Source organism: Monodelphis domestica, chromosome 5 (genome assembly GCF_027887165.1).
Source record: "Monodelphis domestica isolate mMonDom1 chromosome 5, mMonDom1.pri, whole genome shotgun sequence".
Lineage (NCBI taxonomy): Eukaryota > Metazoa > Chordata > Mammalia > Didelphimorphia > Didelphidae > Monodelphis > Monodelphis domestica.
This window is the reverse complement of record NC_077231.1, coordinates 210,418,419-210,490,507: the sequence shown is the minus strand read 5'-3', so window position 1 is coordinate 210,490,507 and position 72,089 is coordinate 210,418,419.

Below are 72,089 nucleotides of genomic sequence, written 5' to 3'. Positions count from 1 at the left end.
TTCATCTTGACCCCATCTGATTCAGTTCTGGGATTTGTAACCCAATTATTTGTGATACATTTTTCAGAATATATTCAGTATTTATATACTAGTGGACAAAGTCAATGTGTTATACATCTAATTACATGTATTATTTTGAAAACATAAAATTTTAGCTTTGTCTTTTCTGTCTCAGTGTATAGGGTGATCTGTTTCAAATGACCCTGCATTTCATACAGTCCCCGCAGTGTCCCAGGGGAGCTATAATCAGTTCAATATCATATGTGAAAAGGAGGATCTGGAGAACTTCATAATGAATAATTAATTCCTCCTCTATTTTTCTGTACATAACATTTTTATGGCAGTCATAATTGGTATTAATAACAATCAGATAACTGAATTTCTATAGTCACAAATATGAAAGCGTCTTCCATGATTATGGCATATGTATAGGTGACTCTTTAGTAGCAAAGAATGCATAGACTTCATTTTGATCTCTCAAAATGCTTAAAAGTATGGAACATTCAACCGCATAGGGAAGCATGTTGTTGGTGTCTTTCATTTGATTGTATCATGAAGATAAAATATAAATGGAAAGCACAGAATACGGATGGCTAATATTGCCTCTGTTATAAAGGGAGCAGGGTGAACGTACCATATGTGAGGCATTTTATTCTTCATGATGTTAACCATTTTGAGATGATTTGAGAGAATTTCTGAATATCTTTAAAATTGTGGGACCTTCAAAGTAATGAATGCTGGAGGGGATGTCGCAAAGTAGGGACATTAATTCATTGCTGGTGGAGCTGTGAACTGATCCAACCATTCTGGAGGGCAATTTGGAACTATGCCCAAAGGGCGACAAAAGAATATCTACCCTTTGACCCAGCCATAGCACTGCTGGGTCTGTACCCCAAAGAGATAATGGACACAAAGACTTGTACAAAAATATTCATAGCTGCGCTCTTTGTGGTGGCCCAAAACTGGAAAACGAGGGGATGCCCATCAATTGGGGAATGGCTGAACAAACTGTGGTATATGTTGGTGATGGAATACTATTGTGCTAAAAGGAATAATAAAGTGGAGGAGTTCCATGGAGACTGGAACAACCTCCAGGAAGTGATGCAGAGCGAGAGGAGCAGAACCAGGAGAACATTGTACACAGAGACTAATACACTGTGGTATAATCGAACGTAATGGACTTCTCCATTAGTGGCGGTGTAATGTCCCTGAACAACTTGCAGGGATCCAGGAGAAAAAAACACCATTCATAAGCAAAGGATAAACTATGGGAGTGGAAACACCGAGAAAAAGCAACTGCCTGAATACAGAGGTTGAGGGGACATGACAGAGGATAGACTTTAAATGAACACTCTAATGCAAATACTATCAACAAAGCAATGGGTTCAAATCAAGAAAACATCTAATGCCCAGTGGATTTACGCGTCGGCTATGGGGGGTTGGGGGGAGGAAAAGAAAATGATCTATGTCTTTGACGAATAATGCTTGGAAATGATCAAATAAAATATATTTAAAAAAAAATTGTGGGACCTTCACCAGTTTCCTTCATTTCCACTTTTTGTGTTTACTAAATTTAAACTGGTCCCATCTTATTAAGCCATTGTTTGCAGAAATTAGTAGAAAGCACAAAGGTTGGTTTCACTATTGCAAATGGAGAAAACATCTTTATAGAAACTTCAGCAGATTGGCTGTACCTCAGGAATATTTCTTGTTCTCTCTATAATTTAATCTAAAATTATTTAGGAATGATCTACTTTATATTGATTTTGTATAAGTATCTCTGCTTTTGCCATTTTCATCCAAAGCCTTATTGTTATTTTGTGAAGAACTAGTCTTGTTGTCTTCTGACATTCTACTTTATGTTTTATGAAAGAGCTTTTGCTTAAAATTGGTCCTGCCATTGGCTTTCATATCTCTCTGGTTAGCAAGAAAATTAAGTATCTTGTGAGTAAGGCAATTATTAGAATACTTCAATCTCATTTAAATTATTTTACATAAACTATTTTTTCTTAGAATGGGAATTTAATCAATGTCTTAATTATGTCCATTCTCTTTTTGGAGAGTCATCAGTTTAATAAGACAGGTTATAATTGTACATATTCTGTTTTCAAGTTTATTCTTTTTTTCTGAATTTACACTGTTTTTGAACATTGCTCTAATCAGTGAATGGTATGACTACACACAAACAGCTGATCCTCAAAATCTTTCTGTGGCAGTAACAAGTCATTTATTATCTGTTAAACTGTAGCAATATTATTTTCTGTGTGAGACTTTAGTGCATGCCACAACCATTGGTTTACATTCATCATTTTTGCAAAACAAAAAAGTTTCACATGCATGAAGCTCCTGTATAGGCTACAAGCCTTTGTCCTCATTGACTTATTGGTTATGAAGTATTTATTCCAACATATTTAATCACCAATCTTAAGTAAAACAATCTCAAAATTATTGGATTTGTTTGGGTAATCTTGTCATTTCTTCACAGAATTTACTTTTATCACCCCTTTAAAGCATAATCTTAGGTCATAAGCTATGTTTATTTTAATGGTTGTCTTTTTTTTTTGCTGTCTGTAAAATTCAAACTGGATTTTGGAGGGCAAATGCCAGTGTTCCATGAAAAATACTTATTTCCTTTTGACACAAAATGAAATGAATTACACCAATTCCTATTTCACCTTCCTGAGCAGAACCCAGGAAATCTACTTCCACCTATCTGCAACCATGTCATACATTCTAGTTTTATTTAACATTATTTATTTTTTGTTTTAATATCACCTATATTTCCAATATTTTCCACTTCTCTTCCAAGAAAGTTATCTGCTCTAGTAAAGAATAAAATGTAAAATAAAATAGCACATTTTGCCCAAGTCTAATCTTAAATGCAGAATTCTAGACCTCCTCAGAAAAGAAACTAAAGTATAATTTCTTTTTTCTTCTTTATAGCCATGAGTGGTTATTATAATATCACATGATTTTATGTTTTAATATTTTTCTCATTTTTCTTTCCATTTATACTACTATAGCCATCATATAAATTGTTTTCTTGGATTTGCTCACTTGCATTAACTTCCGTTCATAAAAGTCTTCCTATACATCTCTGCAATCATTTTTATCATGTTTAAAGTAAAGCAAATGCTTTATTATATACCTATAGTATAATCTGTTAATCCATTACACAATCAATGAGCAATACTGGTTCCAAGGCAGAAGAGTGGTAAGGGCTAGGCAAAGGTGATTAAGTAACTTGCCCAGGGTCACACAGCTGGGAAGTGTCTGAGGCCAAATTTGAACCTAGGACCTCCAATTTCTAGGCATGGTTCTCAATCCACTTAGGTACCAAGCTGCCCCTTACATTTGTCTTTTAATTTTCTATCATCTCTGGCTTCCTTAGGAAACATACTCAGTAGTGACATCTTTCCATAAAAAGGTATAAAGGGAGTGATTGAGACAGCTCTCATAAACCTTCAAGAGGTAATTATTATATTTTCCGTGTGAGGATTTACATGTTGAAATCAGCAAACACTATAAATCAGGCCTTGATTAATTATTTTCTTGATTATCTGAACCTTAAAATGATGGGAAAATGTTAAAAATTAAGATTAAGCATAAAATTGTATTGTGTGTATAATTTCTTTTATTTTTACAGAAATCTGATTTTTAAGAATTTACCAGCATACTCCAAAAGTAGATTGACACTGTGGTTAATTTCTTAGCATAATTCTAAATTGCTCCCTTTGATGTCTGAATCAATTCATAAACTCACAAAGAATGTATTCATGTGCCTTTTTTTCATAATCCTTCCAGTGTTGAAAAGTTCCATCTCATATTACTGTAGTCAAATTTGTAAAAAAGTAAAATCTTAGATTTTTTTGTTTTACTTTTTTATTATTAGTGACATGGAATGTTCTTTCTTGTGGTTGTCAATAATATGTAATTTTTTCTCTTGGGTATTATTTGTTCATATCCTTTATCAGTTGGAGAATTAATTATGTTCAGATATTTCTGTTAGGATCCTATGTATCATGGATGTGAGACACTCATCACAAATAAATTAAGAGTTGTCCTTCAACTTATATGTTTCATTTTTATGCTATTTTAATTTTGTCCATTCAAAAATATTTTAGTTACATAATTATAATTACCTATGCTGTTGTTTGTGATTATGTCTATTCCTTATCAAGTTGGGATTTCTTTACCTAGTCATGGAATTTGCGGCTTCTTTTCTCTCTTTAATATGCCTAGAAGAAGTCTAAAATTGTTCCTTCATGGAAAATCAAACGTTTATTTTTTCTATAAATAATGCTAACTACATGTCTGCTAATTTGCACATATACTTAAAAAAATACAATCAGATGGAAACAACTGAGAAGTAATATCTTCAGAGAAGAGACATGGGTAGATCTAACAGTTAACTCTTTTATTACAATGTTATCTCTACTGAGGTTCTTGGAGATAAAAAAATGGAGAGAATAAAAAACCCTTGGATATTATTTTGTAGAGTGATGACCTGGAAAAATCATACTGCTTATAAGTTAGAAGTTTGGTAAGAGAAGGGCAAATATCAAAGGTTGCCTCAATCCTACTCACTACCTCACCCTGCAACTGCTATGCTATTGTTTTTAGAACTATGTCCAAATAAATAAAAGGAAAAGATGTAATGGTAACTTCTATATTTGGGATGAAAATTTCCAGTGTTTCCCTGTTTCATATGATAGTTCTCAATCTCTCAATCTCTCTCTCTCTCTCTCTCTCTCTGTCTCTCTCTCTCTCAATCTCTGTCTCTGTCTCTGTCTCTCTCTCTGTCTCTCTCTGTATCTCTCTCTCTATATATATACATAGATAGATAGATATGTATATGTATATATACAATATGTACACATATCTAAATACATGTATGCAATCATACACAAATACATCTAAACCAGGTGCTTAGGTGATACTTAAGCTATGTAGGGTTTCTATCATAAGTAATGTGTTATCAAAGGCTCTTAATGTGTCTATTATTATATTATGTTTTAATATGTTATTTTAAATATGATTAATTGTTTATAATTTTCCTAATGTGGTAGAATACATCTTAGTTTCCTTCAGTGTATAAGTAAGAGTATCAGTGTGGATAAGGTTCTGCCAGGACCATATCAATCCATTGGGACATAACAAATGTCACAAAATAAGACTACCTACCATGAAATTATTTTTAAATGACTTTAACACTATGATGCTATTATTAGGGGGAAAGCATTTATATAGAACATATTCTTTGCCAGAAATTGCATGAAATGTTTCACAAATATGATTTCATTTGTTCTTTGCAACAACCATGAAAAGTAGGTGCTGTTATCATTTTCATTTTAAACTTGAGGAAAATGAAGCAAACAGAAGTATAGTAACTTGACCAGGGATTGAGCTAGTGTCCCAGCAAGGATATGAACTCAGGTTTCCTGACTCTAGCCCAGTGCCACTGTAACACCTAGCTGCCTCTAAATTAGTAAGACAAAAGAATTATGCTGTGAAGCAGGGAGGCAGAAACTGATGTCAATTACCCTAATGTGTGTGTGTGAGAGAGAGAGAGACTCAGAAAGGCAGGCAGACAGAGATAAACAAACAGATAGTGATAGAGAAAGAGAGATAGGCAGAGACAAACCCAGAGAGACAGAGAGAGACAGACAGGGAGAGAGAGAGAGTCTGGCACAGAAATAGAGACAAAGAGAACTAGGTAAGATGTCTGTGCCATCTTCTAGAAGTCGTGGGAGTCTGGTTACCTGAGTATTTTTTCCTGTATATTTCTATTATTGATTCCAATGTTATTTTTAATCCTCAGGGGAATTTTATTTATAGGAAATATTGGAATTATTGAAGGATTTAAGAATGGTATGTGACAAAGAAATGAATAAAAGTATAAAAAGAAATGGAGGAAAAAAGTATTTATTCACTGTTCACAATATGCAAAGTACTATGAATATAAATACAAAGCAAGATAGTTCCAACCCTCATTGAAATAGACAGACAGCACACCAAGGAGCTAGAATTTGAAAGCATTAGGAGAAACTGCAGACTACAAAGTCCTGTGGTTTGAGCATGGATGAAAAGTGGTATAGAGTCCTGCTTCTGAGAAAGATAGTGTGAAAGCTCACCTATCAGTGTCCAGGGACCCAAGGAAAGGATTCTGCATTGTGTTGAGAGACTTAGAATACAGACAGTCTGTTTTAGAGATGGCTAAGATTATCACCAGCAGTGCCCAATCAGCCACTGTGGCTAGTTACTTGATAAGATATTCTGAACTTTTCCACATTTCATATTTTTTGGGGTTCATAGATATCTTGTGTAATATGTTCCTTGTTATTGAATGATATGTCGAGAGTCATCATTAATTCCATTCTTGGGTGGGGTTTTTGATGAAAATGGATAACCTCTTTATTTCCCAAGAGACATAGACATGAAATAGCTTTAATGAAACAAGCTTATCTCACTTGAAGGGGGGATTCTTCCTCCATTCTATTTCCATAAGTTTTTCTTCAACAGATTCATAATAATTATCCCTGAGCCCCTGAGTAAGGACCTATTTCTATATGTCTTTAATATAAATACATCAGTTTTCTTAATTCCCTTCTTGCTCAATGATAAGTTCTAAGAATTTTTGTCACTTTAAAACAGTCAAAAATATATTTCTTTTATTATTTTAACCAGCTTGCCTTAAACCCTTAACTATGTCATTTTATATAGACAGGAACCCCTCTTAGATTAAGATTTATTAACCACTCTGGATAGCTGGTCATGGTAGAAAATCAAATAAAAGAGTTCTAATGTCTTTAAGATCCGTTTGTGAAGTTCTTAATACACCCTGCAGGAAATAGTAATTACTGTTCCATTTATCTTGAGAAATCTGCCTTATGAAAGCCACCAATTAGTTATGTTACTATAGACTTGTCAATATAGCTTCTCATATCAAAGCTCCAATCAATAAGAAGGGCCTTTGAAAAAGACTTAATAAACATCTAAGTATAGAGTTTATATATGGATACATCTGTGTACAAACACACATATGAATACGTATATACAGAAATACTAATGAAAGCAAATAAATGTTATGCAAAAATCTTAATTGACTAAGTAATAAAATTATAGCAAGCCAATCTTCATATTAACTGTCTTCATGATAGTTTACTTGGATCTGCAAATTGTCAAATCAGCTGACACCAATGAGCATTAGGATAGAGGAAACTGTTATAGCAATGTTATCTGTAGAGAGGATCACAATATTGTAATGTGTCAAACTAACTGTTTAAATGGACTTTTATCATATGGAATTATGTTTTGGAGATTTGGGAGCATTTTCCTTTTGAAAGCACTCTGACTCTGGCCTGGATGGATCTGACTTTTATCACAGATTCTGATGCCTCTTGTCTCTGAACTTCAGCTTAGTTATCTGTAAAAATAGGATTTGGAGGACTTAGGAGGATCAGTAGATCCTCCCAGTTGTATCTATCATCAGCAAAAATTTGTTCTACAGTAGTGTACACTGTTTCTCCACTATTTTTGGAAGAACAAAATATAGTTTGTCTAAAGACTTTCCCCTGAGAGAAAATATATAAATGTAAATTACACAAAATTATTATGCAAATTGAAGGAGGGCAGAGGGAGACAGCATTCAATGTCCTCAGTCTCACTAGGCTACCTGTATCAGTTCACAGTTCCACCAACAGTCTCCCAATTTCACCACATCCCCTCCAACATTTACCATTTTTCTTTTTGGTCACATTAGCCAAAATGATAAGTGTGAGGTGGTATCTTAGAGTTTTTTCAACTTGCATTTCTATAATTAATAGTGATCTGGACTTTTTTTTAAATTTGACTACATATCTTTGTATGAGATCTGCATGCTTATATCCTTTGACCATTTATGAATTGAGGTATGACATGTTCTTTTAAATTTGCCTCAGTTGTCTGCATTTGAGAAATGAGGCCTTTGTCAGAGATACTTGCTATATAAAACCTTTTCCCAGTTGTTTTCCTTCTAAATTTGGTTTCATTGGTTTTGTTTCTGCAAAATCTTTTTTTTAATTCAATGTGGACAAAATTATTCACATTACTTCTTATTATATTTTTTATGTCTTGTTTGGTCTTATATTCCTCTCTTATCTCTCAGTCTGACAGATAAACTATTCAACCATCCCCTAATTTATGATATCATCTCTTTTTTATAGATCATTATTCTTTATTGTAAGCTTTTATCTTTTTATTTGGGAAACATCCTATTGGGAAGTTTTGCTGCTAAATAATTGTTGTTGGTCAGACATTTCTAGTCATGTCTGAACTTTTGTGACCCTGTTTGGGGCTTTCTTGGAAAAGATACTGGAATGCTTTTCCATTTCTTTCTCCAGCTCATTTAACACAGGAGGAATTGAAGTCAGGGTCACACAGCTAGTAAGTATCTGATGCACCAGATTTGAACTCAGGAAGGTGAGTCTGATTTCATGGCCAGTGCTTTATCCACTATGCCACCTATATGCCCATTTCAAAATAATGGTTGATGCCAAATCGATGTGATAATTACTGTTTTTCTTAAATACTTGAACTCTGTCTTCCTGGATTTCTTATTTTTTTCTTTTTTTAAAATTTTAAACATTATTTTATTTGGTCATTTCCAAACATTATTCACTGGAAACAGAGATCATTTTCTTTTCCTCCCTGCCCCCCCTCCCACCAACTTTCCCTCTCCCATAGCCGACGCACGATTCCACTGGCTATCACATGTGTTCTTGACTTGAACCCATTTCCCTGTTGTTGGTATTTGCATTAGTGTTCATTTAGAGTCTGTACTCAGTCATACATATCCCCTCCACCCCTGTAGTCAAGCAGTTGTTTTCATCAGTGTTTTTACTCCCACAGTTTATCCTCTGCTTGTGGATGGTATTTTTTAGATCCCTACAGATTGTTCAGGGACATTGCATTGCCATTAATGGAGAAGTCCATCAACTTCTATTGTACCACAATGTATCAGTCTCTGTGTAAAATGTTTTCCTGGTTCTGCTCCTTTCACTCTGCATCACTTCCTGGAGGTTGTTCCAGTCTCCATGGAATTCTTCTACTTTATTATTCCTTTTAGCACAATAGTATTACATCACCAACATATACCACAATTTGTTCAGCCATTCCCCAATTGATGGGCATCCACTCGTTTTCCAATTTTTGGCCACCACAAAGAGTGCAACTATGAATATTCTTGTACAAGTCTTTTTCCTTATTATCTCTTTGGGGTACAAACCCAGCAGTGCTATGGCTGGATCAAAGGGCAGACAGTCTTTTAGCACCCTTTGGGCATAGTTCCAAATTGCCCTCCAGAATGGCTGGATCAATTCACAACTCCACCAGCAATGAATTAGTGTCCCCAATTTGCCACATCCCCTCCAGCATTCATTACTTTCCATAGCTGTCATGTTAGCCAATCTGCTAGGTGTGAGGTGATACCTCAGAATTGTTTTGATTTGCATCTCTCTGATTATAAGAGATGTAGAACACTTTTTCATGTGCTTATTAATAGTTTTGATTTCTTTGGCTGAGAACTGCCTGTTCATGTCCCTTGCCCATTTATCAATTGGAGAATGGCTTGATTTTTTGTACAATTGATTTAGCTCTTTGTAAATTTGAGTAATTAAACCTTTGTCAGAGGTTTTTATGAAGATTGTTTCCCAATTTGTTGCTACCCTTCTGATTTTGGTTACATTGGTTTTGTTTGTGCAAAAACTTTTTAATTTGATGTATTCCAGATTAATTATTTTGCATTTTGTAACTCTTTCTAAGTCTTGCTTGGTTTTGAAGTCTTTCCCTTCCCAAAGGTCTGACAGGTATGCTATTCTGTGTTCGCCTAATTTTCTTATAGTTTCCTTCTTTATGTTCAAGTCAATCACCCATTTTGAATTTATCTTGGTGTAGGGTGTGAGGTGTTGATCTAAACCTAATCTTTCCCACATTGTCCTCAAATTTTCCCAGCAGTTTTGATGAAATAGTGGATTTTTGTTCCAAAAGCTGGGATCTTTGGGTTTGTCATATACTGTCTTGCTGAGGTCGCTTGCCCCTAGTCTATTCCACTGATCCTCCTTTCTGTCTCTTAGCCAGTACCAGATTGTTTTGGTGACTGCCGCTTTATAATATACTCTGAGATCTGGGACTGCAAGGCCCTCTTCCTTTGTATTTTTTTCATTATTTCCCTGGATATCCTTGATCTTTTGTTCTTCCAAATTTGTATATTGAAGTTAGCTGTTCTTTGAATGTTTGATAGAATTCACTGGTGAATCTGTCAGGCCCTGGGGATTTTTTCTTAGGAAGTTCTTTGATGGCCTATTGGATTTCTGTTTCTGATATGGGATTATTTAAGAAATCCATTTCTTCTTCTGTTAGTCTAGGCAATTTATATTTTTGTAAATATTCATCCATATCACCTAGGTTGGTATATTTATTGCCATATAGTTGGGCAAAGTAGTTTTTAATGATTGCCTTAATTTCCTCTTCACTGGAGGTGAGATCCCCCTTTTCATCCTTGGTGCTGTTAATTTGCCTTTCTTCTTTCCTTTTTTAAATTAGATTGACCAGTACTTTGTCTATTTTGTCTGTTTTTTCAAAGTACCAGCTTCTAGTCTTGTTTATTAGCGCAATGGTTCTGTCACTTTCGATTTTATTAATTTCTCCCTTAATTTTTAGGATCTCTAGTTTGGTTTTCTTCTGGGGGGTTTTAATTTGTTCGTTCTCAAGTTTTTTGATTTGTATTTCCAATTCCTTGATCTCTGTCCTCCCTAATTTGTTAATATATCCACTCAGGGATATGAATTTTCCTCTAAGTACTGCCTTGGCTGCATCCCATAAGGTTTGAAAGGATGTCTTGCTGTTGTCATTTTCCTCAATGAAATTATTAATTGTTTCTATGATTTCTTCTCTAACTAACCGATTTTGGAGTAACATATTATTTAATTTCCAATTAATTTTTGATTTGGCTCTCCATGTACCCTTACTGATCAATATTTTTATTGCCTTGTGATCTGAAAAGGCTGCATTTATTATTTCTGCTTTTCTGCATTTGAGTGCCATGTTTCTGTGACCTAGTGTATGATCTATTTTTGTGAATGTGCCATGTGGTGCTGAAAAGAAGGTGTATTCCTTTTTGTCCCTATTTATTTTTCTCCATATGTCTATTAACTCTAATTTTTCTAAGATTTCATTCACCTCTTTTACCTCTTTCTTGTTTATTTTTTGGTTTGATTTATCTAAATTTGATAGTGGTTGGTTCAAGTCTCCCACTAATATGGTTTTACTGTCTATTTCCTCCTTCAATTCTCCTAGTTTCTCTATTAAAAATTTGGATGCTATTCCATTTGGTGCATACATGTTGATTAGTGATATTTCCTCATTGTCTATATTCCCTTTTAACAGAATATATTTACCTTCCCTATCCCTTTTTATCAGGTCTATTTTTGCTTTGGCTTTGTCAGATATCATGATTGCAACTCCTGCCTTCTTTCTATCAATTGAGGCCCAAAAGGTCTTACTCCAACCTTTAATTCTAACCTTGTGAGTGTCAACCAGCCTCATATGTGTTTCTTGAAGACAAATGGTAGGGTTTTGGGTTCTAATCCAATCTGCTATTTGTCTACGTTTTATGGGTAAGTTCATCCCATTCACGTTCAAAGTTATGATTGTCATTGGTGGATTCACTGGCATTTTGATATCTTCCCCTAGTTCTGACCTTTCTTCTTTAGCTATCTCCTTTTGAACCAGGAACTGAACTTTAGGTCAGTCCCCCTAGTCCCCTCCCTTGAGATGTTTCCCTTTCTAGCCCCTCCTTTTTTATGCTCCCTTCCCCTCCCCCTTTCCTTCCCTCCCTTTTTATACTCCCTTCCCCCCCTCCTTAATTTTCCTTTCTTTCTTGCCCTATTGGATAAGATATAATTCAGGATCCTACTGGATCTAGATGTTCTTCCCTCTCAGATTTGATTTCATTCAGAATAAGGTTTAAGTAATTCCACTTCATGCCCCAATCTTTCCCTGTGCATGTTTCTTCTAACTACTCTCATGATGCATACAATTTTTGAGAGTTACACAAATATTTCCCCACATATTAATATATATAATTTGATGTAAATGTAGTCCTTATAGAAGAGAGTTTGACTTAAATAAGAAGATAAGATTTATCTCCTTTTCCCTTTCTTTCATATTTACCTTTTCATGTTTCTCTTGCTTTCTGTGCTTGGATATCAAATTTTCCACTATGTTATGGTCTTTTCTTAGCAAATGCTTGGAAATCTTCTATTTTGTTGAATGCCCATACATTCCCCTGGAAGCATATAGTCAGTTTTGCTGGGTAGTTGATTCTTGGTTGGAGACCCAGCTCTCTTGCCTTTCTAAATATTGTGTTCCATGCTTTGTGGTTTCTTAGTGTGTTAGCCACTAAGTCGTGTATGATCCTTATGGGAGCCCCCCTATATCTGAAGCTCCTCTTCTTGGCTTCTTGTAGGATTTTCTGCTTTTCTTGGAAGCTCTTGAATTTGGCAATTACATTCCTAGGGGTTGTCTTTTGGGGATTTAGTATAGAGGGTGTTCTATGAACCCTTTCTATTTCTATTTTGCCCCCTTGCTCCAGAACGTGTGGGCAATTTTATTTTATAATCTCCTGTAGAATAACATCGAGTTTATTGTTTATCTCTGGTTTTTCTGGGAGACCAATAATTCGGGGGTTGTCTCTTTTTCCTCTGTTTTCCAAGTCAGTGACCTTTTCAGTGAGATATTTTATGTCTTCTTTTAATTCATTACTTTTTTCGCTTTGCTTTATTGATTCTTGCTCTTTTATGATCTCACTTTCTTCGAGTTGCTTAATTCTGGTCATTAGGGACTGGTTTTGCTTTTCAGCTTTGTCAGCCGTTCTATTGGATGCTTCGAGCTCTTTTTCCAATTGAGCAGTCTTATCTGTCAGACTGCTGATCTCTTTCTCCCATTTTTCTTTCCAGGTTTCCATCTTTTGGGTAAGCTCCAGTTTGAGATCTTCCAGAGCTTGTTGATAGTTTCTATTTTGGGAGGTATGTTCTGATTTTTTTTTTATTTTATCCTCATTCTCCTCTTTTCCTTGGGTACTTCCACCATAAAAGTTTTCAATAGTCACTTTTTTTCCCTTTCTTCCTGGAGGCTTGATTTTGGGCCATGTGAGCCATCCCTTTGGTGGTTTTATTCCCCTTTCCTTTTTGGTCAAGGGTCTGGGTCAAGGGATAGGACATGTTGGCAGCATATAAGGTGCCAAACCAGTGCTTGAGAGATGTAACATCCAGTTAGCCAGTGAGAAAATCAAAGGAGCAGAGAGGGCTACATTTGTGTCTAGATAATCCAATAAGCCTCATACATGGCAAGGGAGTTCATGCCCTACCCATATAAGTAGACATGGCTATCCAGTCAGTCCACTCCAAGAAGGATAAATATCATAATATTACCTGGGAAGCAAAGAACCTGGGAGCTTCATGAGGCCTGTTTACATATCTGGAGTTAGAAGTGTAAAATGGCAACTAAAAATATGTCCTATCCCTTGACCACTGCTCTGGATCTTGTCTCTTGCTATGGCTGGGCAATTCCTGCAAATTCTCCTTTTAGCAATCCTGGTTTATCTGAGCTCAGAGCCTCCTTGCCTTCTTCAAGTCTTCCCATGGCATCCTCTAAGGGATGGAGGAATATATAATAGTTTATCTTTGATTTTCTTTAACATTGTTTCTTTAGCCTTATTTTTAGAGCCTCATTTAAATTTTGTCAGCCATTTGGGTTCATTGTCTAAACAAGAACCATGGATATCTCTGAGATACAATATTTTAGTAAAAAAAAAGGTTCCTGTACCAAATAACTGATAATGAAGCTGGAGGATAAGCCACCAAAAAAATAACTATGATACACAATGTGCTGCAATAAATGTATTAGAGAAAACAAACCCTATGTTAAACTAAAAGCCAGCAGAGATTAGGTAAATAAGATGATTCATGAAAGACATGACAAAAAGATTCATGAAAGAGATGGCATTACCTTTCTCAATCCATGTCACATGGTATAAGAATGGGAGAATGTATTCTTTAAACATAGTAAACATGGACATATAAGCATCCATGATTCATATATCTGCTTTAATACCAACTATATATATATATATATATATATATATATATATATATATATACACACATATATGCATGAGTACATGGACAGCATCTCATGTATACATAGACACATATCTCATTATAACACACCAAAGTAAGACAAGCAACGGGCTGGAATATCAGGGTATGAAATAATATATCATTGAACAAAAATATACATATACACATGGTAGCTTAAAAATTTAAATATTGTAGAAGAGAACTTTAATTAAAGCAGATGTCCACACACTTGCTATAAAAAGAATTAAATATTTGTTGTTTGTTTATAAAATTGAGCTACTACACAAAACAATCAAGTAATAAATAGAACATCATGAATAAAAATAAATATTTCTCCATTTGTTTTGACAACAATGTTATTGAAAAACACTGATAGATTCACACTTTAAAGAATAAGAAATCAATTACAAACTAATCACAGTTCGGGGCATACATGCATGCATGCATGTGTGTGTATGTGTTTGGTTCAATTGTTTTATGTCTTAAATTTATCAGAAGAGCTAATAAAGCTCTCCATTTAATCAAACTTGAGTGCCAAATAGGATATTTATTCTGTTCTGACACTGAGTAATGTGCCTCTATTAGGTAGGTTAAGAAAAAAAGAACTTCATTCTTTCCTTTATATTTCTCCATATGTCCAAAATGCCTTTCCTTTTGTCTGAACCACTAAGTAGTTTCCTGTTTCCAAATATTCTTTGGGTACTATAGACACACATCACTGCTCCCTGTTTCTCTCCCCCATTATTTTCTCTTTTTCTCTGTTGCCTCATTGCTACATATCCTCCTCTACTTCTCCACTCCCACATGACTGTTTTCTTCCATTCTCTAAAATGCATCTCTAATTAACCTCTCTGATCACCTCATTAGCATGCTTCCATAGTCACTTTCTAAACTATGCACTATCAATCCCAGGGTGGTAATTATTAGTGAGAAGCTATATCTGAGTCCCTACTCACTTTTTTCATGTCTGTGGTGGGGATGGTGAGCTTAATTTAGAAATCCTAGAGAACATTTCTAGACTTCAACTATTCCCTCAAATCAGAAATGATAACTACTTCTTTACTACTCAGGAGTCCTTTTTATTTTGGTTACCATTTCTTTGATTCTTCTCCAATATACTATTTCCTATCACATTAAGCAATCTTTAAAATACTTAACAACCATTTAATTCCAGTATTTTACTATCATATTTTTATACTTGTGCCACTCATTCATTCAACAAATTAAGAATCTGCTGCTTGTGTTTTTATACACTATGTGAGGCACTTGGAAGATAGAAATATAAACATAATTTGACAATCTTATATTGGAAAATATACAAATATAATCACAGAATCTTAGTTGATCTCATAAAACTCTTGCCTTAAACATGAATCTTCACTATAAAATCATCAAGAGATTATATAGCCCATTTAAAGTTTCCCAGGGATAGTTTACTTACAACCACCCAAATCAACCCTTACAATTCTGTATTGCAATAATTATTAGGAAGTTTGCCTTATAATAAAATCTTTGTTCCTTTAGTGAACTCTACTTATGCCTTCTGGGTAAAAAAAAACCCAAGTCTAATCTTTCTCATGATAGATTTTCACATATTTGAAAATAACTTACCTCTCCTTTTTTTCTATTTTACAAAATATTCCTATGACTAACTCACATAAGATATCATTTTGATTTGCTCCCACCCCATCCTACAAGTGGCCCCTATCCAGGCAGTCTCAGTCTTGTCTATGTATTTCTGAAAAATCACTGCCTAAATCTGGAAATGATATTCCATAATTGGTGTGTATTTGATCAGGGAAAGAATGAAACCAAAAATCTTCCTTCTTCTGGAGTTCAATGGATTGATTATTTCATAGATTTGGTTGATCCTTCCAAAAGCACATACAACAATCGATCTATACCTTCTAACCCTTATATAAATTCCCTGAGAGAATTTATCTAATGATTTGCAGGCCTTTCTACAGATCTCTTGACATTGTACTTGTAGAAAAGTAGCAAATGACTTGTCGATGATATCTCTCTTACTACATGGCACAATCACTTCTTTTACTTGTAAACTTCCTTGACATTACCTGAACATGGACATTTTTATGAAAAGGTGTAGCCTGTACATTCTAATATGTATCTTTCCATTGCCCTCTCTATAACTTATCTTATCTTGTTGAATATTATGGGATCCTATGCTTTGTAGCATTTTAAGTATCACAAAAGAAAATATCAGGGTTAATAAGTTGAGTTTGTATCATGAAGAAACTTGAGACCATTTAAAGCACAGAACATTTTTAGATATTCAATTCTTTCTACTTTCTTCCTCTCATTTAATTTTGAATCCAAATAAAATATTCATCTGCATTGTCTACCCAGATTAAAAATACTAAAAGACTGAGTCTATGGATTATCATTCAACTATATATCATGATGCAATTTAATAATTTTCAGATTATAGACTATGCATCTCTGGTAGTTTCTGCCACCCTTTTAAGAGGACAGAAGTTTTAAGGTAAAAAATCTTTTCACAAAAATCACTATTGATAATGATGAGTCATTGATAATCCTTTTCTTATTATACAATGAGCTTTCTATATAACTATGACAAAGATCTTTGGTGAGCATATAGGTCTCTTGTTCATGTTTTACTTGCTGGTAATAATCTGAAGGTTACTGAACAAAGTTTCTTTGTTGTTTCATCTTTTGAGGAATTATATATGCTTTGTGTGTGTGTATGAAAGACACCTTGTTGGAGAGCTCTTAAGGTGACATTCTGCTCTACAAGATCAAACACTTCTAAGATATAAAACAACCACAACAGTAGGAGCATGGATTCTTTCTACCTTTCAGTTCAAAATCTCAAAACTATCAGATAGTAAAGCTGAAAAAAGGGGAAATGATAGATATTGAAAAGGTTTTGAGAAAACAGAAACATTAATGATGTATTGGAACTATAAAATGACCCAAGTATTCTGAAAAGAAATCTGTAATTATGTCCCCAAAGTTAACAAAATACGATTATACTATGACCTAGGCATACTACTACCAGTCCTATATCAAGAGAGTTTAAAGGAAGAGGAAATGTTTCCACATTCAACACAAATATCCATAACAACTCCCTTGGGTGTGCCATTCATTTTTTGCAATGAAAACAAAAACAAAAATATGAATGAAAAGAGTCAGTTCTCATCCTCAAAGAATATAGTCTATGATAAGTCTCCTATATACTCAAGTATAATACAAACTAAAAAAGTGGCAAATGAATAAAAGAAGTACACTATATGTAAAATCACTACCATTTTATTCCCTTAAATATTCTATTTTGTGTTTCTAATTTAGGGTACAAAGGATCATAGATTTAAATAGTCAAGGTACCATAGAAGTTGTCTACATCTCTTATCATTTCATAAATTTTAAAAATCTAAGACATGAAAAAATTAAGTGAACTGTCCAGTGTTGCACAGTTAAACCATGTCTAAATTGCCAGTAGAACCCAGCTTTTCTTTAGTCCAATATTTTGCATTTTTCTTCCTAGAAACTTCCAACTTCTACTTGCCATGATAGATAGTTGCATAAAGACTTTTGAAGGGTCTTTCTGAAAGTTTTTGGGCTTAGTGACTTAACATCATTGCTCAAAAAGCAGCCTGAGCTTCAGGAAAATAGTTTAGAGAAGTTAACAAAATATGAGAAACTCAATCCAAAACAAAGAAGTTCATTTACAGTCATAGACTATTAGTGCTATAAGGAGTCTGAGAGATCATCTCAACCAACCTTCAAATTTATACTAGAAAAATGTAACCCAGAACAATGAGGCAATTCCTACAAAATTATATAGTTATTCCATAGCCAAGAGAGGAGCAGAACCCAGTTCTCGTTTCCATTTCCATGTGCTTTCTGCTACAGTAGTATTACTTTATCATAATTTAAGAAGCTCTTTCTGTTAACCCTTTAAGATTAAGGGTTGAAGTGGCCTTTGGGCCACAAAGTATGCATACTTTCAGACTTATTCCAATATGTCATCTAAGGTTCACTGATTCTTCTAATATTTCAAGCAAATTAACTGTCATGAGAAGAGACTCTCTTAAGTTCTGACAACAGCTCAGGAGCTTGCAACTGTATTGTTTTAAGAGCAAACTGTCTCTATGCTCTGCCTCTTAAATTATAGAGGAGGGGAAAAATCAAGCTCCTACTAAAGTTTTAAATAGCATCCATCAAATAGAATACTAACTTTGCATAAGTGCTCCATCCATGACAGTTACAGTATCACTCATAAGCAGAAACCTGGAGTGAATGTCCAAGAGGAACTGTAAAATTCTAGGCATGATCCATGAGGACTGACACTTTCCTTCCCAAGTGAGGAAGAACCAGTGGTTCTTTCCTTTTGGGCAAGGAAGACATGAAGGACTTCTGATTAATCTCCTTTTTTTGTCCAATTTATGGCCACCTCCTGAGGAGAATATCTCCAAGTCCCTGGCAGTTACCTTTAACCATCAGAGAAATTAAGTTCTTTTCATTGTGCTGAAAGCATGGCAGAGTTCTTCTGCTTCGGCAACTGCTTTTCAGAAGGCTGAATTTCTAGTTACATAGATGCTGTTAGACTTCAAATAATATGAGATGAACTCTTCTACAGTTGGATAAGGGGAGAGGAGATTATAGGATTGAAAGCTTGAGAAGCAAAGGAAAAGTCGTTGTGGAAGTTCTGATATAGAGAGATCAAATATTTCTCTTTTTAGCCCAATTACTTTTGGTCTTATTTTTATGAAGTTTGAAATCCTGAAAATTTAAAGAAGCCAATAGCCATCTTGTTCTAAGACAGATACCACAAATTCAGAAGTATACTTTGCCATGATCAGGACTTTGACCTTCAAGCTTAGAGTTTCAGTGATTTTTCAGGTATGTCTGATTCTTTGTGATCTCATTTTGGGTTTTCTTGTCAATGTTACTAGAATTTGTGCTGCTTCCTTCTTCAGATCAGTTTAGAGATGAGGTAACTGAGGTAAACAGAATTTTCCTTGTATGGGCTCATGGAACTTCTAAGGGTCTGAGTTCAGATTTGAACTCAGGAGGATGAGTTCCTGACTCCAGGCCCAGCACTATATCCACTGCATCATTTAGTTGCCAAGAATGGCTACACTTTATTGGATCATATAGACATTCTAAAAATAATATCTTAGGTCATACTAACCTAAGCTAATTATGGGCACCACGCATTCTTTGAAGATTTGCCTACTATCTGATACTAGAGAAGAAATAGCTTGGTACTGTCTCTACTGGGATTATCCTGATTAGTATTTTTTAAAGCACAATATAATTCCATGATAATCATACACCACAATATGTTGAGCCACTCCTCAATCAATGAACCTCCCCTCAAATTTCAAATCTTTGCCACCAGAAAAAAAAAAAGTTGCTATAAACCTTTTTGTACAAATGGGTCCTTTTCTCTCTTTTTGATTTTTCTTGGTATACAAACTTATTTATAGTGTTACTGGAACAAAGGGTAGGCAGAGTTTTATAGTCCTTTGGTCATGGTTCCAAATTGCCCTCCAGAATGGTTGGATCAATACACAACTCCACTAAAAATTCATTTGTGTCCCAGACCTCCTTCACTCAAGCATAAATGGGGTATATACACTTCTAGTGATTAAATCTAAAAATGGGCAGGGGAGAGCTAATTTAATCTTCACATGGATTATTAGGATGAGGAAGAAATCATTCATTCCCATTTTGAACAAATTGTGTTTGAAGTGCCAGTGGGATAAGTATTTGGAGATGTTCTGCAAGATATTTGAAATGCTGAATGGGAGTTTAGGAAAGAGATATGGATATGGCATATCGATTTTGGAATCATTAATGTAAACATGATACTTAAAACCATGGGAGTTGATGAGACCACTAATAGAGGAAATAATATGTGGAGAAGAAACCTTAGAATATCTATGGTCAGTGGCTAAGAAAATCTTGTAAAAGAAATTGAGAAATTGTTATCAGACAGGTAGGAGGAGAACCCCAAAATCCAATGTAATAAGAAGGCAGAAGGAGAAAATAGAGGAGAACAAGGAGTGATGTGATCAAATGCCAAATCTTGCATATACTTCAAATAGAATGAGGTCTGATAAAGGACCCTTAGAATTAGAATTTAAGAGATCATTTATAACCTTAAAAGAGTGGTGGACTCTGAAGCAGTGAGGTCTGAAGCCAGATTTTTAAAAGTTATGAAGTTATTGGGAAATGGGGAAATAGTAGTGATGAACTTGGATTATAAAAGAATGAAGAGACTAAGATCATAGCTTGGAGAAAGGGCACAATCACATGAAGATATTGGAAGGGTAGTAGCAAGTCCATGAGTGTATTTCTGAAAATGTAAGGAGTAGTTCCTGAGTAAGTGAAGTAAAATATGTACAGGGAAAGAATAGAGAGCCTCAGAGAAGGTCAGAGGATAAAACAGAATTTGGGTCATACAGATTAGTTGAACATGAGTAGAATGGAAAGTGAACACTATTGATTAGACACAGGGATGAGGACTCTGATCTAATTCTACATTGAGAGTATTAGAGTGAGAGCAATGATATCTCAATGTGGATTCACATTGCCAAATTCATGTTATTTGTGAGAGTAATAGGTTCTAAGACAACATAAAATAGGTGAGTACTACTTTTTAACTAACTAGAGAGGTTATAAGCACTTGCTCCTCCACTGTTCCCTATGAAACAACATGAGCATTCTGGAGACTATAATAACAAATCCCTGAAAATATAAGTATTTGATCAAAATAGTCTGAAGCTTCCAGATACCTCCTTGTGGGAAAAGAAAACACCTGAAAATAGGGCAAAGGGTTTAAAATTTGCATGAGTGTGTGCATGGAAGTCTATGTTTGAATCACCAACCATAATATAGAGATATCCCAACATACACACAGATATATATTATTTATTTGTAGACATGTTTTCTTCTAAGAAAATTTAAATAACTGTTTCCTTTTCTTCATATCCTTTGTTCATTGCCCATTTATTGGACAATCGTCAGTCCTTAATATATGCTTATTAGTTGAATGAATTAGTGGTACCCCTTCTTCCAACAAGGGGAAGAGGAGTGAGGCTGATATATCTGCTACAAAATCTGAATCCAAGGCCATTGAGAAAAGAAAACTGACTAAGTTAAAAGTATATGTGGGAAAGGATTTCAACACACTTTTAGTTCAATGGTGACCCTGAATACATCTCAATAGAATGAATTTATTGAGAGGCTACTGGTGGACATTTTTTAAAACTGTCTGTATCACTTGGATGCCGACTCTGCAAAGATGACTGAAGTTCATAAATCAATATAATGAAATGTCCTTAGAGAAAGAAAATGGAAGATCTATCTGTATTAAAAGAAGATCTGTGGGCTGAAAAGATTCAAGTAAAGAATTAAAATAGAGCAAAGTAGTGGATTGATAGCATCTGACAGAAAAATAAAAGGTGATGATATAAACAGTATGTACCTATATTAGCAGCTAATGAGTTAGAGAGAGATTAGTTAGGGAGAGAGAGAGAGAGAGAGAGAGAGAGAGAGAGAGAGAGAGAGAGAGAGAGAGAGAGAGAGAGAAAGGGGAGAGAAGGGAATAGGGCTTAAATACCCCCTCTGCTTAGGCTGGGCCAAAGGCCCAAGGCCTTAGATAGCCGAGGCAAAGAAAAGAGATCAATCCCTATCACTCACATGACCAAAATGGAGAAACAGTCTCAGGGCCTCCACCTCAAGCACCACTCTCCAACAACCTCCTTTCCTCCACACAGGAAGTCCCCAGACTCCTCAGCTGTCCTCTACCTCACTTCCTGTGTCTCCCCTGTGCCAGTGGTGGCTCTAGCTTAACCCAGGACTGCCCAGAGGTCTGTCCTCTTTGTACATGTCTGTTGAAGGTCATATTCTCAAATAATTAAATCTTGAGCTTTGCTGCAGCCCTTCCTAAATCCTGTTACCCTGAGTAGGGTGGAGATTGTAGTTTCCAAGACCTGATTCTGTCATTCCAAGTATCTCCATTGTTATTGATCAGGAAATAGCCAAATCCCATCCTCTAAAGAATGGTTTGAACAGGGTTGAGTAGTTTTGAAATTCACAATATTCATATTACTTGGTATATGTTCAATCCATATTAAAAAAGGTTTAATTTGAACAATGGATTCACTTTCTTAGTATCCATATGAAGGTCAGCTTCCTTCTATGTACCTATTATTCTAAAATGTGGTTAGCATATGATATTCCTGAAACAAAATAATTGTATAAAACCAGAATAATCTGTAGTGAAATATGTATCACTCCTTTTAAAAATCTTGGTTGTGATACTAATTATCATAAAAATTGTCTAATGAATTCAGAAACATAAAAAAACTAATGTTGACAATTTTATAGGAAAGAAAATATGAACACTATATTTTAAGACAAAGTAATACATGGTAATACATCTTTTATAGGTAAATAACATCCATTGAAATGTAAATATACCTTCAGTATTCATTACCCTTTGTAAAATCTGATGGGATGATTCAACATTAGTCAGTATTTACCTTCCTTTCTTTTGCCCCTTGGAAAATTTCCATAAAGCCTAGTTCTTGGACCAAATTTCTGAAAACAAAAATCTTAATTTTATGAACCCTCATTTAGAACAATCTATAGTTTATAAAGCACTTTCTTTAAAATTATTTTCTTTGATATATAGTAAAAGTATGATTATCCCCTATATGAATACGAAATAAACTTGGCTCAGAGAATTGTTTTGTCTAATAAAACTAGGACCAAAGAAGAGGTTAATCTATTCTGCTTTCCAATAGATAACATTCCTCTTTTGGCTAGAGAGCTTCAAGGGCTTTATTATGAAGCCATCAGTTAGAAAAGGTTAGGCAGGCATTAGAGTTGGCTAACTCACTTCCATACCAAAATCAGTCCTAGGGCAACTGTTCCAATGATATAGAGAAGGGGGAGACCTTATGCTTCCAATTTTCTGGCTCAACATAGTAAAAGTGGAGACATAGATACTCCTAGTATTCATCCCCAGGGGAACAACTCTTCCATCTTTTCTTTAAATTTTGAAATAAGTTAAAATCCATTTTAATTTTGTTTTTTATCAGGCAAACATTACTGCAAGGAAGTTCTCCCTAGGGATTCATTTCACTCTGCAGGACATTCCAGTTCAGTGACAGCAGATGGAAAATGGTGGTTGAAAATTTTAAAAGAGTGACAGACATCACACCAAGTTCAATAAAGAGAATGAGGTAGTGTTGATACACATGAAAAGAGTCAAAAAGTAGAATTGTCCCAAACTAAAACACCTATCCCATGAAAGTGGGGGTAGGAAACTAAGTTTGTGGGGACAGAGGATGAAGCAAGAAGCAAGATAATGCAAGAGATGAACTCTTTTTTTGACTTCATTGTTTTTTTTTAGATACTTGCTTATAGTTCTTTTGTGGAAATTTATTTTATTATAATTTCCCATGTCCATTCAATTCTTAGCAAGTAAAAGTAAAATGATAGAAAGAATAAATACTTTGTAACAGTAGTTATTTGGCTATTGGTGAGAACATTCTAATTGATATGATTATTCACACATTGGAATTTTACTGTCTGAGCCCAAGCTGATTCTGGGGGATTTATTTTACTTCTCTTCACCATGAGCCTTAGGCAAAATGAAAAGTAAGCAAAGTTGGTTCTTTAAATTAGTTTTCTTATTCCACTTTCTTTTCATCCTTTCTTTCTTCCTTAGCACTAGTTTTTGCAGGGGCTTCAGAACCTATCCTCATCACACTGCTTTGGGCTAGAGATTTAGACTGGTCTTTCAAAATCTTGGGTGGAGACAGCTTCAGTTAAATGACAGCTTAAATCTTATTTCTCATTTCAGAATTCAGTTAAATATGGCCTAGCAAATATTTATTATATACATATACCATGAAAGTCATAGTTCCTATGTTAATAGATTGAGATTCAGATGGGATTTTAGGAGTCACATAATCCAACCCTTTCATTTATAGATGAATAAACTAGATTCAGAAGTTTTCAGTGACTTTCTCAAGATTATACAGATAGTAAGTGACAGAATCAGATTTTGAATTCAGATCCTCTTATTTCAAATCCAATCCTTTTTTCGCTTCCTCATTTTATAAATATACATTTCTTATTGAAGAAAAAAGATATAAAATGGAGTATAGTTCTTTTCCTCTAAGAAACATATTAGAAATGTAGAAAACTACTGGAAATCTGAGAATTAAGAGTTCATTGTTAACTCCATGGAGGCAGGATTTAGGAAGACAGAAAGCTTTTCTTCCCTATTAAAGGAATTTAAGTGATTAGTAAGCAGGGAGGTATAAAAGTTTGGGGAAAAATTTATCCCTCATGATTTTCTAAAGAAAAATCATCTACTAACTACTTAGCTTTTTCTAGTATGTAGGTATCTGAAGTTCAGAAGGTCAATATCAGGGTTCTTTATATCACTTGTTCCTCTCCTCCCTTCATCACTTCACACTGCATCATACCATATCATAATATACCATAGACTTACAAATAACTATTTCCAAATATATATTATTCTGGATTGGCTTAGGTAAGAATAATAAAGTATTAAAATTGCCAAGGCCTTGGCTCAACATGATTTATAAAACACTAATATAATATGGCATGACGTAATAGAGTATAATATATACATTACAATGTATATACTATAGCATAGGCAAGTTAAGTGCTTACTATGTCTCAAAAACTAGATCAAAATATGAGGATTTAAGTTTAAACTAAAAAATCAGTTTCCATTATAATGGAGTAGGACACACTACACATACGGAAGTAGTAGCCACAGAAGAGATCCAGAAAGATACAAGGATAGGTAATTAATTGACACAGAAGCAGGCTAACAGCCCATCCTGAAACAAATGCTGTTAATTTGATAATCATTCTAGAACTGAAAGGTAGTAGTGGTTAGAGGGTACAAACATGGTGGCAGTGTTTCGCATTGCTTTTAAGAAGGCAGCTATAGTATATAAAGTGAAGAAAGATTGTAATGTTCATGAAATATATGGTCAGATGAGTCAGTAATAAATTAAGATAACAGAGTTCTAGAGAACAAGTTCCAGAGATAAAAGGGTTGAGATTTTGATGGCAGGTATTTCAGTGCATCTGTGATCACATAGATGACTCCCTTCAATAGGGTAGACGACAATCATGCTTAATTTGTATTTGTCTGTTGCCATATCTTTTACAAATAGTCCACCCAACATTGTGGAGCTTCCTGCCAGAAAAGGCAGCTGGTGAAACTTTGGATAGAGCACTGTGCTAGGAGTCAGGAAGACCTGAATTCAAACCCAACATGATGAACTTGCTAGTTATGTGACCTTGGGAAAATCACTTAATTTCTGTTAGTTCAATTTCCTCAGCTGTAAATGATAGTTAATAATAGCTCCTATCTCAAAAAATTACTATGTAAATCAAAGAGATAGTATTGATTTTTAAATGTCCATCACTGTGCTTGACATATAATGGGTACAATGTTATGATTATTCCCTTCCATTCCTTCACCTTCTAAACCTTTTAACATTGCAAGGTATAATGATGAAAGATACTGGTATCCCTTGTTCTTTTAATACAAAGTAGAAATACTTTCTTTTCTAATTGTGCATTTCTCTGATTTATTTTTTAGCTTATCTTCAGAATCTCTGCACTGGTAAAATATTATGTCCTACTCGTGACCACCATACATCATTTGCCTTTGAGTTGCTTTACAGCTTTCATTGTTTGGGGAATATGATATTCTTTCTTTGTAGCTAATAATGTTAAATGCTTGGCTCCCCTCCCCCAAGCTTGGAGTCAATAAATCACTGCAAAATCTCCCAATGATAGCCTATGCCTTCTCTTCAATTTTTCACTCTCTCATTGTCCATTTGTATGATTGTTGAATATCTATATATATACACATATATTTGCATATACACATAAAAGTATATATTATATATACATATAGGTTTATATATATGTGTGTGTGTGTGTGTGTGTGTGTGTATGTGTGTGTGTGTGTGTGTTTGTGTGTATACTGATGGAACAATTAAATTGCATATTATAATTTGGAATCCACTTCATCCACTCTACCCAATGTGGATAGTTAGGTTGAGCACTTGAGTGATTGTGTGCTTTGTTCTGTGACTGCGAAAATATGGGTTTCAAGACTGTGAAGTTCCCAAACTGTAAAGATAATTTTTAGCATCTTGATTTTATTTATTTTTTAAACATTATTTTATTTGGTCATTTCCAAATATTATTCACTGGAAATAAAGATCATTTTCTTCCCCCCCTTCCCACCACCTCTCCCATAGCCGACGCATGATTCCACTGGGTATCACATGTGTTCTTGATTCGAACCCATTTCCATGTTGTTGGTATTTGCATTAGAGTGTTCATTTAGAGTCTCTCCTCAGTCATATTCCCTCAACCCCTGTAGTCAAGCAGTTGCTTTTCCTTGGTGTTTTTACTCCCACAATTTATCCTCTGCTTGTGGATAGTGTTTTTTACATCCTTGCAGATTGTTCAGGGATATTGCATTGACCCTAATGGAGAAGTCCATTACCTTTGATTGCACCACAGTGTATCAGTCTCTATATACAATGTTCTCCTGGTTCTGCTCCTTTCACTCTACATCAATTCCTGGAGGTTGTTCCAGTCCCCATGGAATTCCTCCACTTTATTATTCCTTTGAGCACAATAGTATTCCATCAGCAACATATATAACAATTTGTCCAGCCATTCCCCAATTGAAGGGCATCCCCTCATTTTCCAATTTTTGGCCACCACAGAGTGCAGCTATGAATATTCTTGTACAAGTCTTTTTCCTTATTATCTCTTTGGGGTACAAACCCAGCAGTGCTATGGCTGGATCAAAGGGCAGACAGTCTTTTAGCACCCTTTGGGCATAGTTCCAAATTACCCTCTAGAATTGTTGGATCAATTCACAACTCCACCAGCAATGAATTAGTGTCCCTACTTTGCCACATCCCCTCCAGCATTCATTACTTTCTATAGTTGTCATGTTAGCCAATCTACAAGGTGTGAGGTGATACCTCAGAGTTGTTTTGATTTGCATCTCTCTGATTATAAGAGATGTAGAACACTTTTTCATGTGCTTATTAATAGTTTTGATTTCTTTGGCTGAGAACTGCCTGTTCATGTCCCTTGCCCATTTATCAATTGGAGAATGGCTTGATTTTTTGTACAATTGATTTAGCTCTTGGTAAATTTGAGTAATTAAACCTTTGTCAGAGGTTTTTATGAAGATTGCTTGCAATTGCATCTTGATTTTATATCAAAAATAAGTGGTCACCATGGGAAAAATTCCCAAATATGAAATATCCAAGTCAGCTGGGTTTTATGGAGATTTTAATTAATATAATTAATTATACTGATACTACTTTTTTATTTAATTATTATTTTTATTTAATTAATTATGCTGATACTACTGGGAGACTTCAATGCCCGCTTTGGCCAGGACCATGAAAGATGGAAAGGAGTGCTCGGCAAACACGGCGTGGGCAAAATGAACAACAATGGCCTACTGCTACTCAGCAAATGCTCAGAGTTCGAACTCACAATCACGAACACTGTGTTCAGAATGGCGAACAAATATAAAACAACATGGATGCACCCAAGATCAAAACAGTGGCATCTCATTGACTACATCATTATACGCCGGCCAGACATCCAGGATGTAAAGATCACCAGAGCCATGAGAGGAGCTGAATGCTGGACAGACCACCGATTGGTTAGAGCGACACCTCAAATGTGCATTGCACCTCGCCATCCAAAAAGCGCCCAGACCGCGCATTTTACAACATGAGTCATCTTAGAGATCCATCTTATTTGCAAACATTCCAGTCCTGCCTGGACAACAAGCTGTCTGCCAAGGGACCACTCACTGGAAGCTCAACCGAGAAATGGAACCAGTTCAGAGACGCAGTGAAGGAAACATGAAAGGCAGTCCTAGGCCCAAAACAATGCAACCGCCAGGACTGGTTCGGCGAGAACAACACTGCTATCGAAGACCTATTGAGCAAGAAGAACAAAGCCTTTATAGAGTGGCAAAATAACCCAAACTCTGTTCCTAAAAAGGACAGATTCAAGTCTCTCCAAGCCACAGCGCAGCGTGAGATCAGGAAGATGCAAGACCGATGGTGGGAATAAAAGGCTGAAGAAATCCAGCTGTTTGCTGATATGAAAAACTACAAACAATTTTTCAGTGCCCTCAAGACTATCCATGGGCCATCAAAACCCACCACCACTCCCTTGCTATCCCCTGACGGTGACACCCTCATAAAAGATAAAATAGGAATCAGCAACAGGTGGAAAGAACACTTCAGTCAGCTTCTCAACAGACCCTCTTCAGTCAACCAAAGCACCCTTGACCAGATCCCCAAAACCTCTCAATTGAACAACTTGATGTCCCTCCTTCAATAGAGGAAGTCCAAAAAGCCATCAAACAAATGAGTGCAGGCAAGGCACCCAGTTAAGATGGGATCCCAACCAAGGTGTACAAAGCCTTAAATGGAAAGGCGCTCCAGGCATTCCACATAGTGCTGACCAGCATATGGGAAGAGGAAGACATGCCCCCAGAACTCAGAGATGCCTCCATTGTAGCCCTATACAAGAACTAAGGCTCACGAGCAGCCTGTGACAACTACAGAGGCATCTCACTACTCTCCACTGCCAGAAAGATCCTCGCCCGTGTTATACTCAACAGACTCCTGTCATCTGTTTCAGAGCAGAACCTGCCTGAATCACAATGTGGCTTCCAACCAGATTGCAGCACCATCGACATGGTCTTCACGGTGAGGCAAATGCAGGAAAAATGCCTTGAGCAGAACCTGAGTCTCTACATTGTCTTCATAGACCTGACAAAGGCATTAGACACAGTCAACAGGGACGCATTGTGGGTGATCCTCAGCAAGCTCGGTTGCCCAGCAAAATTCGTCAAACTGATCCAGCTCTTTCATGTCGACATGACAGGGGAAGTCCTTTCTGGTGGAGAGACTTCTGATCGCTTCAACATCTCCAATGGCGTGAAACAAGGCTGTGTCCTTGCTCCAGTACTATTCAACCTATTTTTCACCCAAGTATTACGACATGCTGTGATGGATCTAGACCTGGGCATCTACATCAAATACCGACTGGATGGCTCACTATTTGACCTTTGCCGCCTGACTGCAAAAACAAAGACAACAGAGAGACTCATCCTGGAAGCTCTCTTTGCAGATGACTGTGCTCTCATGGCCCACCAAGAAAATCATCTCCAAACCATTGTGGACAGGTTCTCCACCGCAACAAAACTGTTTGGCCTGACTATCAGCCTCAACAAAACAGAGGTGCTGTTCCAACCTGCACCAGGGAGGTCAAGGAACTAGCCGTGCATTACAATCGATGGCATGCAGCTTTCTAACGTCAACACTTTCGAGTACCTGGGCAGCACCGTCGCCAACGACGGGTCCCTAGACCACGAGATTAATGCCAGGATCCAAAAGGCCAGCCAGGCACTTGGGCGGCTGCTCTGCAAAGCCCTCCAACACAGAGGTGTAAGCACTGTGACGAAGCTCAAAATGTAGCGCAGTGGTCCTCAGCTCGCTCCTGTATGGTTATGAGACATGGACACTGTACCGGAAGCACATGAAACAGCTGGAGCAATTCCACCAACGCTCCCTCCGGTCAATCATGAGGATCCGATGGCAGGACTGAATCACCAATCAGGAAGTCCTCGACAGAGCCAACTCCACCAGCATCGAAGTAATGGTCCTCAAAACCCAGCTACGATGGTCTGGACACGTCATCCGCATGGACCCACAGCGAATAGCAAGACAGGTATTCTACAATGAACTGTCAGCTGGACTCAGGAAACAAGGCCGACCAAAGAAAAGATACAAGGATCAGTTAAAGTCCAACTTGAAGTGGGCTGGCATTATACCAAAGCAACTAGAACTCGCTGCCTCTGACAGAAGCAGCTGGCGAACCCACATTAACCATGCCACCATCACCTTTGAAGATGAGTGACATCGATGTCTTGCCGCTGCGCGTGAATGCTGACACCAGGCCACAACCGCACCTCCCATAACAACTGGCGTCCCATGCCCCATGTGCCACAAACTTTGAGACTCAGTCTTTGGACTCCAAAGCCACATGAGGGTACACTGTAGATGAAACTGCACAAAGACAATAGTCATTCTCGATCACTGAGAGATTACTATATATATAATTAATATAAATGAAGGAATTAAGGAAAGGGAAAGAGAAAGAGTAAGAGGGGCTAGAGCCTAGGCCAATGGCCTAGGCCTTTCTCTTTAAGAGAGAAACTAAGTCAGTCTTTAATTACTCACCACAAGATCTTTCCAAGCAAAACTCTAGTGTTCAGAGACCCAGCAGCCTCCTCTGACTCCTGACCTCCAATTCAGCTACCAAAGCTGAACTAACTTGAACTTCCTTGAACTGGTTCAGACAGCTCTTTTTAAAGAGAAATTTCTCTTGTGTGACCCCCTTTAAATTTTCACATTTACCAATCACAGTAGAAGCTTTTCCTAGGATAGCCCATTCTTAGTTTTCAGTTCTTCCCTTCTCTGGGTAGATTATATCTTCTGAGTACTTCACACCTCTTTGCTAAGCTTGCCCCTTGTAAGTTGCTTGGCCTTTTAGTGATTAGTTTGACCTTCACAGGTACTTAGCACCCTTTTGTAATTAGATCTAAAAATAGACCTAGCTTAAGGGCTTTTGCCTCACTATAAGTATAGGTGAAGTACTTTTCATTTTTCAGTAAGAAGTTTACAACTTTATCTTCTCTTAAAGTATGCCTAAGTATGGGTGTAGTAATGTAAAGTTCTCACATACATTCCTGACTAAGTACCTTCATTGTTTAAAATGGGGAATAGCCTTAACCAAATGTTCCAAAGTAGAGTCTGAGAAATTTTAAGATTCACAGTTCCTGAAATGATCTGGAGACATATTAATCCAGTAAGAAGTCATTCACAGATGGAAGCATCTTGAAGCTCTCCAGATTTATCTAAAATAATCAATTGTACTCTTTAGTGAATCAAAATCTTCCTGTTGTATACCTTGCTTTTAATCATGTTACTGGTTATTGTCAAACAAATTATTTCTGCTTTTGCATCCCAGAAAGATTCTTAAGGTGATATAAAGATATTAATGTGGGAAAACTTGTTGGATAAGAACCACTTTATTCCATTGAATCAATTAAAACCACTACAAATAACAAGCTCAGTAAGGTCTGAGTATGAATTAGGATAGGAGTTTGAACAAAAGACATGAGAATACCTTCTTAAATACAAAGCACTTAGTTTATTATTAGGAAAGTATGCATAGGAACTAGAAAGGAGAAAAGTGAGAGTAATCTTATAATACCTCATAACTATACTTAAGATCCCAATCCTATCTAAAATTTTCTAGAAAATCCTAAATCTATCTGCCTTCAAGGGCAGTGCCTTCTGCCAGAGCCAGTTTTCAAACTAGCTTTTCTACTCTATCTAATAATTTACCCACTATCTATCTACCTATCTACCCAAGGTAATCAATAACCAATAAGGCTGTTAAGGCCATAAATCCATTTCTTTGACTCCTCACAGTCTCAGAGAGAGAAAGCCACACAATCCTTTCCCCAGGGGACCCAGGGACAAACACCCCTTTCCAACTTCCAGTTGTAACTGACTAATTCTCAGCCACACCCTTCTGTCATCAATTGACAGTTTGCACAGCAGAGGGACTCTTACTGAGAAATCTTATTGCTCCCTTGCCTCTTAAATAGAAAAAAAGGAGAAATTAAAAAATACTCTCAACACAACTATTCAGTCTTCATTTTTGCAGGGCTTCTGGCTGTTTCTCTGCCCAGACCCAGATATCATACTATAGAGATGTTAGATACTTCATCTCTGGAAATTCAGCTCTGGAACTGAGTTGTTCTTATTGGACATTATTGTTGTTCAGTCATATAGTCATATCTGACTCTTTGTGATCCTGTATGGGATTTTCTTGGCAAAGGTAGTGTAATGGTTTACCATTTCCTTCTCCAATTGATTAAGGCAAACAAATGCTAAGCAATTTGCAAAAGGTCACATAGTTAGTGAGTATCTGAGGCCATATTATAACTCTAGTCTTCCTGATTCTACATCTAGCACCTTATTCACTGAGCTTTCTAAATGCCTCTGGGAACAATCATATGTTACTTCATTATATGTTTCCCAGCTATCACATTGCTACCATAGTGGTACTTTTCATTTATATCTCTCAATTTTTTCAACCATAATCATATCAACTATGACATTTTCCCTGTAAGGGGTATGATAATCTCTTCTATGGCCCAAAGGACTATATTTTTAGGATTTTTTTTTAGAACAAAGTACCCTTTGATGGCTATCACTCCCCTATTTGTCAATCTTTATTAGAAAGTGAACTTCTTAATTGTAAGCACTATCATTTCTTTCATATCCCTAGTTTTTAGTATAGAGTCTGCTACAAATTAAGTGCCTAATAAATGTTTATTAATGCATTCACTTTGGCAATTAATATATATTGAATAGAAGTCTTTGTGAAATGAAAATAATCTATGTCATTAGCTATTACATTAAACATTTCTAATTTTTGGTCCATTTAAATTTTAGCTTATTTGAATAGATCAGGTCAGTTATTTTATTTTAATTTTAATTTTATTTAATTTTATTTTGAAATTTTAATTAATTGATTTAGATTATTTTTCCATGGTTATAAGATTCATGTTCTTTACTTACCCTCCTCCAAACCCCCTCTCATTGCATGCAATTCTTCTGGGTTTTTCATGTATCATTGATCAAGCCCCATTTCCATACCATTAATATTTGCACTAGAGTGATCATTTAGAGTCTATATACCCAATCATATCCCCATCAACCCATGTGATCAAGCAATTGTTTTTCTTCTGTGTTTCTGTTCACACACTTTTTCCTCTGAATGTGGATTGTGTTCTTTCTCATAATTCCCTCTGAATTGTTTGGGATCATTGCATTGCTACTACTAGAGAAATCAATTACATTCAATTGTACCACAGTGTATTAGTCTCTGTTTACAATGTTCTCCTGGCTCTGCTTTCACTCTGCATCAGTTCTTGAAATCATTCCAGTTCACATGGAATTCCTCCAGTTCATTATTCCTTTGGACACAATAGTATCCCATCACCAACATATACCACAATTTGTTCAGCCATTCCCCAATTAAAGGGCATTCCCTTATCTTCCAATTTTTTGTCACCACAAAGAGCACAGCTATGAATGTTCTTGTAAAAGAACTTTTCCTTATTATGTCTTTGGTGTATAAACTCAGAAGTGCTATGGCTGGATCAAAGGGCAAACAGACTTTTAGTGCCCTTTGGGCATAGTTCTAAATTGCCCTCCAGAATAGTTGGATCAATTCACAGCTCCACCAACCATGTATTAATGTCCCAATTTTGCTACATCCCCTCCAACATTCATTACTTTTCTTTGCAGTTATGTTAGCCAATCTCCTGGGTGTGAGGTGGTACCTCAGAGTTCTTTTGACTTTCATATCTCTGATTATAAGAGACTTAGAACACTTTTTCATGTGCTTATTAATAGTTTTGATTTCTTTACCTGAAAATTGCTTATTCATGTCCCTTGCCCATTTATCAATTGTGGTATGACTTGATTTTTTTGTACAATTGATTTAGCTCTTTATAAATTTGAGTAATTAGACTTTTCTCAGAGGTTTTTGTTATTAAGATTTTCCCCTAATTTTTTGTTTCCCTTAGTCCAGGTATTATAATTGAATGCCATATCTTCTTTTAAATTATTTCTTATATTTTTTATTGACTTAAATCTTTTCTCTAACAAATTAACTAGTGGTTTGCCTATAGTGATACATATGTCAATGAAAAACATTAATACTAATATAATATTATAGAATTTGAGCTCAAATCATTAAGAAACTTTTTATTTATCATTAATAAAACCTCTAAAATATTTTAGTATGGATAGGGAGAAGTTTAAAAAAATTCATGATTCACCAAGTCATCTGATATGACTCTGCCCCAAGATAATTAAATATTTAAATTAATATTCAGTGAGGGAAGTAGATGTCAAAATATAATATTGTTTAATATTAAAGTATAGTTGAGTAGATTTCTGGTGTCAAAATGGCAGAATAAAGTAGCATCTCTCCTAAGCCCTCTGAAATTCCTCTCTAACCAATCTTAAACCAAAACTTCTTACCAAATTATGGAGCAATGAAGCAGTTTTCTGAATCATAACATATTGGAACATCAACAGGAGAAGGTCTATCTCACTGCAATTGGAGAGGAAAGAAATCTAAAGATACCCTGGATAAGGCCAGGTTATACCCTAGTGGGACACATGAGAGCCTACCCTATCCTGCTACCTCTAGGAGCAAGGAAACAATAAGACTCAAATATGAAGCAAGGATCTACCCCTAGTATTGACTACACCCAGAGCAGACTACCATCAGAGCCCCACTCCTTCAGTCAACCCAGTTACAAGGTTTCCTCCAGGAGATGGCCACAATGAGATGGTCCCCAATACAGACTATCAGTGTGAGGCCTTCTTCAAGTACAAGGTAACTATGAGGCCTCTCACCAGTGCAAGAAAACACTGAGACCTCCTATCAATATGTGCCAGCAGATAGGCCCTGAGCCTCAGCACAAAAAGCTAGAGACAGCACCATCTCCAATCCACAGAGCTCAACTTAAATTAACAATATCAACAATATCAAAAATGAAAAGAGAAATTTTCTCTAATAAAGAGAAAATTAAGGTAATTATCAATGTCTAAAGGAAATATATTTCCATGGGAAGAGAGCACTTTTGAGACTCTTTATATTGAATAGTAGAAGAAAGTAAAAGAATTGTAGAATTTTGTTTAATGTATATACTATGAAGTCATTCAGAAGACATGTGGAATCTAGTTTAAAGAGATATGATAAAGACTGCAATTTAAGAATGGGTAAATAGCATGGTCATGACTATGCATGTTCTTCAAACAATGTGAAAAACATTGCATTCTATGACTTTCCATGCATATTTCAAAATCATAGTATTTCAGAGTCAATAACATGTTACCTCTACTCATATAATCATAGATACCTTATCATACCTTCTCTTCAAGCTAATATTTGTTAGAAATATTTTATAGGGTGAATCCCTCTCTAAGTAGCATGATTTTATGGCCCATTCCTTTTTTAAATATCTCAGATTATCAGGATGATTTTCATCATGATTTCAAACTAGAATATGTGACTCGCGAGCTTTGAACCAGTTGCTTCTAGTTTTGTCATGTTAGCAGAAAAGTGGTTAGCAACATTGTCAGTAGTTAGGACATTGAGACTAGTGGAATAATTCAGCACACAAAGGACAACAGACATGCCACAGCTAGGTGGCATTGTTACAAATGGGCTGTCACTTTTCAATGTATTTTAGTGGTATTATTGGGTATATTTAAGGAGGAAATACTGGTACACATAGCATGTAAAAGATAAAATTAGGAAACCGAGGTTGAAGAATCTAAGCATATTGATGTATTAAGCAAAGTTTGCCAATTATTCAACAAATTGGGCCTCCTTAGCTTGGACACTGGACACTGGACCCTGAATACAAGAGGAGATAGACATTTATACATTTAAGAAATTAATCAAATAAGACCTACTAATTAAAATGAAATGATGCAATACTAAGTAACATGATTTTTTATCATATGAAAGATTAGGATTTTCCAAGTTAGGAGAGAGAGAGTGAAAAGATGTGATTTCCTGAATTCAGAAAAAGAGGTGTTCCATTCTTACAAGTTACTGTAAACAATCAAAGGAACATGAAAACACTAAGTGATTGATCAGTACTGGCCTGCTTTTCAGATAAAATATATAAGTTGCTTGAGACATATAATCATGAGAAAACTTGCATCAGTCTTTGCATCTGATTGGATTTCTGATCAGCAAAACTGAAGTCCTTAGTTAAAAGTTTATATACAGCAGGTAGAGGTGATTTGGTTTCCTACACATAAAGGGAAAAGATCAAACAATGCAATAAGGTTTTCTCCCAATTCCACAATTGCATAAAATTTTCTCCCAGGAAAAATTTGGTACTAGACTCATAATTGAATAAAAAAGGAGATAAGCTATTTCCAGAACTGAGTCACAAGATGGAATCAGTGTGGTTCATTGAGTTCCCACAATTATCATTTGCTGTCCTAGTCTCAGATACTATACCATATAGCAAATCTTTACATTTTTAGATAGTTTGGTTTGGTGAAAGAATGAGATGTAATAAGGAGCTGGAGCCAAGATGATGGAGTAGAGGAACAAAGCTCCATCCAAATTTAAAATAACATTTCAAAATAAATATTGAAGGGACAGTGCCAACAAAGGGAAGGCATAAAGCAATTTTCCTGCACAAAACAACTTGAAAGATAGGAAGAGAAGCTCTGGTTAACTGGATTGAGGAGGAGTACAGAGAGCAGAAAGGTCATACAGCCCACAGAAAGCCCATACCAAGGACCAACACATGCCAACAGCAAACGTCCCTAACCCCACATCTACTGATCCAAATTCTGAACCTGGGCCCAAGTCAATTTCAAGACACCATGACCCTACATAAGTCCACAGTGGAGTACTCTTGATGCCCACCCCTTGAAGTTCTAAGCCCTAGCACAAATATTTAGTGAGGCCCTAAACACTGATGCAAGTCAGTCCACAGTGCACCTTGCTGGTATAGCCCCATAACCCCTGATAAGCTTGCAGTGAGGACTTGAACCCCAGGACTAGTTGGTCCATGGTGTGTCCAGCTTGTGTAAGCCCAGAGTGAGTCAAGGAGTCCCTAAGCAAGTCTAAGGTTAAACCCTGAGCTCCAGCACAAGGTAGCTCACAGTTCTCCAAGCCCTGTAAGCTATCAGTAGTCCCTGGTAGTTGGGGGCAGTGGGAATAGAATCAGCAGTGGGAGATAGCTTTAGAGCTCCCAGCACACAGACCTTTGTACCATCTTCGAAGAACTGAAACTTGCAGAAACCTAGAACCAGAACTAAGGGTAACAGCAAGGAAAAACTGGAGTTGAAGAGAATGCCCCTTCTACCCTGAGAACAGAGACCACCTTTAAGATAAAAATAAAATTTGAAAAAATGAACAAACATTAAAAAATGACTAACCATATGATACTATTATGGAGACAAAGAAGAGCAAGGCACAGGCTCAGAAGGGATCACAACCAAATTCAGAAAAACAGAAATAATAAATGAATTATTTTAAAATCATAATGTAGTAAGAATTATAATCAATAACATTCCATAAAAAGACAAATAAAATTAATTAAAACTAACTGATCTAATTCTATAAAAGGGGTGAGTCAAATAACAAATTATAGAAACAATATTTTCATTAAGGAGAATGACAATGAGGAGACAACATATTAAAATTTAGAGGATGTAGCCAAATCAATACTTAGGGGAAATTTTCATCTACAAATACCAGCATCAATAAAACAGAGAAAAATGAATGGGAGATTCAACTAAAAAAATAGAAAAAAAGTAAATTAAAAATCCCAAAATAAAGACTAAATTGGAAATTATAAAAATAAAAGGAGAAATAAATAAAAGTAAAAGAAACATTAAACTAACAAATAAGACTAGAAGTTGATTTTATTTTAAAAATACAACAAATAAAATAGAGCATTAGTTAATATGATTTTTAAAAGGAAAGGAGAAAATAACATTACCAATATCAAAAATAAAAAGGATGAATTCACCACCAATGAAGAAGCAATTAGAATAGTCATTAGGAGGTATTTTACCAGATATGTGCCAATAAATCTGATAACTTAAGTGAACTAAATAAATATTTACAAAAATAGAAATAATGCTCAGATTAACAAAAGAGGAAATAGAAAAATTATATAATCCCATCTCAGAAAATGAAATTGAACAAGCTATCAATGATCTCCATAAGAAAATATCTCCAGAGCCAGATGGATTCACAAGTGAATTCCATCATGCATTTAACGAATAATTAATCCCAATATTATATAAAGTATTTGGGAAAATATGCAAAGAAGGAATCTTATCAAATTCTTTTAATGACAAATACAGGACCACTTCATTAGGCAAGGAAAAACAAAAACAGAGAAAGAAAACTAGAGGCCAATTCCATTAACAAATATAGAGATGAAAATATAAAGATGTAAAAAATCTTAAGTAAAATACTAGCAAGGAGACAATACCAATATATCACAAGGATAATTCACTATGACTAGGTGATATTTATATCAGAAATATAGGACTTTAGTGTTAGGGAAATTATCAGCACAATGGACAATACTAATAACAAAACTAATAGAAATCACATGGTTATCTCAATAAATGGAGAAAAAGGCCTTCCCATTCCTGTTAAAAACACTAAAAAGCATGGGAATAAATGGGCTATTCCCTAAAATAATGAGTAGTATCTATCTAAAACCATTGGCAAGTATCATCTGCAATAGCAATAAGTTAGAATCCTTGCCAATATGATGAGGGATGAAACAAAGATGCCCATTATCACCACAATTATTTAATTCTGTAGTCAAAATGCTAGCTTAAGCAATAAGAGAAGAAAAAGAAATTGAAGGAAATAAAGTAGGCAAAAAGTAAACAAAACTATCACTCTTTGCAGATATGTGGAATACTTAGAGAATCCTAGAAAATGATCTACAATACTAATTGAAATAATATTAGCAAAGTTGCAGAATACAATATAAACCCACATTTCTATATACTACCAATAAAGTCGAGCAGCAATAGATAAATTCCATTTAGAATATATAGATCAGTGATGGTAAATCTTTTAGAGACTGAGTTTCAAATTGCAACCCTCAAGATACAAGTGAAATATGAGCCCCCCACCTCACCCCAGATAGAGAAGTTAAAGAAATAAAGTTACTTGAATTTTTGTCCTTATTTTTCATAAGGTTTATTAGTTGCCTGAATAGAAATAGAAAGAAGAAAACCTATTCTATCTATTCATGTGGATTGTCTCAACATGGCCAACATAGCAGTTCCCTCTGCACTGCCACTTGAGATAGAGAGCTTGTACTTCCTCATTTGAGTACTTTTAACCCCTCCTTTCACATCTGGTTTAAATTCAGAATCATATCTGGGATTGAGTGCCTAGGTCACCATCCTATAACCCACACTTAGTGGTGTTGGTGATGCAAACTCACACAGTCTCACATAGACTCATGCAGACAGAGGCCAGCTATTTTACTTAGAAAAGGAGAAGGGGGTGTGGAGAATTTCCTCACACAGGAGGGAGGAAACATACCCATTGGGCTGCTGGGAAGAGGGGTGGGTGATGAAAGAAATGTTTTCAAGCATGCATGGAAACAAGGAGGAGAGTAGTCTCCTCTGGCAAGCATTCCATACATTCACCAATGCAGATTTAGATGATATAAAATACATGGGAATACACTTGCTATGAAAAACATGGGAATTATATGAACACAATTAAGTCAGATCTCAACAACTGAAAACTATTAATTTCTTGTGGTTGACCCAAGCTAATTTAATAAAAATTACTCAACCTGAATTAATTTACTTATTCAGTGCCATGCCAATCACACTACAAAATATTATTTTATAGAACTAGAAAAAAATAATAAAATTCTTCAATTATTATTACATGTAATTTGGAAAATAGAATATCATTTTGGAAAAGAATAAAATGTAGTGTGCCTGGTGTAAGGATAATTTAGGTTCATGATCTAATTTAAATTTAATTTTTGGTTGCCAGGGGATATCACAAATAAAAATACCCAAGTCAGTTTGGAAATATATGATAGTTTAATCAATATATATAGGGAAGAAATCAAGGAGAAGAGAGAGGGAGAGAGTATAGGATTTCTCCCTCCTGGCCTGTGCCAGGGGGAGTTCAAAATCCTCTGCCACAAGGTTTCTGAAGAAGATTAGAGGCTTCTAAGTAGATAGTATCTGGAAGGTAAAAGAGAAAGAATCAGCCTAAAACTCCAAGAGATCTCAGAGAAGACGCCTCACGGAACTGGGTTACTTGGCTTCCTCCAGTATGGTATCAAGGAAAACTCATCACTAAAAACTGGAAAATAGCAGCCGCCACACCAAGATGCTGACATGCTAAACCAGCTGCCGCCAGCCACTTTTCTGCCATCCAAGAGGCCCGAAAGAGGAAGTGATGCCAAATATATAGATAGTTTTACATCACTTTCCTACGTCTCACATGTACCAATGATATATTAGGCTTGACTTAGGATGGTCCAAGGGTCTGTCAGTTGTTTCTGATTTGTCATCTGCTAGCACATGTCTGTCATAGACCATCCTCCTAAATACTTAATCCTAAAGTATGGGTGTAGACATTCCTGATTTTGTTAGACTAAGTAGGGTGGAGTAATCAAAAGTTCACACTGGACAGTATTAGTTTAAAGAAATAGAGTTTTGACTGAATATCAAACATACATCTTGAGTTTAAAACTACCATAGTTTAGGCCATTCATTTGATTTATGAATGAATTAATTGAAGCCTTGGGACCTTAAGTGAGTTGCCCAAGGTCACTCAGTAAACATTATTGGTGAGATTTCTGTGGGTCATTATTATAAGTTTATCTGCACTCTCAAAACATGTCCTTTTGGGGAATAACATAATGAACTATTATCTTGGAATAAATAGTATATCAGAAATATACTAGATGTTTTATTCAAAAGATCTATTAGTCATATACATCATTTATCACTCTTACTTCATTCTATATTTATAAAGATGACTTTTATTTGGTCTATTATAATAGAATGTTAGGATCTCATCAGATACCAAAAACAGAAATTATTATCACACATAGTTCAATCTATGTGTTGTCTGAAAACAAAATTAACATATTTATTCATTAATACAAGTCACAGGTAAAAAACATTTAAATAGTATAGAACCAAAAGTAATCTAGGGAACACTTTATGAGATACCACTTTCTAGGTTGACAACAATCCAGTAATTATCACTTTTTCATTTTGGTCTACCAACCAGTTATTAATAGACTTAGTTATAATATCACACAGCCCAGGACTTCTTAATCTGGCATATGAACTTTGCTTTTAAATCCACACATATATGTATACACTATAAATTATTGTGTTCCAATACAATTGGTTTCTTTTATAATCTTATATATTATATTTATTTATTTACAAACTTTATTCCTAGGTGAATTTGTTACAGAGTATTTTATTAATCTAACAGTATAGTAATTCCAGAAATATATATAGTTAGGTGAATATGGAATAAATAATCTGTTCATGACAAAACTGAGAATTCATATAAATCGGTGGTTCCATTCCAACAGCACAGAACACAACTCTTTAATGACACAATGGAGTATCTTAGTAAAATCAGTATCACTTGCCAATTCCATGAAGACAATTCTTTTTTTTTTTTGATAAGCTGGGCAAAAGCTGTCCATTCATTGGAAATCTACACAGTTATCCATAATCTTTGAAAAATTCCTTACACAAGATCATTGTTTACAACTGCTATTTAATTCAGAGCCCTCTAGTGTAGTTCATTTTAGCTTAGGATCTTATAAAAAGAGGGGTGTTAAGATGTTATCTGATAGCCTCTTTGATCTCATTATTAGGAAAGAAAAACAAAATATGAATTAAGTATTCTGTCTTGCATGCTATTTGTTGCCATAATTCCATCCACTACAAAAGTCCTATTCTTTATTAATCTTTCCTTTGTCCTTTGCATAGCTTTTTTTGAAAAAGTCCTTATGGTTGGCCTTAGTATTCAAAATTCACATCAACTTATTTTGCACTTCAGACTAGGGTTTTCACTCTCTCCTTATAGGATGGTGTATTTCTTAATACTCCATCACTTGTCTTTACTTCCTTCTTTTTTTCTCTTAAAAACTATGCTAGCCAGTTACTTCTCACTCCATCTCTATTTTACTTTTTTACATTTAACAATAAGGTTTTTTTATTTAAAATTTTTTAATTTTATTTAATTAGACGATTTAGAATAATTTTCCATGGTTACAAGACTAATGTTCCTTCCCTCCCCTAACCCCACCCCTCTCCCATATATGATGCACAATTCCACTGGGTTTAACATGTTCCATCAATCAAGACCCAATTCCTTATTATTAGTATTTGCACTAGGGTGATCTTTTAGAGTCCACTTTCCTGGTTATAGCCCCACGGAACCATGTGATCAAGTGGTTGTTTTTCTTCTGTGTTTCTTTTCCCACAGTTCTACCTCTGGATGTGGATAGCTTTCTTCCTCATATGTCCCTCAAAATAGTTCTGGATCATTGCATTGCTATTAGTAAAGAAGTCCATTACATTTGAATTTACCACAGTGCATCAGTCTCTGTGTACAATGTTCTCATGTTTCTGCTCCATTCACTCTGCATCAATTCCTAAAAGTCATTCTAGTTCAAATGGAATTCCTCCAGTTTATTATTCCTTTGAGCACAATAGCATTCCATCACCAACATTTACCACAATTTGTTCAGCCATTTGCCCATTGAAGGGCATTCCCTTATTTTTCATTATTTTTGCCACCACAAACTGCACAGCTATGAATATTTTTGTACAAATATGTTTCCTTATTTTCTCTTTGGAGGTACAAGCCCAGGAGTGCTATGGCTGACTCAAAAGGCAGTCTTTTAGTGCCTTTTTTGGCATAGTTCCTATAGCGACCCCCCACGGGAGTCCTATAATATTTATCTGTGGGTAATAACCTGAGGTGGAGAGAGGAGGCTAAGGAAATGGGAGAATAATAAAGACTCAAAGGTAGAAGTTGAAACACATGGGGAGTAACTCAAACTCCGAGGAAATAAGAGGAATAAGAGAATAGGTGGGGAGTATCAACTCCTTGATACTCTATAAACAAGAGAGTCTACTTTGGAGTCAACAGTGTCACTAGAAAAGGTGAGGAGTCTCAACTCCCTGGTGCCTCACTGGGGCAACAGCAACTCTATGAAAAGGATATAGTGAAACAAGAGTGGTAAGAGGAGAGGAGGGGAAGAGAGTAAGAGTGAGTGAGAGTAAGACTGAGAGAGTCAAGGAGGAACAGAGGGAGAGAGGAAGTGAAGGGGGAGAGAGCTAGTTAGAGCGAGTTAGTAAAGGGCTAGTAACAGAGAGTTTCGCGTTAGTTCCCCAGTATTTATTGAAGGTTTTTAGGAATGTGGATCAATGAATCCATAACATGACATAGGTTTTAACATTGGTTGAATTGACAATGATGAGATCAAAGAGGTGGAAATTAATCTGACTCGCATATTGCAAATGAAAGTACTCAGAGCTGAGGCAGTGTGGCTGCCAAGGGGTCTGACCATGTGTCTGGTAATACAATATCAATACATCAATCATACTTCCTAGATGCCAACATGCCTGGTATGCTACAGTTCCAAATTGACTTCCAGAATGGTTAGATCAGTTCACAACTCCACCAGCAATGCATTAATGTCCCATTTGTGCCACATCCTCTCCAACATTCATTACTTTCATTGGTTGTCATGTTGGCCAATCTGCTATGTGTGGGGCAATACCTCAGAGTTGTTTTGATTTTCATTTCTCTGATTATAGTACATTTAGAACATTTTTTTCATATGGTTATTAAAAGTTTTGATTTCTTTATCTGAAAATTACATATTCATGTTCCTTGCCCATTTATGAACTGGGGAATGGCTTGATTTTTTGTACAATTGATTTAGTTTCTTATAAATTTGAGTGATTAGACCTTTGTCAGAGGCTTTTGTTATAAACATTGTTTCCCAGTTTGTTGCTTCCTTTCTAATTTTGACTGCATTAGTTTTGTTTGTACACAACCTTTTAAATTTAATGTAACGAAAATTAGCTATTTTGCATTTTGTGATTTTTTTCTAACTCTTGCTTGGTCTTAAAATCTTTCCTTTCCCAAAGATCTGACAAATATACTATTCTGTGTTCACTTAATTTACTTACTGTTTCCTTCTTTATGTTCAAGTAATTCACCCATTCTGAGTTTATCTTGGTAAAGAGTATGAGATATTGATCTCAACCTAATCTCTTCCATACTCTTTTCCAATTTTCCCAGCAGTTTTTGTCAAAAATTGGATTTTAGTCCCAAAAGCTGGAATCTTTGGATTTAACTTAGATTGTCTTACTGAGGTCACTTACCCCAAGTCTATTCCACTGATTCTCTCTTCTGTCTCTTAGCCAATACCATATGGTTTTGATGATCACTGCTTTATAATACAGTTTAAGATCTGGTACTGCTAGGCCAACTTCCTTCCATTTTTTTTTTCATTTTTTCCCTTGATATTCTAGACTTTTTGTTCTTCTAAATAAACTTTGTTGTTGTTTTTTCTACTTCTATAAATTTTTTTTGATAGTTTGTTGGGTATGGCCACAAATAAGTAAATAGTTTGGTAGGATTGTCATTTTTATTATGTTAGCTCATTCTACTCATTAGAAATTACTGGGTTTTTTCCAATAATTTAGATCAAGTTTTAATCGTGTGGAGATTGTTTTGAATCTGTGTTCATATAGTTCCTGTGTTTGTATTGGCAAACAGATTCCTAAGTGTTTTATGCTGTCAGTGGTGGTTTTAAAGAGTAGTTCTTTTTCTAACTCTTGCTGCTGGGATGAGTTGGAAGTATATAGAAATGCTGATGATTTATGTGGGTTTATTTTGTATTCTGAAACTTTGCTAAAGTTGTTGATTAATTCCATTAGCTTTTTAGTTGATTCTCTATGATTCCTTAATTAGATCATCATATCATCTGCAAAGAGTCATAACTTGGTCCCCTCATTGCCTATTTTAATACATTCAATTTATTTTTCTTCTCTAATTGCTACAGCTAGTGTTTCTAGTACAATGTTAAATAATAGAGGTAATAATGGGTATCCTTGTTTCAGTCCTGATCTTATTGGGAATGCTTCTCCTTCATCCCCATTGCAGATGATGTTTGCTGATCGTTTTAAATATATACTATAAAGTATTTTTAGAAAAGGCTCATCACTTCCTATGCTTTCTAGTGTTTTCAATATGAAGCAGTGTTTTATTTTGTCAAAGGCTTTTTCTGCATCTATTAGGATGATCATGTGACTTTTGTTGGTTTGCTTGTTGATATGGTCAATCATGTGAATGATTTTCCTAATATTGAACCATCCTTGCATTCCTGATATAAATCCTACCTGATCATAATAAATAAGCCTCATGATCACTTGCTGAAGTTTTTTGACTATTATTCTATTTAAGCTGTTTGCATCAATATTCATTAAGTAGATTGGTCTATAGCTCTCTTTCTCTGTTTTTGATCTACTTTGGATTCAGTATCATATTTGTGTCATAAAAGGAATTTGGGAGAACTCTCTCTTTGCTTATTATTTCAAATAGTTTGTATAATATTGGGATTAGCTGTTCTTTGAATATTTGATAGAATTCACTTGTGAATCCATAAGGCCCTAGGATTTTTTTCTTAGGGAGTTCTTTGATGGCTGGTTCAATTTCATTTTCTGATATGGAGTTATTTAAGTACTCTATTTCTTCTACTAATCTAGGCAATTTATATTTTTTAAATATTTATTCATATCACCTAGATTGGCATATTTATTGCCATATAATTGGGGGAAATAGTTTTTGATGATTGACTTAATTTCCTCTTCATTTGAGGTAAGGTCTCCCTTTTCATTTTGGATATGGTCAATTTGGTTTTCTTCCTTCCTTTTTTTAATTATATTGACCAATACTTTGTCTATTTTATTTGTTTTTTCAAAGTACCAGCTTCTAGTCTTGTTTATTGATTCAATACTTCTTTTACTTTCAATTTTATTAATTTCTCCTTCAATTTTTGGGATCTCTAAATTAGTTTTTATCTGAGTATTTTTAATTTGTTCACTTACTAATTTTTTACTTTGCATGCACAATTCCTTGACCTCTGCACTCTAATTTATTAATATATGAACTCAAGGATATAAATTTACTCTAAGTCCTGCTTTAGCTGCATCTCATATATTTGAAAGGATGTCTCTTCATTGTCATTTTCTTCAATGAAATTATTGTTTCCATGATTTGTTCTTTAACTAAATGATTTTGGAGAATCATGTTATTTAATTTCCAATTAATTCTTGGTTTACCTCTCCCTATAGCCTAACTAATTATAATTTTTATTGCATTGTGGTCTGAAAAAGTTTCATTTATTTTTTCTGCTCTTTTGCACTTGTTTGCATTTTTTATGTCCTAGTACATGGCCAATCTTTCTGAATGTACCATTTACTGGTGAAAAGAAGGTGTATTCATTTTTGTCCCTATTTATTTTCCTCCATAGATATTCTAACTCTATTTTTCTAATATTTCATTTACTTCTCTTACATCTTTCTCATTTATTTTTTATTTGATTTATCTAGTTCAGACAGAGGAAGGTCTCCCACTAGTATAGTTTTTCTATCTATTTCATCCTTGAGCTCCACTAGTTCCTCCTGTAGAAATTTGGATGCTATGCCATTTGGTGCACATGTGGAGTACTGATATTTCCTCATTGTCTATACTGCCTTTTATCAGTATGTAATTACCTTCCCTATCTCTTTTAACTAGATCTATTTTTACCTTGGCTTTGTCAGATATCATGATCGTGACTCCTGCCTTCATTTTATCAGTTGATGCCCAATAGATTTTGTGCCATTTGCTTACTTTTACCCTATGCATATCTATCTTCCTCATGTTTGTTTCTTGTAGACAACATATGGTAGGATTTTTGTTTCTGATCCACTCTATTTGCTTCCACTTTACAGGTGAGTTCATTCCATTCACATTCAAAGTTATGATTACTACTTGTGTATTTCCCAACATTTTCATTTTTAATCATGGTCTGCCTTTCCTCTTTCATTATTTCCTTCTGTACCAGTATTCTATTTTTAATCAACCCTCCTAATCCCTACCCTTATTTTACTTTTCCTTCTCTCTCCTCCCTTCTCATTCCTCTCTTAATTTACTTTTGGAATCTTTTTAAGCTACCCCCCACACTCTCCCCCATTGAATTACTTCCCTCACTACCCTCCCTTTCCACCCCCTCCCTTTTTATTCCGCCTTTGTTTTTTTAAGTCTATTAAATTCTCTTCCTCCTCTTTCCCTCACGCCTTTTTTAAACGCTACTCCCCAGTCCACCCCATTAATTTACCCCTCTCAACTTCCCTATAGGGTAAGATAGAGTTCAATACCTCAATGAATCTAGATGTTCTTTGTTCTTGGAGTTGATTCCACTGAGAATAAGGTTTGAGTATTACCTTTTAGCTCTCTCTTCCTCTCCTTCTTATAGTTATATTCTTCCTCTCCCTCTCCTGTGTGCCTTTTTCTGTTGTATAAGTTATCCTAATTTTCTTATACCTTCAAGTTTCTCTTGATGTCATTCTCCCCCCACCCTTCTTTCTTCTTCTTTTTTATATATAATTCTAGACCACTTAGTACCCCAATCTCTCCCTATGGATAATTCTTCTAACTACTATAATAGTAAATAAAATTTTGAACATTACAAATATCATTTTTCCATATAGGAATATAAATGATTTGGCATTATTTGAGGCCCTTAGAAAACAAAAAAAAATTAAGATCTTTCTCTTTCTTATTTGCCTTTTCATGTTTCTCTTGGTTTTTGGATTTTGATGTAAAATTGTCTATTTAGTTCTGATCTTTTCTTTATAAATATTTGGAAGTCTTCTATTTTGTTGAATGCCCATACTTTCCCCTGGAAGTATAGAGCCAATTTTATGAGTAGATGATCCTTGGTTGTAAACCCAATTCCCTTGCTTTTCTGAATATCATATTCCAAGCCTTGTGGTCTTGTAGCCTGGAGGCTGCCACATCCTCTGTAATCCTAATTGGTGCTCCTTGATATCTGAATTGTTTCTTTCTGGATGCTTGTAATATTTTCTCCTTAGTTTGGAAGTTCTTGAATTTGGCAATTACATTCCTAGGGGTTGTCTTTTCAGGATTTAGATTGATGGATGATCTATGGACTCTTTCAATGTCTATTTTGCCTGTTGTTGCAGAACCTCAGAGCAGTTTTCTTGAATAATTTCTTGTATTATGGTGTCAAGGTTTCTGTTTTTTCCAGGTTTTCAGGTAGGCCTATGATTCTCAAATTGTCTTTCTGATTTCTATTTTCAAGGTCAACCAGCCTCTCAATGAGATATTTTGTGTTGCTTTCTAATCTGTCATTTTTTTGGCTTTGCTTTATTAATTCTTGCTGTCTTGTGAGATCATTGGCTTCTACTTGAGTAATTCTACTTTTGTAAAGACTGGTTTTCAGCTAATATCTTTTGATTTTCCTTTTTGGTTTGATCTATCCTGATTTTCATGGCTCCCAGCAGGTCATTTCTTGTCTTCAATTTCCTTATTTCATTTGATTCCTAGGCTTCAATTTCCAAGTGGGAGATCCTGTCTTTTAAACTATTAATTTCTTTTTGGACTATGTCCCACTTTTCTTGCCACATCTCTTCCCTTTTTGTGACAATCTCAGATTTAAAGTCTTCAAAAACTTGTTACCAATTTCCATTTTTTCCCAAAAATTTGGGTGTGTTTAATTGTTTGTCATCTTCTGCTACCTTTTATTTAGTCTGGGTTTTTTCTGTATAAATATTATCAAGAGTCAACATTTTCTTCTTGTTTGTTTGTTTTGGTATTTGTGAATTTTATTTCCTGGAAATTGGTGGCCATTGCCTTGTTCCTTCCAGGTCAGATGTCTAAGTGAGGAATGTAGGTGATCTTTGTATTGGGCTCTGAAGAGGTTTTTGCCCTGAGGATATTTTTCCTCAATGCTCAGCAGTGTCCAGCTTCTCTTAGGGGCAGGTCTGGCCACCAAGAACTTAAAGATTGCCTTGCAGATGTCTGGGTGTGGAGTGTAAGGAGGTATCAGTATTGAGCACTGAAGAGATGTTTGCCCAAAGGCTATTTTTTGGGTGTCTGTGGCATTTTGCTTTGAGCCTCCCCCTGTTACCAAGTTCCTGGGCTATCTCCACATTTCCTCTACCTCCTGGGGTCCCTAATCTTGCTGTTCTTATGTGCACATCTGGCCCCTGATAAATTAGAGGTTGCCTGGAAGAGGTCTGGGTGTAGAGTGTAGGTAGGTCTCTGTATTGAGCACTGGAGTGATTTTAATCCAAGGGCTTTTTACAATATTCTGTGTCATTTTTTCTGTGAGCCACTCTCTCTCCCCAAGCTCTGCAACCCCCTATCTCCACATTTCCTCAGCCTCCCAGGGTTCTGAGTCATTTCTCATAGGGTTAAGTCTGTGTTGAACTCAGCCAGTCTCCCTCCTAGAACTTAGAAGTTTTTCCCCTGCTTGCTTGGACTCTGGAAAGGTTGGTGAAGTGGGGGAAGGGTGGTGAGTTCACCTCTTGGTTGGGGAAATTTCTCCCCCTTTTAGTGTGGAAATGTCCTAACTTTGTCTAACCTTCTGTGCTGTGTTCTGCCATGGAACTCTTTCACTCATTTGATTTTTATTTTGTATATTTGAGGCACTCTGTCTTGATCAGTGGAGAGGAGAAGAAGAGTTCTGCTTCTACTCAGTAGCCATCTTGACCCAGAAGTCTCATTTTAAAAGAAAAAAAATTCCCTTAATTATTAACTTAAAGTGTCTCTTTTTCTATATTCTTAAATTTGGCCACATAATGAGAAGGCAGAATTCATTGGGAAAGACACTGATATTGGGAAAGATTGAAGGCAAAAGGAACAAGTCATAGAAGAGGATAAACTAGACAGTATCATGTAAACATTAAACACAAACAGACTTTTGAAATAGTGGAGGATAGAAGGATCACAAAGAGTTAGATACTACTAAATGACTGAACAATAATTATAGTACATACAGTTTCTTATTTGTATCACCTCATCACTCTTAGGAAAGCTTTCACTATAGAATTTTTATCATGGCTTCTTTTTTTCTGAGTTCTTTAAAAATTATCTATTTCAAATCAATTTAAATAAAGTAAACAAGTATTCTTGAACTGATTATGTTCCATCTACTATGGTAAGTGATGGAGATACAAATACAAGAAAAAAATTACTTTCTTGAAGCTCACAGTCACAGAGGTAACATGACAGCAGCTATGTATTGACCACATATATACAAAATAAATTAAAGATAATCACTTAGTAAAGACCTTAGTATTAAAGAGCATCAAGAAAGACTTCTTGTAGAAGGTAGAATTTTAGTTAGGTCTTGAGGCAATCCAGAGAATCTGAGAAATTGAAATGAGGAGGGAGGAGATTTTAGACCTGATGGACAGCCAGTGAAAATACAAAATAAAGAGAAGAAATAAAGAGGAATGTAAGTAACAAAAAGGTTAGTGTTGATGGATACAGGGGAATAGATATATAAAAGGGTCATAATACTGAAGAGTATTAAAAGCCAAATAGAATGTTATATTTGGTTCTGTATATGAGTGGCATTGGAGTTTATTGAATTGTGGAGGGGATGGATGACATTGTCATACTACCTCCATGGTCAGAAAGATAGATATATTGTTTTAACATAAAGGTGATGTTTAAATATTTTATCAATGTTAAGCTCTAAAGGAGAGCATCTCATAGTTCACAACATTTCAAATTTATCAATCAGTTTCTCCTTATTTGTCAAAATCACATTATTTTTCTCATTGTTTTATTTAGCTTTGAAGGAAGTAAAATATTACTGAGTAAGCAAATTAACAACTGCTTGATAGGCAGCTACATGGCTCAGTGGTTTAAGAACCAGGCCCAGAGATGGGAGGTCCTGGGTTCAGGTCTAGCCTCAGACATTTCCTAGCTGTGTGACCCTGGATAAGTCATTTAACCCCCCTTACCTAGATCTTACCACTTTTCTGCCTTAGAACCAAATGCATAGTATTCGATTATTGAAGGTAAGGGTTAAAAAAAAAAAACTACCTCAGTTTTGTCAGAGAGATGGATAGTTGTGTTGCCTGCTTCAGCATATCATACCCTTTTACTAGGTTTGTGATTTATTTTTATTGAATTCTGCATCTTTTTTCACCTTCTGATCATATGATGAGAAGAAAATTCACACTATAATATGTTTTCCCGCTTTCTATTCATCTTTACTCAGATATTCCTTATCATGTTTTTCTTCCCCCATTTGAGTTCTGATTTTATTTTGATGAGTATGTTTTAAAAGGAAATTCTATTCTGTCTGTTTTTTTAATTTATTTTGTTCTTTAAAAACAATATGCATCCTTCTAAAGCTATATGCTAGTACATAGTCATAGTCCATTGAATCATGTAGTGATATGAGAGGGATTTTGCTACAAAATATCTATATTATTCCTCAGAAGTGCTGATAGTACCATAAGTGATGAGAGTTAAAAGGCAAAATAGTACTCAGGGTTGAAGAACACCCATTTGAATTTAGATGATAATAGTCTGCCATTTAAACAGCAGAAGAGGGGAATAGAATTTTCATGACCACAGTGTCAGAAATGATAGTTTTGGAATGTAAAATTAATATATCACATTCTGATCACGTAAAAAGTTTAATTTAATGCCTAATATCTATAATTCTTACCATATGAAAAACTAATTAAAACAAAGAGAAATTAAAGCTATGCTAAGATGAATAAAAAGAAGGGGAAAGCTGCATCCCTTTGAGGATAGCAAAGAATGGTGAGAAATATTGAAAAATAAAATAAAGGTCACCAGGGAAAAAGTAAAGGCAAAAGCTTTAGAGAAAAATGGATATTTCCATTTGCAGAAAAGATTAATGATAAAACAAAATTAAAGAATATGAGAAAAATAGAAAAATACAAAGGAAAAAATGAGAATGAAACCTGCACAAATAGGATCAAAGTTGTTCCTTTATCACCCTGCAATAAGATTGAGCTTCTTTTCCTACACTTACACTAAAACATTGGTCTCCAAAGTCACTCACTGATTGTTAGATACAATAGACTTTCAAAAAAATGCCTTATCCTCCTTGACCTATTTGCTAAAAATGGGTATTTTCTGCCATCCTCCATTAAGGAAGTTATATTTTTTATTTACATATATATATATATATATATATATATATATATATATATATATATATATATTGCTTCCATCAAGTCCATAACTGCTCATTGTTTTTAACCTCCTTTATTTACACATAGTTTGTGATTAATAACTATATGATGAATTGACTTTCAGGAAATAAAAAGGCCAACTCCCCCAAAAGATTAAAGGACACCAAATACCTCTAGGTATTCTGATGTCTGCTAGATGAAAAGTTCTGGACTCAAGAGACTTAGAAAAGGTTAATCTGAAACCAAAATAGATTTTGTGTGGCATATAATGGATTCCTTTACAGAACAAGCAGAAATATGGAGACAGAGGGAAAGGATGTGAATTCACATCATGCCATAAATCAACTAATTAAGAAAACAATAACTAAATTACAGAAATCACAAAGCAAAAAAAAATAAGGATCTTGGTCCAACTGTTGAAGAAGTCTATGGGGCTTAATGGTGTACAACTAATTTCTATGTACATTTGAAAAATTGATGGTTTGGACATTTTTAGCACACAAAAGGTATAGGAAATGACCAGAAGACCTCTAGAATTAAAAAAAGCTACAAGATTTATTTTGCAAGATGATTTCACAAAGCCTGGACAATGTCGTGGAGATCTTGATGATGTTTCTTTCCTAAGAATAGTCATGATTTATGGTTTGCAATGATAATAACTTCTATATTTCAATACTTTAAGGTCTAAAAGACATTCTTCACACTAATCCTGTGAGTTAGGTAAAGCAAAAAATAATAATAATAAAAATAAAGCAAAGGATTTTGAACTAAGTGGAATGTTAGTGACTATATAATCCTTTTTTATAAATAAGTAAATTTAAAGTTTTAGCAATTAGTTTGTGCTCAATGATCCCCCTTTTACTGATAAAAAATTAAGACTCATAGAAGATAAATGATTTATCTACTCATATTACTTGTGCCAACAATGGGAGACATACCTATATCTTCTGTTGTAATTTTTAACCTATATATTATACTAACTCTCTGTTTCCTTTTTTTCAATGTCATGAAGAAAAGTAAGTTCTATTACATAAGCTTCTAAAACCATAATGGCATCTTCATATTTTGAAATGAAAATGAGAAAGGAAGTGAGGCAAAACTGCTTATATGACATGCTGTTGGAAATGTTGACCTGCTCATTAGAAAATGAAGATCAAAATTAGGAAGAATGAAAAAGAAAAATGAAAAGGGATAATGAATTTCAGGCTGAGTTTAGATGGCTATGGCATGTAATATCCTAATGGTGGATCAGTTTTCCACAAATCTCTCCCTTTTCCAATCTAGTCTTCATTCATTCGGCCACTACAGTGACTTCCTTTCAAGATGGAGGCTTAGAGGCAGCAAAATTTCATACCTCTGAAACCCTTCCTTACCGATCACAAACTGAATGCTCCTAGGGCACCAAAATTCAAACTAACTAAAAGACAGAGCTGGAGAACCCTCCTCCTGGACTCGGATCAAAAGTTACAACCCCCAAAAGCCAGAACCCTAGATCGCTCACATCTAAGGGGTAGGCAGAAGGAAGGTCCCAGGACCCATCCCACCCAAACCAGAGCACTGAGCCTGCAGCAGCAGCAGGAACCTCAGGAAACCTCAAAAGGGCCTTAGGGCCAACTATTCTGAAGAACTCACCTTGAAAGCAACCTGAGCCAGTCTTTGAGGCACCCAACACAGATGGCAGGGAAACAGAGAGAGAGACAGGGGGGAGCCTGTAGCCTGCTGGCTGGGTCCTTTCATCTGAGTCTCACTGAAGGTCCCTGTTTCAGGGCAAATCCAGTCCAACCCAGCTGAACCTAATTCCATCAGGAGCCCTCAGAGCTCAGGGCAGCCAGGATCCCACCCCCCCTTAGAGTGCAGGGTCTTATAAAAGAACAGAAACCTCAGGGCTGGCAAAGGCACTGAGATACCTCGTGGACAGTGCTGTGCCAGATTCAGAGTGTGGAAGTAAGACAGCGAAGAAGCAACTAGAGGGAACTAAGAGCAGTAACACTAGAAACACCTACAGGCAGGGGAGGACAGACCCTAGGCTTCCACAGGAAGACAGATCAGCTGCAGAAAACTGACAATTTGCCTGGGGCTAAAGCCTTGGACCATCAGACAGATACACTAAGAGCCAGTCCTCATCACTCAGATAGAGATGGCAAACAGTGAGAAGTGCAAAAGCCTCCAAACACCAAGAAAAGCAAGAAGAAGGGGGTGACTTTGGACACATTTTATGGAGCAAAAATACAAAATACAGAGGAGATAGAAGAGGAAACACAAGCAAATGCTCCAAAACCTTCCAAAGGAAATGGAAATTCTCCACAATCTCTTGAAGAATTTAAATCGGAAATTATCAAAAAGATGGAAGCCTTCTGGGAAGAAAAATGGGAAACAATCCAAAAGGAACTCAACAATCTGAAGCACAAAAAAAAAACCCAACTACAGAAACAACTTGACCAAACTGAAAAGGAAAACCAGGCTTTAAAGGACAGAAGCAGGCAACTGGAAGACAATGATCTTGCAAAAGAGCAAGAATTAATAAAGCAAAGCCAAAAGACTAAGAAATTAGAGGAGAACATAAAATATCTCACTGACAAGGTGACAGACTTAGAAAATAGAGGAAGGAGAGATAATCTGAGAATAAATGGCCTTCCAGAAAAGCCAGAAATAAATAATAATCTCGACTTCATAATACAAGATATCATCAATGGACTTCCGGTTAAGATGGCGGCTTAGAGAAAGCTCAAGTTCAGATCTCCGGAAAAACCTTCCCGACCGATCTCAAACTATAAGCTCCTAAGGCGCCGAAATTCAAAACGATCAACAGCACAGACCCTGGGAACCCTCCTCCTGGACCTGGACCCGGTTCAAAAGGTACGGCTCCCCTCAAAAGCCAGAACCCGAGATCCCTCAGACCTCGGGGGTAGGGGCGCAGAGTCCAAGGCTCCCGGAAGCCGCAGCCTGGCCGGGCTCAGAGAGCAGAACCCTCAGGGCCTTCTACAGTCCCGGTGAAAGTTACTGCCTGGGGCTTCCGCTGCAGAGAGCTGGTCGAAACAACAGCAACCCTCAGGGCGGGCAAGACAGCCTCACGGGCTGGATCCTGCTATCCAAGTCTCAGTGAAAGTCCTTGCTCTCGGAGCTTGGGTTAGCTGCAGCCCATCCCCCCGCAGGCCCACGAAACAGCCTCACGGCCAGCAATTCTGAAGGCAACTTCCTGAAAGCAACGTGGTCCGACCCTTCCATTCCAGTTCCAGTGAGGCATATTCAGTTTAACCCAGGGAAAGTCATAGAACCATCTGCCCAGGACTAAAGCCTCTGAACACCAGACAGAGACAAGAAAAGCCAATCCTCCACATTCAGAGATGGAAAACTCCACAGAACCACAGAAGCCCCAAAATACCAAGAAAAATAAGAAGAAAGGGGTGACTTTGGACACATTCTATGGAGCCAAAATACAAAATACAGAGCAGACAGAAGATAATATAAAAGAAAATGCTCCAAAACCTTCCAAAGGAAATGGAAACTCTCCACAAACCTATGAAGAATTTGAATCAGAAATGACCAAAAAGATGGAAGCCTTCTGGGAGGAAAAGTTGGAAATAATGCAAAAGAAATTCACGCATCTACAAAACCAGTTTGACCAAACTGTAAAAGAAAACCAGGCTTTAAAGGCCAGAATCAGGCAGCTGGAAGACAACGATCGTGTAAAAGAGCAAGAATCAATAAAGCAAAGCCAAAATACCAAGAAATTAGAAGAGAACATAAAATATCTCACCGACAAGGTGATAGATCTGGAAAATAGGGGGAGAAGGGATAATTTAAGAATAATTGGACTCCCAGAAAAGCCAGAAATAAACACCAAACTGGACATGGTGATACAAGATATAATCAAAGAAAATTGCCCAGAGATTCTAGAACAAGGGGGCAATACAGCCACTGACAGAGCTCACAGAACACCTTCTACACTAAACCCCCAAAAGACAACTCCCAGGAATGTAATTGCCAAATTCCAAAGCTATCAAACAAAAGAAAAAATCCTACAGGAAGCCAGAAATAGACAATTTAGATATAAAGGAATGCCAATCAGGGTCACACAAGACCTTGCAAGTTCTACTCTGAATGATCGTAAGGCATGGAACATGATCTTCAGAAAGGCAAGAGAGCTGGGTCTCCAACCAAGAATCAGCTACCCAGCAAAACTGACTATATACTTCCAAGGGAAAGTATGGGCATTCAACAAAATAGAAGACTTCCAACTTTTTGCAAAGAAAAGACCAGAGCTCTGTGGAAAGTTTGATACCGAAAATCAAAGAGCAAGGAATACCTGAAAAGGTAAATATTAAGGAAAGGGGAAAATGTTATCTTCTTCTTTTACTCAAACTCTCTTCTATAAGGACTACATTTATATCAACCTATGTATACTAACATGTGGGGAAAATGTAATGTATAAATAGGGGGTAAAGAAAGACCAAATAGAATAATCATTCTCACACAAAGATTCATATGGGAAGGGGAGGGGAAGAAAACTCCTATAAGAAGGAGAGGAAGAGAGGGGGGGGGATTTACTTAAACCTCAATCTCAGGGAAATCAACTCTGAGAGGGAAAAACATCCAGATCCATTGGGATCTTGAATTCTATCTTACCCAACAAGGGTAAGGAGAAGGGAAAACCAAGGGGGGGAGGGGGAGAGGGAGAACAAAAAGGGAGGGAAAGAGAGGGGGGAGGGGGAGGGAACAAAAAGGGAGGGACTAAAAAGGGAAACATCAAGGGAGGGGACAAGGGGGACTGTTTCAAAGTAAATCACTGGACTAAAAGGTAGAGCCGAAGAAGAAAAGGTTAGAATTAGGGAAGGCAATCAAAATGCCAGGGAGTCCACAAATGACAATCATAACTTTGAACGTGAATGGGATGAACTCACCCATAAAACGTAGACGAATAACAGAATGGATTAGAATCCAAAACCCTACCATATGTTGTCTTCAAGAAACACACATGAGGCGGGTTGACACCCACAAGGTCAGAATTAAAGGATGGAGTAAGACCTTCTGGGCCTCAACTGATAGAAAGAAGGCAGGAGTGGTAATCATGATATCTGATAAAGCCAATGCAAAAATAGACCTGATCAAAAGGGATAGGGAAGGTAATTATATTTTGTTAAAAGGGACTATAGACAATGAGGAAATATCATTAATCAATATGTATGCACCAAATAATATAGCACCCAAATTTCTAATGGAGAAACTAGGAGAATTGAAGGAAGAAATAGGCAATAAAACCATACTTGTGGGAGACTTAAACCAACCATTATCAAATTTAGATAAATCAAATCAAAAAATAAATAAGAAAGCGGTAAAAGAAGTGAATGAAATCTTAGAAAAATTAGAATTAATAGACATATGGAGAAAAATAAATAGGGATAAAGAGGAATACACCTTCTTCTCAGCACCACATGGCACATTCACAAAAATTGACCATACATTAGGTCACAGAAACATAGCACACAAATGCAGAAAAGCAGAAATAATGAATGCAGCCTTCTCAGATCACAAGGCAATAAAAATAATGATTAGTAATGGTACATGGAAAACCAAATCTAAAACCAATTGGAAATTAAACAATATGATACTCCAAAACCGTTTAGTTAAAGAAGAAATCATAGAAACAATTAATAATTTCATCGAGGAAAATGACAATGGCGAAACATCCTTTCAAACCTTTTGGGATGCAGCCAAAGCGGTAATCAGAGGTAAATTCATATCCCTGAATGCTTATATTAACAAACAAGGGAGAGCAGAGATCAATCCAATTGGAAATGCAAATGAAAAAACTGGAAACTGGAAAGCGATCAAATTAAAAACCCCTAGCAGAAAACCAAATTAGAAATCCTAAAAATTAAGGGAGAAATTAATAAAATCGAAAGTGATAGAACTATTGATTTAATAAATGAGACAAGAAGCTGGTACTTTGAAAAAACAAACAAAATAGACAAGGTACTGGTCAATCTAATTAAAAAAAGGAAGGAAGAAAAGCAAATACACAGCATTAAAGATGAAAAGGGGGACAGCACCTCTGATGAAGAGGAAATTAAGGCAATCATTAGAAATTACTTTGCCCAATTATATGGCAATAAATACACCAATTTAGGAGAAATGGATGAATATATACAAAAATACAAACTGCCTAGACTAACAGAAGAGGAAATAGAATTCCTAAATAATCCCATATCAGAAATTGAAATCCAACAAGCCATCAAAGACCTTCCTAAGAAAAAATCCCCAGGGCCTGATGGATTCACCTGTGAATTCTATCAAACATTCAGAGAACAGTTAATCCCAATACTACACAAACTATTTGACATAATAAGCAAAGAGGGAGTTCTACCAAACTCCTTTTACGACACAAACATGGTACTGATTCCAAAACCAGGGAGGTCAAAAACAGAGAAAGAAAACTATAGGCCAATCTCCCTAATGAATATAGATGCAAAAATCTTAAATAGGATACTAGCAAAAAGACTCCAGCAAGTGATCAGAAGGATCATTCATCATGATCAAGTAGGATTTATACCAGGGATGCAGGGCTGGTTCAACATTAGGAAAACCATCCACATAATTGACCACATCAACAAGCAAACTAGCAAGAACCACATGATTATCTCAATAGATGCAGAAAAAGCCTTTGATAAAATACAACACCCATTCCTATTAAAAACACTAGAAAGCATAGGAATAGAAGGGTCATTCCTAAAAATAATAAACAGTATATATCTAAAACCAACAGCTAATATCATCTGCAATGGGGATAAACTAGATGCATTCCCAATAAGATCAGGAGTGAAACAAGGATGCCCATTATCACCTCTACTATTTGACATTGTACTAGAAACACTAGCAGTAGCAATTAGAGAAGATAAAGGAATTGAAGGCAACAAAATAGGCAAGGAGGAGACCAAGTTATCACTCTTTGAGGATGACATGATGGTCTACTTAAAGAATCCTAGAGATTCAACCAAAAAGCTAATTGAAATAATCAACAACTTTAGCAAAGTTGCAGGATACAAAATAAACCCACATAAATCATCAGCTTTTCTATATATCTCCAACACAGCTCAGCAGCAAGAACTAGAAAGAGAAATCCCATTCAAAATCACCTTAGACAAAATAAAATACCTAGGAATCTATCTCCCAAGACAAACACAGGAACTATATGAACACAACTACAAAACACTCGCCACACAACTAAAACTAGACTTGAACAAATGGAAAAACATTAACTGCTCATGGATAGGACGAGCCAATATAATAAAAATGACCATACTACCCAAACTTATTTATCTATTTAGTGCCATACCCATTGAACTACCAAAATACTTCTTCACTGATTTAGAAAAAACTATAACAAAGTTCATTTGGAAGAACAAAAGATCAAGGATATCCAGGGAAATAATGAAAAAAAACACACAGGATGGGGGCCTTGCAGTCCCTGACCTAAAACTATATTACAAAGCAGCAGTCATCAAAACAATTTGGTACTGGCTAAGAAACAGAAAGGAAGATCAGTGGAATAGACTGGGGGAAAGCGACCTCAGCAAGACAGTATACGATAAACCCAAAGATCCCAGCTTTTGGGACAAAAATCCACTATTCGATAAAAACTGCTGGGAAAATTGGAAGACAGTGTGGGAGAGACTAGGAATAGATCAACACCTCACACCCTACACCAAGATAAATTCAAAATGGGTGAGTGACTTAAACATAAAGAAGGAAACCATAAGTAAATTGGGTAAACATAGAATAGTATACATGTCAGACCTTTGGGAGGGGAAAGGCTTTAAAAGCAAGATATAGAAAGAATCACAAAATGTAAAATAAATGATTTTGACTACATCAAACTAAAAAGCTTTTGTACAAACAAAACCAATATAACTAAAATCAGAAGGGAAACAACAAATTGGGAAAAAATCTTCATAGAAACCTCTGACAAAGGTTTAATTACTCATATTTATAATGAGCTAAATCAATTGTACAAAAAATCAAGCCATTCTCCAATTGATAAATGGGCAAGGGAAATGGATAGGCAGTTCTCAGATAAAGAAATCAAAACTATTAACAAGCACATGAAGAAGTGTTCTACATCTCTTATAATCAGAGAGATGCAAATCAAAACAACTCTGAGGTATCACCTCACACCTAGCAGATTGGCTAACATAACAGCAAAGGAAAGTAATGAATGCTGGAGGGGATGTGGCAAAATAGGGACATTAATTCATTGCTGGTGGAGCTGTGAAATGATCCAACCATTCTGGAGGGCAATTTGGAACTATGCCCAAAGAGCAACAAAAGAATATCTACCCTTTGACCCAGCCATAGCACTGCTGGGTCTGTACCCCAAAGAGATAATGGACACAAAGACTTGTACAAAAATATTCATAGCTGCACTCTTTGTGGTGGCCCAAAACTGGAAAACGAGGGGATGCCCATCAATTGGGGAATGGCTGAACAAACTGTGGTATATGTTGGTGATGGAATACTATTGTGCTCAAAGGAATAATAAAGTGGAGAAGTTCCATGGAGACTGGAACAACCTCCAGGAAGTGATGCAGAGCGAGAGGAGCAGAACCAGGAGAACATTGTACACAGAGACTAATACACTGTGGTATAATCGAACGTAATGGACTTCTCCATTAGTGGCGGTGTAATGTCCCTGAACAACTTGCAGGGATCCAGGAGAAAAAAACACCATTCATAAGGAAAGGATAAACTATGGGAGTGGAAACGCCGAGAAAAAGCAACTGCCTGAATACAGAGGTTGAGGGGACATGACAGAGGATGGACTCTAAATGAACACTCTAATGCAAATACTATCAACAAAGCAATGGGTTCAAATCAAGAAAACATCTAATGCCCAGTGGACTTACGCGTTGGCTATGGGGGGTGGGGGGGGTGGAGGAAAAGAAAATTATCTATGTCTTTAACGAATAATGCTTGGAAATGATCAAATAAAATATATTTTAAAAAAAAAAGATATCATCAATGAAAACTGCCCAGAGATTCTAGAACAAGGGGGCAATACAGGCATTGAAAGAGTTCACAGAACATCCTCTACACTAAACCCCAAAAAGAAAACCCCCAGGAATGCAATTGCCAAATTCCAAAGCTTTCAAGCAAAAGAAAAAATCTTTCAAGAAGCCAGAAAAAGACAATTTAGATATAAAGCAACACCAATCAGGGTCACACAGGACCTAGAAATTTCCACTCCGAATGTCCATAAGGCATGGAACATGATTTTCAGAAAGGCAAGAGATCTGGGTCTTCAACCAAGAATCAGCTATCCATCAAAATGGACTATGTACTTCCAGGGGAAAGTATGGGCATTTAAAGAAATAGAAGATTTCCAAGTTTTTGCAAATAAAAAGCCCAGAGCTCTGTGGAAAATTAGACATCCAGACACAAAGAACAAGGAATACCTAAAAATGTAAAAATGAAGAAAAGGGAAAAGGAGGAAAAATGTTATTTTTTTCGTTTATTCAAACTCTCTTCTATAAGGACTACATTGATATCAATTTATATATATATATATATATATATATATATATATATATATGTGTGTATATATATATATTACCATGTGGGGAAAATGTAATGTGTAACTCTCAAAAATTGTGTGCATTATTAGAGTAGTAAGAAGATTCATGCATAGGGAATATAGTGGGCATCAAGACGATATGGAGAAAGGGGGGGATAGAAAAGAAAAAGGGAGGGGGGATCCTTGATGGTACTAAGATATACTCCAAGAAATAGAAAAAAAAACTAAATAGAATAATCTTTCTCACACCAAAATACACATGTGAAGGGGAGGGGAAGAATTCTCCTATAAGAAGGAGAGGAGGCTGGTTCAACATTAGGAAAACTATCCACATAATTGACCACATCAACAAGGAAACCAACAAGAACCACATGATTATCTCAATAGAGGCAGAAAAAGCCTTTGAAAAAATACAACACACATTCCTACTAAAAACACTAGAAAGCATAGGAATAGAAGGATCATTCCAAAAAATAATAAGCAGTATATATCTAAAACCATCTGCTAATATCATCTGCAATGGGGATAAACTAAATTCATTCCCATTAAGATCAGGAGTGAAACAAGGATGCCCATTATCACCTCTATTATTTGACATTGCATTAGAAACACTAGCAGTAGCAATTAGAGAAGAAAAAGAAATTGAAGGCATTAAAATAGGCAAGGAGGAGACCAAATTATCGCTCTTTGTAGATGACATGATGGTCTACTTAAAGAATCCTAGAGATTCAATGAAAAAGCTAATCGAAATAATCAACAACTTTAGCAAAGTTGCAGGATACAAAATAAACCCACATAAGTCATCAGCATTTCTATATAATTCCAACACAGCTCAGCAGCAAGAACTAGGAAGAGAAATCCCATTCAAAATTACCCTAGACAAAATAAAATACTTAGGAATCTATCTCCCGAGACAAACACAGGATCTATATGAACACAACTACAAAACACTTTCCACACAACCCAAACTAGACTTGAACAATTGGAAGAACATTAACTGTGGGTAGGACGAGCCAATAGAATAAAAATGACCATCCTACCCAAACTCATCTATCTATTTAGTGCCATACCCATGGAACTTCCAAAAATTTTTTTTACTGATTTAGAAAAAACCATAACAAAGTTCATTTGGAAGAACAAAAGATCAAGGATATCCAGGGAAATAATGAAAAAAATACAAAGGAAGGGGGTCTTGCAGTCCCAGATCTCAGACTATATTACAAAGCAGCAATCATCAAAACAATTTGGTACTGGCTAAGAGACAGAAAGGAGGATCAGTGGCATAGACTGGGGGCAAGCAACCTCAGCAAGACAGTATATGACAAACGCAAAGATCCCAGCTTTTGGAACAAAAATCCACTATTTCATCAAAACTGCTGGGAAAATTGGAGGAAAGTGTGGGAAAGATTAGGCTTAGATCAACATCTCACACCCTACACCAAGATAAATTCAAAATGGGTGAATGACTTGAACATAAAGAAGTAAACTATAAGAAAATTAGGCGAACACAGAATAGTATACATGTCACACCTTTGGGAAGGGAAATACTTCAAAACCAAGCAAGAATTAGAAAGAGTTACAAAATGCAAAATAAATAATCTGGATTACATCAAATTAAAAAGTTTTTGTACAAACAAAACCAATGTAACCAAAATCAGAAGGGTAGCAACAAATTGGGAAACAATCTTCATAAAAACCTCTGACAAAGGTTTAATTACTCAAATTTATAAAGAACTAAATTAAGTGTACAAAAAATCAAGCCATTCTCCAATTGAAAAATGGGCAAGGGACATGAACAGGCAGTTCTCAGCCAAAAAATCAAAACTATTAATAAGCACATGAAAAAGTGTTGTAAATCTCTTATAATAATAGAGATGCAAATCAAAACAACTCTGAGGTATCACCTCACACCCAGTAGACTGCCTAACATGACAGTGAAGGAAAGTAATGAATGCTGGAGGGGATGTGGCAAAGTGGGGACATTAATTCATTGCTGGTGGATTTGTGAATTGATCCAACCAACCATTCTGGAGGGCAATTTGGAACTATGCACAAAGGGCGATAAAAGAATGTCTATCCTTTGATCCAGCCATAGCACTGCTGGGCTTGTACCCCAAAGAGATAATGGACAAAAAAACTTGTACAAAAATATTCATAGCTGTGCTCTTTGTGGTGGCCAAAAATTGGAAAACGAGGGGATGCCCTTCAATTGGGGAATGGCTGAACAAATTGTGGTATATGTTGGTGATGGAATACTATTGTGCTCAAAGGAATAATAAAGTGGAAGAATTCCATGGAGACTGGAACAACCTCCAGGAAGTGATGCAGAGCGAAAGGAGCAGAACCAGGAAAACATTATACACAGAAACTGATACACTGTGGTACAATCGAAGGTGATGGACTTCTTGTTTAGTGGAATTGTAATGTCCCTGAACAATCTGCAGGGATCTAGGAGAAAAACACTATCCACAAGCAGAGGACAAACTGTGGGAGTAAAAACACCGATGAAAAGCAACTGCTTGACTACAGGGTTGGAGGGGATAAGACTGAGGAGAGACTCTAAATGAACACTATAATGCAAATTCCAACAACAGGGAAATGGGTTCGAGTCAAGAACACATGTGATAACCAGTGGAATCATGGGTCGGCTATGGGAGAGGGAAAGGCGGGGGGGGGGGAAGTGGAAGAAAAGAAAATGATCTTTGTTTCCAGTGAATAATGTATGAAAATGACCAAATAAAATAATGTTTAAAAAAAAAGAAGAAGGAGAGGAAGAGAGTTTTTACTTAAACCTTAATCTCAGTGAAATCAACTCTGAGAGGGAAGAGCATCCAGATTCGTTGGGATCTTGAATTTTATCTTACTCAACAGGGTAATGGAGAAGGGAAAACCAAGGGGGAAGAGGGGAGGGAACCAAAAAAAAGGGAGAGAAGGAGAGGGAGGAGGGAGAGGGAATAAAGGGAGCGGCTAGAAAGGGAAACATGTCAAGGAAGAGGACTAGGGGGACTGATTTAAAGTAAATCACTGGCTTATAAGGTTATAGCGAAAGGAGAAAGGTAAGATTTAGGGGAGGATATAAAATGCCAGGGAGTCCACAAATGACAATCATAACTTTGAATGTGAATGTGATGAACTCACCCATAAAATGTAGATGAATAGCAGAATGGATTAGAATCCATTGTCTTCAAGAAACACACATGAGGCAGGTAGACACTCACAAGGTCAGAATCAAAGGATGCAGTAAGACCTTCTGGGCCTCAATTGATAGAAAGAAGGCAGGAGTTGCAATCATGATATCTGACAAAGCCAAAGAAAAATAGACCTGATTAAAAGGGAAAGGGAAGGTAAATATATTTTGTTAAAAGGGACTTTAGATAATGAGGAAATATCACTAATCAACAGCTATGCACCAAATAGTATAGCACCCAAATTTCTAATGGAGAAACTAGGAGAATTGAAGGAGTAAATAGACAGTAGAACCATATTAGTGGGAGACTTAAACCAACCACTATCAAATTTAGACAAATCAAATAAAAAAATAAATAAGAAAGAGGTAAAAGAAGTGAATGAAATCTGAGAAAAATTAGAGTTAATAGACATATGGAGAAAAATAAATAGGGATAAAAAGGAATACACCTTCTTCTCAGCACCACATGGCACATTCACAAAGATTGACCATACACTAGGTCACAGAATCATGGCATACAAATGCTGTAAAGCAGAAATAATAAATGCAGCCTTTTCAGATCACAAGGCAATAAAAGTATTGATCAGTAAGGGTACATGGAGAACCAAATCAAAAATTAATTGGAAATTAAATAATATGATACTCCAAAATCTGTTAGTTAGAGAACAAATCATAGAAACAATTAATAATTTCATTGAGGAAAATGACAATGGTGAGACATCCTTTCAAACTTTATGGGATACAGCCAAAGCAGTACTCAGAGGAAATTGCATATCCCTGAGTGCATATATTAACAAACTAGGGAGGACAGAGATCAATGAATTGGAAATGCAAATCAAAAAACGTGAAAGTGAAAAAATTAAGAATCCCCAGAAGAAAACCAAATTAGAGATCCTAAAAATAAAAAAAAAATCCTAAAAATTAAGGGAGAAATTAATAAAATCGAAAGTGATAGAACAATTGAACTAATAAATAAGACTAGAATCTGATACTTTGAAAAAACAACCAAAATAGACATAGTACTGGTTAATCTAATTTAAAAAGGAAAGAAGAAAAGCAAATTAACAGCATCAAAGATGAAAAGTGGGACATCACCTCCAATGAGGAGGAAATTAAGGCAATCATTAAAAATTACTTTGCCCAATTATATGGCGATAAATATACCAATCTAGGCAATATGGACGAATATATACAAAAATACAAACTGCCTAGACTAACAGAAGAAGTGATAGAATTCTTAAATAATCTCATATCAGAAAAAGAAACCCAACAGGCCATCAAAGAACTTCCTAAGAAAAAATCCTCAGGGCCAGATGGATTCACAAGTGAATTCTATCAAACATTCAGAGAACAGTTAATCCCAATACTATACAAACAATTTGACATAATAAGCAAAAAAGGGAGTTCTACCAAACTACTTTTATGACACAAACATGGTACTGATTCCAAAACCAGGGACGTCAAAAACAGAGAAAGAAAATTATAGACCAATCTCCCTAATGAATATAGATGCAAAAATCTTAAATAGGATACTAGCAAAAAGACTCCAGCAAGTGATCAGAAGGGACATACACCATGATCAAGTAGGATTTATACTGGGGATGCAGGGCTGGTTCAATATTAGGAAAACCATCCACATAATTGACCATACCAACAAGCAAACCAACTAAAATCACATGATTATTTCAATAGATGCAGAAAAAGCCTTTGATAAAATAAAACACCCATTCCTATTAAAAACACTAGACAGCATAGGAATAGAAGGTTCATTCCTAAAATTAATAAACAATATATATATATATATAAACCAGCAGCTAATATCATATGTAATGGGAATAAACTAGATGCATTCCCAATAAGATCAGGAGTGAAATAAGGATGCCCATTATCACCTCTATTATTTGACATTGTACTAGAAACACTAGCAGTAGCAATTAGAGAATTTAAAGGAATTGAAGACATCAAAATTGGCAAGGAGGAGACCAAGTTATCGCTCTGTGTGGATGACATGATGGTCTACTTAAAGAATCCTAGAGATTCAACCAAAAAGCTAATTGAAATAATCAACAACTTTAGCAAAGTTGCAGGATACAAAATAAACCCGCAGAAATCATCAGCATTTCTATATATTTTCAACACAGCTCAGCAGCATAAACTAGAAAGAGAAATCCCATTCAAAATCACCATAGACAAAATAAAATATCTAGTGTAAACCTTAAAATTTCTCAGACCCTACTTTATAAGATTGGATTAAGACCATTCCGCATTTGGGCAATGAACTCTACTTAAAGCAGGAATGTGAGAATTCTACTTTACCTACTTGGGTCTGCTCTAGGGGAAGATAAAGTTGTAAACTCTTTTCTGAACAATGAAAAGTACTTAAACCCATACTTTTCTTAAGCTAAGTACCTATAAAGGTCAAGCAACTTGTGAATTTACAAGGAACAAAGAACTGGAAAACTTACTCAGAGCTTTCCTGGTGTGAATTACTCAAAAATCCACACCTTCTTAGGTGTGGACTAAGAATGGGAGGTCCTTTAGAAACATCTACAGTGATTGGTAGATGTAAGGACTTAGGGGAGGTGACAGAGAAGATTTTGCCCTTAAAAATAAGAGCTCAGGGAAGAGCTGAAAAGTCATTCTGAAACATTCAGATTGGAGAGACTCATTCTGAGGAGACTGATTCTGAAACATTCAGATGGAGGAGGGAGCTGGTGAAACCAGCTGAGATGCTGCTGGCCTGGTGTCATTAGAAATCCTTACTTAGACAGATCTTATGGTGAGTTATAAAAAACTGACTCATTTCACTTTTAAGACTCTGGTCTAAGCCATATTGGCTTGAGGCCCTTCATACTTATTCCTTTCTTACTTTTTCTCTTTCTTTGATTACTCATTGTATTGTTAATTAAAAATCTCTATAAAACCCAATTGACTTGGGTATTTGAATAATTGGGAATATTTCCCTGGCAACCACCTTATATTTGATTTTAAAACCCAAGACACTGTAGTGAAACATATTTCTGCAGTCAAATTTGTTCACCCTCTCTTATATCTATCACAATTTATATCTTCCACTATTTTAATCACTACAGTTTAAGACCTCAACCAATTTAAATCTCACAGTTTATGGCGACCTTACGAAGTTGATGAGAAACCCTCAAAAGACTTCTGTGAAATTTCTTTCCTTTATCTCTTTGCCTTATTACTTGTCTATAAGTCAGTTTTGTTTTCTGTTTTAACTTCGCTTCAAATTTACAGCTGCAAGAATGGGTGAGTAAAAAACCTTTTTGATTCTCCTTAAATTAAGCTGTTTTAGATCTTAGCAACAGGGACCTAAGGTCCTGGCTAGCAATTGCCTAAATTAGGATTAGAAAAACCTAGGAAAACTTTTTGTCCTTGTCCTGCTTCCCACATTTTTACTTTAGAAATATGGAGTCACAGACAGTTCAGACACAGACAGTTCAGAACTTAGTTAACAACTGGAGTTTCAGTAAATACTTTGTTCTTTTCTTAGTACAAGCATTGGTCTGCAGCTTACTTAGCAGCTGGCTCATCAGCCCCATGACCAATCTTATAAACACATAATTCCTTGTCTCTCTGAAAGGGCTCATCATATGGAACTTATGGCAAAATCTAATCAACATACTACTTTCCCTTGAGTTTTTGATTGTTGTAACTTTAATATTGTATTCCGTTGAAGAACTCAATTCTCAGTCAAACCAACCAATTGCTCCCTCTCATATTCAACAAATGGAAAATCAAAATACTAGACAGGGCCTTATAGAGGATGGTCAGGGAGAGATTGTAACTTTTATAAGAAGCATTAACAAAGAGTTAAGAACAATATCAGAATCTCTGTCCCACCCTGCTAGGGACAATAGCCCTCTTAAGGAACCCACCCCTCCCCCTGTCCCCTTGGCCTCAGAAAACTCTAACTCTAACCAATCAACTCTGAATTCACACCCCACCCATGCTTCCAACCCAACACAATCAACTCTAAATTCACACCCTACTGGTACTTCTGATCTTAATCCCTCTATTTCACACCTTACTGATTCCTCCAATCCAGATACCTCTGTATCCTTTCGCACTTCTTCCTTGGCTCCTCCTTCTCATCCTACACAATCTACTTTAAGTTCACATTCCAACCTAAATTCACATCCTACCTCTGAATTTTCTGGCACAATGGGACAACAACAAACCCTTCCTTTTAATGTGCCCAACTCTTCTATGTCTCAGACTTACCCAATTGAAAATGGAGCAATAAGTCTAGAAACAGGAGTACCAAATAATTTAGAAAGTTTATTTCCTTTAAGGGAAGTACCCACTTTTAATAGAGATGTAAATTTGATATCTGTAAGACATCATACACCTTTTACCCCTGAGGATTTAAAAAAAATTGAAGGAAGATATGCCATCATTTGTGGACGAACCAATATTAATTATAAAAAAATTAGAGAACATATTCAGAACTTTTGACCCCACTTGGTTGGATGTTGAGAATATATTAGAAGAATTTTTAACAAAAAGAGAAAAAAATAATATCGTCTCTCTGACTAATCAAAAGCGAGGTAGAAGAGGACATTATTGGCCAACTGAAGATCCACATTGAAACGCCAATGTTGAACTAGATTACACAAAACTAAACCAGGCCAGAGAAGCATTATTGACAACCATGAGAGCTTGCTCTGATAGACCTGAAAAATGGTCAAAATTTGAAAAAACCCGACAACATTTTGATGAAACAGCCTCCCAGTTTATGGACAGACTTATTGAGGTAGAGAATACATATATGGACCTTGATTTATCCAGAGAAAGAGACATTAGACAAATACATAGGAAATTTGTTAAAAATTGTTGTTCAGTGGTAAAAGACTACTTTAGAACTAGCTGTCCTAATTGGGACTCTATGGACCTCGATGGACTAAGGAGAGTAGCAACCTATGTTTATAAAGGTCGTGTAAAAAGACCTGAGGAAGATGATACATCAACTGAAGATTTAAAGAAAGAAATTGAAATGTTAAAGATACAATTGAAAAATAAGGGAGAAACTATAGCCCCTTTATGGGAATTCACAAATAAATCAGTAACTTGCTACTTCTGTGAGAAGAAGGGCCACGAAATGATGGAATGTAGAACCTTTCTTAAGATGATTGGAAGGAATACACAGTTTAATAATAGCTTTAGAAATAACTATAGAAATGATGATAATGGTCATAGAAACCAGAACAACTATAATGATGATAATGGTAATAGAAACCAGAATAACTATAATGATGATAATGGTCATAGAAACCAGAATTCTAAAAATTTTAGAAATTATAATAATGACTATGGAAATAACTATAATGAATATAGAAATAAGAACTTTATAAACCAGAATTATAGAAATAGGCATTGGGAAAATAATGACAATGCTCCAAATGAAGAAAATGATAATACTCAACAACAATATATGAGAAATGGCGCTTGTCCAAAACATGCTCGAAGTACTAATGAACCTCAGAGAGGTGCCCTTCAGGAGGGTGCCCAAGGAACTTCCCAATATAATGAAGATGATTCTTCTTAGATTGTATTGATTTTGTTGATATTAATTAACCTTTTTCAGTTTTTTTCTCCTCTCCAAATAGTAGGAAAGAATGAACAAAGAACTTAAGACTATGATTGGAAAATTACTCACTGAGACCCATTTAAAATGGCCTGAAATTCTCCCTCTGGCCCTATTTTATCTTAGAAGCAGGCCTAGAGGAGACTTATATATTTCACCATTTGAGATGCTTTTTGGACATCTGCCTATACAGGCTAAGCCTTTCTCCCCGGCTTATACATCGCTATTAGGGGGAGATATTACTATTGCTTCCTATATATAGGAGTTACAGCACAAACTACGTGAACTTCATGAATCTGGAGCTGCAGTACAAGCTGGACCATTAGACTTTTCTCTGCATGACCTGAATCCAGGAGATAAAGTTTATATTAAGAATTTCAAGTGTACTGGAGCAACTCAGCCTTCATGGGAAGGACCATTCCAAATATTGTTAACTACTCCAACATCCATAAAGATTGGAGAAAAGGACTCTTGGATTTATTGCTCACATGTGAAAAAAAGCATCTTCTGCTGAGACTGATTGACTAAAACCTATCATATGAATTGGAGATAATAATCCATACACAAATGGATGGTGTTTTTTGAGAACACATTGAATTACTGATTTTCCCCTCATTTTTATTATTTCTTTTCTTTATTTTGATAGGAATATTTGATTTTTCTCATTTTTGTACTGAAGGTACACATAATTAATATTAATATTTTTTCTGCAGTAATAGAAGTTAATATATATTCTTGTTATAATATCAATATATACCTAAAAGCTTTAAACTATGGAAACCTGCCATTTATTGATAAAATATTATAGGACTGTGGTTAATGTTTATGTATGATTCCAGAAAAAGGGATAAAAAACAAGCAGCACAGACTTAACCTGAATAGTGTCCAAAAGAGCACACATGAAATACTAATGTGAGACTTGATGTTGCGAAGCTTGACATATGTTGTCATAGGACTTCCTTGTATCTACACTCTTTATGAAATACTCATACAAGTACAAAATTTGACTATCATGCTGGCTCCCTATATCCCTGAGAATGAAGAAAAAAATCAGAAGAGGGAATGACATTTCCCCATCAAAATAGAATTCTAATTCTTCTCTTCTTATATTATGGCAACTTCCTGTAGTCTTGGCTGCAAATGGCTAAATGACATATTACTGCATTCTGTCCTACAGACTTGTGGGATAGAAATTACTTTATATTGGACCTATACAAGGGCCTATTTTGAATTTTTCCTTATGTTTTTGATTATTTTTCTCTTCTTTTGATAATTGACTCATACACCCCCGTAACTGAACATTGCATTCTGAGCTAAAACTTGATGTTTTTTAATGCCTACTTCAGGGGGAATTGTATTTTAATTTAAAATCTAAGAATTTTTGAATTTTTTGTTTGAGATTGTATTTTTATAAAAATCCAAGAATTTTGATTTTTTGTTTAAGATTGTACTTTTATAAAAATTCAAGATTTTGATTTTGTTC